Source organism: Miscanthus floridulus, chromosome 16 (assembly GCF_019320115.1).
Source record: "Miscanthus floridulus cultivar M001 chromosome 16, ASM1932011v1, whole genome shotgun sequence".
Classification (NCBI taxonomy): Eukaryota; Viridiplantae; Streptophyta; class Magnoliopsida; order Poales; family Poaceae; genus Miscanthus; species Miscanthus floridulus.
The window spans coordinates 40,336,556-40,408,644 of record NC_089595.1 but is presented as its reverse complement, the minus strand read 5'-3'; the positions used below and the strand labels follow the sequence as shown (position 1 = coordinate 40,408,644).

Here is a 72,089-nt window from a genome sequence, read left to right as displayed (position 1 = left end):
GCTAAAACTCAACGGATCATGAGTTATATCAAGCCAAAGTCAGCTCGATCAAACTGACATTGCATTTTAGACTTAGAAATTTTTCTAAGTGTTGAATCAGCCCTCAACACTGAATTGTGGGCCCCTTTTGAGCATGTTGTGCACATTTTCATGACTTGGCTTCTAAACAAAGTTTGTTCCTTATAAAATTTTCTACAACTTTGTTTTAGGTTGCTCAGACATGCAAGCACTCTAAGCTACACTTTTTAAATAGTCAAACAAATGAGTTCAGGAGTCAAAACAAGTCAAACCACTAATTGAAATCATAATTAGGCAACATGATCAATATGAACAATGTTCCAAATGACATTCTAGGTGTCACTAAGTTGTTTAAGAGAATTATTAGCCACACCACACATTGGTCACACAAGAATCAAGCATTGTATGTACTGAAACAATGAAAAACACATGAAATGTTACATTTGTTTCATAGTCATGTTTCACATGTTTCATGATCTTGTTGCATGGTACTAACTAGCTTTGTTTCACTAAAGTGAGTTGCACATGTTGCACTTAAGTGTTGCACACTATTCATTTCATAAAAGAAACAACACACATGAAATATGAAACATGTTGCAATGTTTTGAAATCATGTTTCATGTGATATAAGCTTATGAATGGATGAATGATGCTCATGTTCATGAAATGCAAGTGCAAATGTGGAAGCCAAACACCCGGGGTGTTACAAAAGAGATATTTTGAGTGTGGACAAGAAGGCCACTTTGCTCATGAGTGCCAAACTCCACCACCACAACCCTTGCCCAAGCATGCTAGACCCTTTGCCTTCAATGCTCACTACATGCTTAGAAAGGATTCTAGCGGAAAGATGAAAGTTATGTTCTTAGGACCCCCTAACAAGAATAGGCCTAAGAAGATTTGGGTGGCTAAGTCACTTGTTGAGAAGGTGAAGGGCCCTCAACAAGTTTGGCTTCCTAAAGCTTGAATCTCTTGTGTGTACGTGAACTACAAGACCGGTGGAAGTTATTGGGTTATTGATAGTGGTTTCACTCAACATATGACCGGTGATCCTCGTATGTTCACCTCACTAGATGAAGAGGTAGATGGACAAGAGAAAATAATATTTGGAGATAACTCAAAGGGCAAGGTTAAAGGATTGGGCAAAGTGGCAATATCAAATGATCATTCCATCTCCAATGTGCTATATGTTGCTTCATTGAGTTTCAACTTGCTATCCATTGGACAATTGTGTGATCTTGGCTTCCAATGCTTGTTCACCAAGAAGGAGGTTGTTGTATCCAAGGTAGATAACAATCAAGTGATATTCAATGGATTTAGATACAACAATTTATATCTAGTGGACTTCACCTCCGAAGATGCAAATTTGAAAACTTGCCTATTCACCAAAACAACACTTGGGTGGCTATGGCATAGAAGACTTGCTCATGTTGGGATGAGCTCACTCAAGAAGCTTATGAAGAATGACTTGGTGAGAGGGTTGAAGGATGTGAAGTTTGAAAAGGACAAGCTTTGTAGTGCATGTCAAGCTGGCAAGCAAGTTGCAAATACTCATCCAACCAAAGCTTTCATGTCAACCACAAGAGTGCTAGAACTCCTTCACATGGATTTATTTAGACCAACAACATACAAGAGTTTGGGAGGGAATCTCTATTGTCTTGTGATTGTTGATGACTATTCAAGGTATACATGGGTATTCTTCCTTCACGACAAATCCGAAGTTGCATCTTGCTATAAGAAGTTTGCCAAGAGAGCTCAAAATGAATTTGAAGTGAAGCTCAAGAAGATAAGAAGTGACAATGGAAAAGAATTTGACAACACAAACATTGAAGCTTATTGTGATGAAGTTGGGATCAAGCATGAAGTCTCCGCAACTTATACTCCTCAACAAAATGGTGTAGTAGAGAGGAAGAACCGAACTTTGATCACTCTTGCAAGGACAATGCTAGATGAGTACAATACCCCCGAAGCTCTATGGGTGGAAGCAATCAACACCGCATGCTATGCATCAAACCACCTATTCCTTCAAAAGTTCCTTGGCAAGACACCTTATGAGTTGCTCAATGGGAAGAAGTCGGACGTCTCCTTCTTTAGGGTGTTTGGTTGCAAATGCTACATCTACAAGAAGCGACAACACCTAGGGAAGTTCCAAAGATGTTGTGATATTAGTTTTCTTGTTGGTTACTCATCAAAGTCCAAAGCATATAGAGTATTTAATCATGCCATCGGCTTGGTTGAAGAAACATATGATGTGGAATTTGATGAATCTAACGGCTTCCAAGGAGCACATGAGAATCTTGATGATGTAGGTGATGAACCATTGAGGGAGGCTATGAAGAATATTCCGGTGGGAGACATCAAGCCAAAAGATGATGAAGATGAGGTACAAGTCATTGATCAACCCTCTTCATCAAGTGTGCCACAAGATGGTGAAAAAGATGGGAGAGTAGAAAATAAAGATACTCATATCTCCCATGAGCGAATGGTGGTACAAGCACAAGACGTTGATGCTCCACAACCTCCTCCTCAAGTGGTCAATAGAAGAAATACACCTCTCCTACAAGATCATCCACAAGATCTCATCATAGGGAGTCCATCAAAGGGTGTAATGACTCGATCTCAAAAACTTGCTTCATTTATTGCTCATCACTCTTTTGTCTCTTGCTATGAGCCTACCAAAGTAGAAGAAGCTCTTAAAGATCCAGATTGGATCAATGCCATGCATGAAGAGTTGAACAACTTCACTCGCAATGAGGTTTGGACCCTTGAAGAGCGACCAAAAGGTGCAAGAGTCATTGGAACAAAGTGGGTGTTCCACAACAAGTAAGATGATCAAGGTGTTGTTGTGAGGAACAAGGCAAGACTAGTTGCGAAGGGGTTCTCTCAAGTTGAAGGTTTGGATTTTGGAGAGACCTTTGCACCGGTTGCAAGATTAGAAGCCATCCGTATCCTACTTGCATATGCATCACATCATGAAATGAAACTATATCAAATGGATGTGAAAAGTGCATTTTTAAATGGCTTTATTAATGAACTAGTCTATGTTGATCAACCTCCTGGGTTTGAAGACCCTAGATATCCTAATCATGTTTATAGGTTGTCCAAGGCACTATATGGGCTTAAGCAAGCCCCAAGAGCTTGGTATGAGCGCCTTCGGGACTTCCTCATTGAGAAGGGCTTCACCATTAGGAAGGTCAACACCACACTATTCACCAAGAAGCTTGATGGGCATATCTTCATTTGTCAAGTATATGTTGATGATATCATCTTTGGATCATCAAATGAATACTCATGCAAAGAATTTGGTGAATTGATGTCAAAGGAGTTCGAGATGTTCATGATTGGTGAGCTTACATTCTTTCTTGGTTTTCAAGTCAAGCAAATGAAAGAAGGCATCTTCATCTCTCAAGAGAAATACACAAAAGATCTTCTCAAGAGATTCAAGATGGATGAATGTAAGCCAATCAAAACACCAATGCCTACCAATGGACATCTTGACCTAGATGAGGGAGGTTACCCGGTTGATCATACTCTCTACCATTCCATGATTGGTAGCTTGTTATATTTAACCGCATCTAGGCCCGACATTATGTTTAGTGTGTGTATGTGTGCTAGATTTCAAGCTAATCCTAAGGAAACACATTTAATTGCCATAAAAAGAATCCTTAGGTATCTTAAGCACACACCAAGCATTGGCCTTTGGTATCCCAAAGGAGCTATATTTGAATTAGTTGGCTATTCCGATTCGAATTATGCCGGTTGCAAAGTTGATAGAAAGAGCACATCCGGAGGGTGCCATTTGCTTGGTAGATCACTTGTGTCTTGGTCCTCCAAGAAACAAAATAGTGTGGCTTTGTCCACCACCGAAGCAGAATACATTGCCGTGGGTGCTTGTTGTGCACAAATATTATACATGAAACAAACTTTGCAAGACTATGGTGTAGTTCTAGAAAAGGTACCTCTTTTGTGCGACAATGAAGGTGCGGTAAAACTTGCAAATAATCCGGTTCAACACTCTCGCACCAAGCACATAGATATCCGCCATTACTTTCTAAGAGATCATGTTGCTAAAAATGATATATCACTAGAAGATGTAAGAACCGAAGATCAATTAGCGGATATCTTCACTAAACCGCTAGATGAGGCTACATTTTGTAGATTGTGGAATGAGCTCAATGTATTTGATTTTAGTAACTTCACTAAAAGATGAGCTTGTGTTGTCCCTTGCATTCATTGTAATATACAACATGTTTAATTTTTGGTAATGCATATAGGGCTTGTCTAACATGGTTAAGATAACCGCCGAAAAGCATGTGAAGAAGCTTAACCTTGGATCAAACTTGACAAGCAACTAGATTTACTTACAAGTATTGCATATGCATGAATGTTGTTTTGTCGTTTTGTTCCATTTGCCCTCTTATTGCCTATTTTCTTAAAAAGAATTATAGCCTAAGGTAAAATATTTTGGAAAATATGAGGGTTTGACAGAGGTCACTCACATCAGTCCCAATTGGTGTTTATTTGGATCTTATTCAAGTTGGGACTTGATTGGGAATAGGCAGCGCGGAGGAACATTAAAGATTTGCTGGAAAAGAGTGACCGGATGCTACACCGAACTCTGCAGTCCAGTGTCCGGTCAGTTCACAGGAGGTGAACAGAAGCTGAAGGAGTGACCGGACTCTGTGTTTGAGCGTCTGGTCAAGAGGGGTTCCAGCGTTCGGTCGATCTACATAGCGTTGAAGGCAACTAATCAGACTCTGGCTACGTCCGGTCATGGACCATCGGACGCGTTCGGTCATGATTCCAGAGGAATTGGACCTATCTAGAATCGACCGGACGCTGGGTGGTAGCGTCCGATCGCTACCACTGGAGCGTCCGGTCAGTAGATATCGTGCGGCATCGGGTCTCTTTCCTGTTTTCTGTTTCTGACTCATGAGGGCCACCCTATTTAATCAAAGCACCAGGTTTTTCTTTGACCTAATCCGCCGCCGATGCCATAGCCGCCGAGCCCCGTAGTCGCTGTGTCTAGTCGCCAGCGCACCCGCCGCCGCCAGCCAGTGCGCCCGCCGCCGTCAGCCAGCGCGTCCGCCGCCACCAGCCAGCGAGCCCGCCGCTGCCAGCCCGCGCGCACCCCACAAGCCTCCGTTTTTGCGCCGCCGAGGTCCTTTGCCGACTCTCTGCCGTCCAGCGCTGGTAAGGTCTTGCTCGTGCCCCTACATTCTCGTTGCAACTCGCCCATGACCTAGCTATTCATCACTGCGCCAATTTCACAGGGCCGTCGATTTACTGCTCACCGCCAACCCTAACCCTAGATTCGGTGGTTCCTCGCGTGTCACTTCTCTTTTCATCGGATCGCTGGTTCGTCAGGTAGCAAGCTAGTCGTTTCTATTTCGCATCTACATTGCTTGCTCTCATAGGGTTTCGCATCTATTAGATATATAGTATTTACTTGTATATCCTTTTATTCCATCGTGCAGGGAGTCAGTGCCGTTGAGGTGTCTGTGGCAGTTGACAGACAACTCGGAGCCAAGCTCGCGAGTACGGATTGAGGCCAAGCCTCAAAAGTGTCAGTGGACAGTTGATCTTGTCAGTGGCAATTTCTCTTGTCAGATCAGATGGCTCGCACCAAGAATGTTGGTGGTGGTCCAGGGGATGAGGATCGGAGGCGCCCGCCTCGCCAACCTGTAGGACCTAAAGGCAAGGCAACAAAGCAGGTTGTATCAAAGAAGCGCAAGTACCCTGATGCAGAGACAGCGAGAGCAGCAGTAGTTGCTAAGGCCGCAGAGCATGCCGAGAGAGGAGGTGCCCGCAGTGGAGTTGCCATTGCAGATCATCTGGCACTAGACGCGTAGGGCAGACTTGAGCAGATTGAGCGTCTTCATGGTAGTCCAGCTGGGACTATCATGATGGCAGGACAATGTCTTCCCGTTGTGGATCCTCAGCCTCAGGGGGAGTCACAGGAGGAGTCACAGCAGCAGCCCCCACCAGCAGAGCCGTAGCTAGCTCAGGAGACATAGGAGGGACAACAGTCACAGCAGCCTTAGGAGGGTGAGGAGGGCTAGCAGGCCGAGGAGACCGAGCAGGCACCCCAACCACTGCTACGCCACTCTGGTCGTTCTCGTGTTCTAGTCTCATTGAGGCTGCCGACTCAACGGAGGGGATCTCGTCCACCGCCTAGACCATAGGGTCCACCTCCAGTGACCCATCTTGACTTGAGGGCCGCCACGGCCAAGCAGGTCCGACAGCTAAGGTTTGTAGAGTTTGAGGTGTGGTTTCCTCCGAGGAGGGATGAGAGAGCAGCAGAGGGTTTCTATACACCGCTCCAGGAAGACTTCTACAAAGCATATCTAAACAGTGGGGCAATCTTCCGATCTCAGAGAGTCTACAGTATTGAGGCTATTATGGCAGCAGCCGAAGAGCATATCCACCCCTACTTATCATATTTGCCAGGGCTGACAGATCTAATTGGCCGGACATGATTGCATGTACCATCTTGGGTTCGGCAGTTCTATGCTTCGCTCTACATTGACCCGCATCATAACTTCATACACTTTGCATTCAGAGGCAAAGACTATAGGGTGATGAGTTTTAGGGCTAGGGAGATACTGAGGCTATAGGAGCAGCCTGTTAGGTTACATGAGGTATGTTATGGACAGCAAGAGCCTCCCAGGCATCCTCATGGAGGTTTGGTGCCCCCTATAGATCTTGTGTGCCATTGCTTCAAGGAGCCCTTTGGTGAGGGGTCGAGGAGGAACCCAGTGACCTTACTCCTACAGCTAGAGTTCTAGAGGCTATCATCAGAAGGACACTACTTCCTAGGTTGGGATACAGAGAGGGCTTGACTCGCCTCCAGCTTTGGCTTCTCAATGCCCTGATGCAGCAGACAGTGTTTGATATTTGGGATCTTCTTCTGTCTGAGATGGAGGACACAATAGCTGAGGGCTTCAAGGGTTGTAGGCAGCTTCCTTATGCACATTGGATCACATTCCTGATGCTCAAGGCTATGCAAGTTAGGACACCAGAGATGGTTGCCAAGTACAGAGGTGCCACCACAGAGTTTCTAGCTTATAACATGGCACAGAGGATCAGGCATAGCACACCACAGGCACCCACTTAGCCTCACCATCGTCTAGATGTACCAGAGTCCGTAGCTCAGTAGGACGAGATTATCCGAGGCATAGCAGCCACTGAGGAGGAGCAGCTTGAGGCTCAGCAGGAGAGGAGCGAGTCCAGTGATAGTTCTGATGACGACTACCTGCCTATTCCTCATATGCCTCCATGCAGACATGATGCAGAGGCCGGCAGTTCTAGCTCAGCTCCACCTGCACCGTAGACGGATCCCACTTTGATTGCTATTCTTGAGTGGATGCAGCAGGATCAGGCACGACAGGCTCAGGAGACTGCTGCCAACTTTGCATAGTTTCAGGCTCGTCAGGACAAGTTCCAGCAATAGCAGGAGGTCCTCTAGAAGCAGCAGCAGCAGATGCATCAGTAGCAATTACTCATGCAGCAGCAGCTTATGGGATTTATGCAGCATGTAGTAATAGCACTTGTGGCTCCACAGTCACAGCCTTCACCCCTGCTTGCTCAGCCTACCACCACTTCGACGACTCTAGTAGTATAGCCCAGTGGGCCTCAGAGTCAGGGACAGCCTCCAGCTCTGTTTGCTTCTCCCACACTATAGGTGTCCCAGTGGTTATCCTCGCCAATGGTAGCCCCGCAGTTCACACCATATCATACGGGCTTCACATCGGATCAGTCACCCTCGCTATTTGTGCCTGACACGTTAGTCTCCAGGAGTCTTGGAGCATCTTTTAGCAAGTTGACAGGCATGCCTACACCGCCACATATGCATGACGTCGGTCCTTCTACAGCAGCTCTAGTCATCATGACTACTCAGAGGCTCCCTTCGTCTATCGCGTCTTCAGATCCTACGATAGATATACTAGCAGCATCACAGGCAGCACCTGTCCCAGCTCAGACCTAGATCGCTTCAGCGACGCTTCCAACCATAGAGGGTCAGTCAGTCCAGAGCTCAGGGTCAGATGATGATGGCGCCTAGTTTTAGCTTGCTCTGCGTACCTCAGCGCCCGGCTCGTCCACTGTAGCCCCGCCGACCGACCCTTAGGTTCGAGTATGTAGGCCAGGGGGAGCGACTTTTAGGGGGAGTCTAGTTAGCTATTAGTCTATTATATACATTTGGAGTTTTATTTGTGTGATACACTATTACTTTATGCATTCGTGTGTTCAATTTTATGCATACTATTATATCTATGTGATAGTGATATCTACGTGATTGTGATATATGACATGTGTGCTCTCTACTTTGAATTCCTTTATATGTCATATCACTTGTGTTATGCTCATTTGCCTTTGCTTCCACGTTTATACTCCGATGTAAATGAGCTTTATTACTTGTACTCATGCTTAATTCATATCCTTTGAGTACATCGTGTTGGCTTGAGTCATATAAGCTTGCCTAACTCTTTTGTTCTTATTGACAAAAGCTTATATGAACCAAGCATGTCAAAAACCTCACTCTTTCACATACTCAAGGTGGTATTGTCATCAATAACCAAAAAAAGGGGAGATTGAAAGCATCTAGTGTAACAGAACTGACCAAATCATAAGAACGTAAGTACAAAAACAATCACCGAAGCGATCAAATTCCTATACTTAAGCTCCAGTAATCCCGGTAGTCCAGAAATCACGAAGGATTTCAACCAACTCTCGACATACAAACCAAGATCATAGTGATTCAACACAGCACATCATCCGTTACAACATTTCATAAGTAGCATTTGGATTACATCCATCAGAGTTTAAATAGAATATTATAAACCAAGTTTGAGTGTGCGGAAGCAACATAGTTTGGTACAAAACATCATAGTTTTTTATTACATTGCCAAGTCTGAGTCATGTCCCACAAAAGCATTATCAGGTATGAGAACTAATAGAGACCGTGCCCAACAGTCTAGTCTTCATCCCTAGCTAGGAGAAGGCAGTACTTGCAGCAACCAAAGTAGAACTGGTCATCTACAACAGGTGGGAGATAACCCTGAGTACGAGAAGGTACTCAGCTAGACTTACCCATCAAAACCAGAAATAAAAGACACCAAGGATCATACAAGGCTTTTCAGGTGGGCTAGCTTGACATAGTTGCATAAAAGAGCTTATTATTATAGTAACCAATTTAAACTTAGCATCAAGCTTATCATTATTTACCTGTCCACTAGATTAGCACCTATACTAGAGCACTCACTTATTAGGAGCAAACAATATTAACCATAGCAGGTATAATAAGGTTGTCATCATCATATCATCATTTCCGAACCATTATGTTATTTAGTGTATCTACATTGGAGATAAGCCCGTCAAGTTCTCACTAACCGGGAGAGACGGCGACTCGAATCGAATTACAACTCAGCTGAGGGGGTATTCCTAACTCTCACCCTGGCATACTTAGCAAGGGTAGCCGTGGGTTACCTTTGGTACAACTCAGGAACCAAATTCGCAGGTTCGATCAGCGCCAGCACTCTCAGGGATTACCCTTCTGCCAGGACGATCAGGACTTTTAAATCACCTGCCCTTGGACTCACGCCTATGGCTCCCTTCCGAGGCGTACTTTATACTTATCGACTCCCAGCCTGAGTTGAGCTACTCGGCTTCGCGGTCGGTCTCCAGACCCAGCCAACTAAGAGAGAGGCATGCGTTCAACATGAATAGGAAAGGCTCCAAGAATCAGTCCTTAATCGACACAGACGGAGTCACTGCAAACCGACAAGCCTCCGTTCGGTCTTCATTTCAAATTAAGACAGGTTCTTTTCCACGATAGCAAATATAGCCAACCGTGTCACAAGTATATTCCTATATCTCGCAGGTGACAGGAAATCACACAACTTCTACCGTGTTTAAGCAGGGCTAAGCACTACATGAGCCTGAGCTACACAGGATTCAGGATAACAATATCTGGACAAGGATTGGGTAACCAATGCAGCAATTGTTTGCATCCAACACCTAAACTTAATGCAACAATATATATATGTAACAATAATACTATAACTGCATTTCGGAAATTAGGAGGCTTAATATGCTCCGGGGCTTGCCTTTCACAAAGTTGCAAGGACGGTGATCCGGGCACTCAACGGCGACCTCATCTGGCACTTCTCCTGAAGGCTGCTCCTCCTGAATCTCCGGTGCTGGCTGCTGCTGCTCGCTCGGTTCCTCGAATTCCAGCAGTGTTACTCCCTCCAGTACACCTATTGCATGCCGATGCATGAGATAAATATCATGGATGCATAAGGAATGACATGATGCTCAATGATGAATGAATCACAGTGAGTGTTTACGAAAGCATCACTGGACACTCGTTTACCGAGTAATTAGCTCTATTCAAATCACTTTAAGCATGTATCTACTTAACTTAAAGAACAAGATCAACTTACCTAACTTGCATAACCTAAGATAAAGATGCTCATCTTCAGTTAAAGGCCTAACACCTAAGAACATTACCACAAACTTAGAATAGTAAAGGGATACATAATTTAACATTTAAAGTTTCATATGCATACCAGTAGTCCCTTAATTCAATCACAACTAAAGTTCTACAATTCCAAATGACTTGCATGAGGACATTCTGGAAAGCTTATGAAATTTTTTACAAATCAATGGTAAACAGCAAAGCATGATTCTTATGTTAACCAAATCAATTTCCAGCAAACCTAGAATCTGTCCAGGAATGACAGGGTTACTAAATTAATTATTTAATGATGATGCAAAAGCATAATTTGATCAAACCAAGTTTACCAACTTGTTTTTCATACCTAAGTAACATCAGAAAGTATAGTGCCAACTTCTAAATAAATTATTTAATATCATTTTCCAATTTATTTAGTTAATTAGGTGATTTAAGCAATATATAGTAAAACTATTCATAAAAATCTACAAAAATTACAGTAGCTATCTCATGCTTCACATAAACTACCATAAAAATTTCAAAGCCATTGAGCAAGAAGAACTTGCTGTATCCCAAAATAACAAGTGGCATGTCCAATTTTAGCATAATTAGGAAACCTTAATGAAAAGTGTCAAGCAACAGATTTCACATTTTTCCTAGCATCATTATAGCATAATAACCTTACTCACCAAATTTTACCTACACTGGATCTGTAGAAAAATTATGAAAATTCACACAAGATCCATACATTGATAAAAAGAAATTATATAACTCAAAAACTATACATGCACTAGCTCTGAAATTTTAACCAGAGATTCTACTAAGCAATAATAGATTACCCACAAAATTTCATAATTTTTGGACCATAGAAACTCAAGATAAAATTCAAACAAGTTTGCATGCATCTAAAAACACATTTCAAAGTCCTAATTAATTCATCCAAAATTTCTAAAACATGTGCTCATATAATATTTTTGTTAAATACTAGACATGACTAGGAACTCAACAAAATTAGAACCATAACATTTGGATCTATATACTAGGAAATACATATTTTTGAATATCAATACAAAGCTATGAAATAATAAAGCAAAACAAAATAAGAAAACAATCTCAGCCACTGTTGGGCCGGCCCAAAGGAACAGTGGCCCGTGAAGCGCACTGGCGCGGCCCCAAGACGCGGCGCAGCCCAGGCTGGCTTCCGCTGCGCGCGTCAGCAACTGACAAGGATGGCCCGCATGTCAGCAAGACCGTCAGGGGAGGAAAACAGGGCGGCGGCGTAGATCGTCGCCGGCGACATCTTCGGCGAACTCGACGGCACCGGCGTGTTCCCCACACCCATGCGCACCCAGCTAAGCCCTAATTTCAGACTCTACCAACCCTTAGCACAGACGCCGGCGTGAATGGCGGACGGCGGTGCGGTCAAGCGAGGCTCCGGCGAGACGACGACGTCGCGGCTCGAATTGGTGACCCTATGAGCATCAGTGGCACACGCAGCAGCTAACGCAAGGGAGGGATGGGACGGCAAGGGGCTCGAGCAGCACGGCCATGCGCGCTTGGCCGGCGGCGGTCATGGCGACCCGGTGGAGCCGCCTACGCGGTGAGCTCTACCTGGGACGAAAATGGATTGGCGGTGGGGTCACGGACATGGAGGAGCTCACGGTGGTGCTGCTTCAGGGATGAATCGGGCAAGGGCGCTCGGTTTTGGTGGATTTGGCTCGGCGCTGCTTCGGCGTTCCGGTCGCCATGCTCGCGCGGAGGAAGGAGAGGGCAGGGTGAAATGGCGAGTGCACGAGCGAGTGGCGAGGCGCTGGCTTGAAGTGGAGGACAATGGGCAGCAGCTTCAGATCAGCCACGGCACGTGGCAGCACGATCAGAGGTCCGATGACATGTGTCACCCATGCGGCGTCTGTTGTCTGATGAATGTCAGTCACTGTAGATCACATTCAGATAACGGGAATCGACTGACAGCGCCAGTTAGACGGTGATTAGCTCCTGATCCGTGACGATCTAGACTATGCCATAGTTAACAAAGTTGATCATCTATATGTGAACTATAACTCTTGTTATTGGAGCTCGAGCTGGTTTGGCCTTGTTAGGGAGATACAAGGTGAAAAAGTTGGGTACACGAAACTGCAAAACACTTAAAGACTTAGGAAAATTTCTAAGTATGAAATCAGCATGAAATTCTGACTTGTAGGCCATGTTTGACCATGTTCCACACATTTTCATGAGTTGGCCATAAAACAACTTTTGTTCCTTGATAAATTAGCTACAACTTTGGTAAAGAGTGCATAGCCATGCAAAGTCTCTAAGTTGGACTTTTGAATTAGTCAAACAGTGACACTCCAAGGGTCAATTCAAGTCAAACCTTCACTTGAGGGCATTTTGGTCATTTTGATCTACATGAACAATGTCCCAACAAGTAACCTAAGTATAGTTAAGGTGTAATAGACCATGATCAACCACTTTACAAAATTGTTATACCACTTCTAATGATCACATGTGATACAGTAATTAAAACAAGAAATTCATTCATATGTTTCAATACAATGTTTCACATGTTGCATGACCTTGTTGTTATCCTATACTTGTCACATTACTACCATGTTGCCATGCTTCAAGATATGAGAAATTCATGTCGCATTCATATGTTGCACTACTACCATTCACAAGCAATCAAGTACGAAACAAACAGAATATGCGAATGTTTCATATGTATGTTTCAGGGACAATGGCATGATGACATAGTTGATGCATATGTTTATGAAATGAAATGCAATTAGTAGAAGCCAAACACCTCGGGTGTTACATCCCTCCCCCCTTAGAAAAATCTCGTCCCGAGATTTGGAAAGCGTACCATTTAGTATAGAAAGTTGGATGATTTTCTTTTAAATAATCTTCCCGCTCCCATGTCGCATCCCGTTCACTATGATTACTCTAAACTACCTTGTATAACTTAACCACTCGTGTATGAGTCACTCTTTCTTGAGTATCCAGAACTTGCACGGGCTTTTCCTCATAAGAAAGATCAGATTTCAAGTTGACTTTCCTTGTTGCTATTCTTTCCACGGGAATACGAAGACACTTCTTCAGCTGGGACACATGGAATACCGGGAATATAGCTCCCATCTCACGGGGTAGATCGAGCTTATATGCTACTCTTCCACTTTTCTCGATAATGCGGTAGGGTCCAACATATCGAGGCTCAAGCTTCCTTTTAATTCCAAAACGCTTGACTCCTTTCATAGGGGATACCTTCAAATAAACATGATCACCTACTTCAAACTCAATAGGTTTTCTTCTCTTGTCAGCATAGCTATTTTGCCTAGCCTATGCGGCAGTCATATTCTTCTGTATAGTTCGGACTTGCTCTTCGGCTTCTTTTACAAAGTCAATACCATAGAATCTTCTTTCCTCAGGTTCCACCCAGTTCAAAGGAGTTCTACACTTACGGCCATAAAGAGCTTCAAAAGGAGCCATTTTGATACTCTCTTGATAACTGTTGTTATAAGAGAATTCAGCGAGAGGTAACCAGTCTTCCCAAGAGCCTTTGCAAGAGATAAGACAAGCCCTAAGCATGTCTTCAAGAATTTGATTAACACGCTTAGTCTGTCCTGATGTTTGCGGATGATAGGCAGAACTGCGGATTAGATGAGTGCCAAGATTCTGATGTAAGCACTCCCAAAAACGAGCCATGAATTGTGGTCCTCGATCAGAAACAATGGATTTGGGTACACCATGGAGATGTACCACTTGTTGAAAATAAATCTCAGCATAATTGTGAGGGTGATAGGTAGACTTGACCGGAATAAAGTGAGCAGATTTAGTTAGACGATCTACGATAACCTAGATGGAATCACAACCCTTTTTGGTAGTGGGTAATCCAACAATAAAATCCATGCTAATTTCTTTCCACTTCCAGCCAGGAATAGAGAGTGGCTGCAATAGTCCAGGCCTTATGTGAATAGCCTTGACTCTGCAACAGTTATCACACCTTGCCACGTAAGCTGCAATTTCTTTCTTCATCTTGGTCCACCAATAATACAGCTTGAGATCTTGATACATTTTACTGCTACTAGGATGGATGGACAATTTAGAAGAATGGGCTTCAGCCATAATTTGATTTCTAAGTTCTTTGTCTTTGGGTACCACAAGCCTATCATTAAACCAGAGAATTCCCTTGTCATCGACCTTAAAGTGCTTGGTCTCTTTCTCTTTCATTTTCCGCTTGATGTGAAACACACCCACATCAGTCTTCTGGAGTTCGATAATTCGACTTCTAAGAGAGCAATCCACAGTGATATTGTGGAGTACTACAGGATGAAGGAGGTGTGCCAGATGAAAGTCTTCACTAACCAAGGAATTGCAATGGGCCTTTCTGCTTAAGGCATCAGCAACCACATTTGCCTTACCAGGATGGTAGTGCACTTGAAGGTTGTAGTCTTTGATTAATTCTAACCATCGGCGTTGATGCATGTTCAACTCGGGTTGAGTAAAGATGTACTTGAGGCTTTTATGGTCAGTATAGATGTTGCACACATTACCCAGCAAGTAATGTCTCCAAATCTTCAGGGCATGAACAACTGCGGCTAGTTCTAAGTCATGGGTAGGATAGTTGACTTCATGTTTTCGAAGCTGGCGTGAAGCATAAGCAATTACTCGGCCCTCCTGCATAAGAACACACCCCAAACCGGTGCCACATGCGTCACAGTAGACATCAAAAGGATTCTTGATGTTAGGTTGTGCCAATACAGGAGCAGAGGTTAGTAAGGTCCACAAAGTGTGGAAAGCCTCTTCACACTTTGGAGTCCACACAAACTTCTCATCCTTTTAAAGTAGTCGAGTCATGGGCTTGGCGATTTTTGAGAAATCCGGGATAAAGCGACGATAGTAGCCAGCCAAACCCAGGAAACTTCGGACTTCTGTGACCATAGTAGGTGCCTTCCACTCAAGGACTTCTTGCACCTTAGTAGGGTCAACCGAAATTCCATCACCAGATAACACATGACCTAGAAAAGGTATCTTGTTCAACCAGAACTCGCACTTGCTGAACTTAGCATAAAGCTGGTTGTCACGTAACCGAGTTAAAACAATTCTTAGATGTTCAGCATGCTCTTCTTCATTCTGAGAATATACAAGGATATCATCAATGAACACGATGACAAACTTGTCCAATTCCGGCATGAATACAGAATTCATCAGGTACATAAAGTGTGCCAGAGCATTTGTCAACCCAAATGACATGACGAGGTATTTGAACAAGCCATAACGAGTAGAGAAAGCTGTCTTTGGGATATCTTCAGGACGAATTTTGATCTGATGGTAGCCAGACCTCAAATCGATCTTGGAGAAAACCTTAGCTTTGGAGAGCTGATCAAACAGAATATCGATGCGAGGAAGAGGGTATTTGTTCTTGATAGTAACAGCGTTTAGGGGGCGATAATCCACGCACATGCGCAAAGATTCATTCTTCTTCTTCACAAATATAGCTGGACAACCCCAAGGAGAAGAACTAGGCCGAATCAACCCTTTCTTCAATAGCTCATTCAACTGACTCTTCAGCTCAGCCAACTCATTGGGCGGCATTCTATAGGGCCTTCGAGAAATAGGAGCCGTACCCGGAATGAGTTCTATCTTGAATTCTACCTCATGGTCTGGAGGTAATCCAGGCAAGTCATCAGGAAAGACATCTGGAAACTCACAGACAACCGGTAGATCCTTAATGGCTTTGGCTAGGGTAGCATTGGCTGTATTGTGGATAGAGATATCATGAGGTAACTGCACTAGAAAACCCTTCTTATCCACAGGATCCCTCAACATTACCACACGGGTTGAGGTATCGATCAACACTCCATTCCCGCTCATCCACTTCATTCCTAGGATTATATCAATTCCTACCCCCGGTAGAACTACAAGATCCGTACGGAACTCTCGATCCCCAATCTCAATCTTTACATCTTTAACCACTTGGTTAGTCAGGATATTATTTCCAGCAGCACTAATACAATAACCACCCTTGACAATTGTAATCACATTCATATTATGCTCAGATGCAAAAGTAGAACTCATAAAGGAGTGCGAAGCACCCAAATCAAAGAGCACAACTGCAGGGTGATCATTAACAAGGAACTTACCAATGGTGACCACTTCACCAGCAGGAATTTCCTCCACTGTAGTGTAGTGAACATGCCCCTGATGGACGTTTCCTTGAGCATTCTTGGGAGGATGGGGACATCTATTTGCCCAATGGCCAGGCTGGTTACAGTTCCAGCACGGCCTGTTTGCTGGTGGAACATTGGAGCTACCCTGCCCAGAGGTATTCTTTGGCAAGGAAATTGTATACCCCTTGCGGAAACCGGTTTTAGCTTGGTTCTTCTTCGGAGGTGGGCGGTACCAGACATTAGCATTGGGTGGACGGTACGGGGTCTTAGATACCATTGGAGCCTTAGACTGAGAAGCACCAGCCTCAAAGTTTCTTTTACGGTTCTTGGAAGCAGCATAAATCTTGTCATTGTTCTCCTGAGTCAGAGTGTCACTGATAAACTCATTGAAGGTGACACACTTGTAGTTGCCCATTGACTTCATCAGTTTTGGGGAAAGTCCCCTCTTGAAGCTAGCTATTCTCTTGGCGTCAGTATCGACGAACTTGGGAGCATACCTTGCTAGGTTGTTGAATGCCTGGAGGTACTCATTGAGACTCTTGTTGCCTTGGGTGAGCTTCATAAACTCAGTATGCTTAATGGCCATGAGACCAGGAGGGATAAAGTGTCCCCTAAAGGCTGCCTGGAACTGGTTCCAAATGATCTCAATGTTAGCAGGGAAGGTGGTCCTGTGATGGGTCCACCAGATGCCTGCAGGGCCTTGGAGCTAGTGTCCTACATACAAAGCCTTCATGCCTTCAGTTAAACGGAGCAATCCAAACCTTTGCTCTATCGTGCTCAACCATTCATCCGCTTGTAAGGGTTCTTCTGCCTCATGAAAGATAGGAGGTTTTGTATCCATGAAGTCCTTAAAGCTGCTGTACTGGTTCAGCTCGGGTCCCTGGCGGACATGCCGATCCTCACGGTTAGCCATCTGGCGCATAGCCTCAGCTAGCATGCGCTGACTTTCCACGATCGTCTGCATTAGCTCAGCTGGTGTGGGCGGTGGAGGAGGTGGTTGTTCCTCATCTCCCATGCTACGCCCGCGACGAAGATTATAAGCCATCTGTAAAATGTATAGCCAATGAGCACTGACGATGTGGAAATTTTGTAGATGAATTGTATAATTATGCCAAACTGATTCCATCAGAGAGAATGCATTTATATAATCAATAGAGGCACAATCATTCATCACAATCACACAACTCATCAAGCGCATCAATTGACACATAAATGCGATGAACTTAACCAACAACGAGATCCATAGACCGCATAGGCGAAATTCATCAAAAGCTCACATACGTGGAGCATAATACGTTCGATAGGTTACATCCCCGCCATCGTGGTTCCAAACTTACATCAAGGGTAACATAGGGTTCAATATTACATCCCAATGATTAGCTTGATACAAAGCTACTCGTTCATGCAGGAGGATCAACAAAAGACTAGCTCTAGCGCATTAGCTAAGTAGTAAGCTAAACTACGCATCGTCCTCGGAGTCAGTGTCGAAGATCTCTCCTCCATCTTCATCACTAGCAGGCTCTAACTCCTCATCTTCCTCCTCATCAGGTGGAATGTCCTCAGGTCCATTGACCTCCCTGTCATCATCACCTTCAGCCATGATGACACCAGAACCCATCTCATCCTCATCATCAGGTGGCAGGAGAGGGTGAAGTTGATTGTGTAACAGGTGGACCTCCTCATGGAGATTGTCTTTGTACTCTTCAGCAACTGCCACTTGCTGCTCTAGCTCCATCTGTCGCGCTCTCAACACATTCTCTTTGTGTCAGGCTTCATTCCGTTGGTTCATCACGTGAATCAACATACGTTCACAGTTGCCGTGAGCAACTGTCAACCTCTGAACCTCAAGGGTCTCTTGGTCCCTTTCCTGTGTTACTTGCTCCAAATGGTGCTGAGCCGCGTTCCTCTCAGCAGTCACCCGGGCTAGCTCTGTCCTCAGCCTTTCCACCTTAGTAGGCTCAGGACGGGGCTCACGAGGAGCTAACCGGTGACGAGGCACCCTGCCTCTAGCGGACTTGCGAGCAGTGCGTTTCGTGCGTGCCATCTGTAGCAAAAAGTTACAACGTAAGGGGAGAATCATTTAAGGGATACAAAATTTAATTAGTCGGGACCATCAATTTTAAAGGAGGGAATAATGCAAGAAATGCCATGTATGCTTGAACATGATGCATGCACGATCCGTACGTCCTCACAAACCTAGAAAAATTTAAAGGCTAGCGAAATATACGGTGGCATACATACGTTCTCTCGTATACGGTAGCTAGTCGATCTACAACGATACGTTGTTAGTGTACCTGCAGAAAATTTCATTTTAGCCCAGTAATTTCCCAAAAAGCATAGAAAACAAGTAGTAAACTAAATACTTTCATACATGCATCCCCTGATGCATATACTCTAGTATCACAGCTACCCGTCAGAGATACCCACTTTTAAGTACTCTCATAGATACATGATTGAACATGTAAGTATGCGAGCAACCACAACTACTCTCCCCTAGACCGACGGTTGGACGGTCATGCTCTCACAACTCCCACTTACCAGAGCGTAGAGGTATTTTGAACCATACATTACCACCCAAGCGGATGGCATCCATACAATAGCACGCCGTATGGACGACGAAATAGAAACAAGCAGGAACCCCAAAGTTAGTACTTTAATAAGCCACCTAAGAGTCCTTATTTGGGCATAAGGGATATGACCACTGGCAATACTTAGTATTTAATTTAGGATTTTCACAAATACTTTTGTTTTAAATACACAAATGACATGTTTAGTGTCAAGTCTTGCTCTGATGCCAGCTGTAACAGAACCGACCAAATCATAAGAACGTAAGTACAAAAATAATCACCGAAGCGATCAAATTCCTGTACTTAAGCTCCCATAATCCCGGTAGTCCGGAAATCACGAAGGATTTCAACCAACTCTCGACATACAAACCAAGATCGTAGTGATTCAACACAACACATCATCTGTTACAACATTTCATAAGTAGCATTCGGATTACATCCATCAGAGTTTAAATAGAATATTACAAACCAAGTTTGAGTGTGCGGAAGCAACATAGTTTGGTACAAAACATCATAGTTTTCGATTACATTGCCAAGTCTGAGTCATGTCCCACAAAAGCATTATCAGGTACGAGAACTAGTAGAGACCGTGCCCAACGGTCTAGTCTTCATCCCCAGCTGGGAGAAGGCAGTACTTGCAGCAACCAAAGTAGAACTGGTCATCTGCAATAGGTGGGAGATAACCCTGAGTACGAGAAGGTACTCAGCTAGACTTACCCGTCAAAACTAGAAATAAAAGACACCAAGGATCATGCAAGGCTTTTCAGGTGGGCTAGCTTGACACAGTTGCATAAAAGAGCTTATGATTATAGTAACCAATTTAAACTTAGCATCAAGCTTATCATTATTTACCTGTCCACTAGATTAGCACCTGTACTAGAGCACTCACTTATTAGGAGCAAACAATATTAACCATAGCAGGTATAATAAGGCTGTCATCATCATATCATCATTTCCGAACCATTATGTTATTTAGTGTATCTACATTGGAGATAAGCCCGTCAAGTTCTCACTAACCGGGAGAGACGGCGACTCGAATCAAATTACAACTCAGCTGAGGGGGTATTCCTAACTCTCACCCTAGCATACTTAGCAAGGGTAGCCGTGGGTTACCTTTGGTATAACTCAGGAACCAAATTCGCGGGTTCGATCAGCGCCAGCGCTCTCAGGGATTACCCTTCTGCCAGGACAATTAGGACGTTTAAATCACCTACCCTTGGACTCACGCCTACGGCTCCCTTCCGAGGCATACTTTATACTTATCGACTCCCGGCCTGAGTTGAGCTACTCGGCTTCGCGGTCGGTCTCTAGACCTAGCCAACTAAGAGAGAGGCATGCGTTCAACATGAACAGGAAAGGCTCCAAGAATCAGTCCTTAATCGACACAGACGGAGTCACTGCAAACCGGCAAGCCTCCGTCCGGTCTTCATTTCAAATTAAGACTGGTTCTTTTCCACGATAGCAAATATAGCCAACCATGCCACAAGTATATTCCTATATCTCGCAGGTGACAGGAAATCACCCGACTTCTACCGTGTTTAAGCAGGGCTAAGCACTACATGAGCCTGAGCTACACAGGATTCAGGGTAACAATATCTGGACAAGGATTGGGTAACCAATGCAGCAATTGTTTGCATCCAACACCTAAACTTAATGCAACAATATATATGTAACAATAATACTGTAACTGCATTTCGGAAATTAGGAGGCTTAATATGCTGCAGGGCTTGCCTTTCACAAAGTTGCAAGGACGGTGATCCGGGCACTCAACGGCGACCTCGTCTGGCACTTCTCATGAAGGCTGCTCCTCCTGAATCTCCGGTGCCGACTACTGCTGCTCGCTCGGTTCCTCGAATTCCAGCAGTGTTACTCCCTCCGGTACACCTATTGCATGCCGATGCATGAGATAAATATCATGGATGCATAAGGAATGACATGATGCTCAATGATGAATGAATCACAGTGAGTGTTTATGAAAGCATCACTGGACACTCGTTTACCGAGTAATTAGCTCTATTCAAATCACTTTAAGCATGTATCTACTTAACTTAAAGAACAAGATCAACTTACCTAACTTGCATAACCTAAGATAAAGATGCTCATCTTCAGTTAAAGGCCTAACACCTAAGAACATTACCACAAACTTAGAATAGTAAAGGGATACATAATTTAACATTTAAAGTTTCATATGCATACCAGTAGTCCCTTAATTCAATCACAACTAAAGTTCTACAATTCCAAATGACTTGCATGAGGACATTCTGGAAAGCTTATGAAATTTTTTACAAATCAATGGTAAACAGCAAAGCATGATTCTTATGTTAACCAAATCAATTTCCAGCAAACCTAGAATCTGTCCAGGAATGACAGGGTTACTAAATTAATTATTTAATGATGATGCAAAAGCATAATTTGATCAAACCAAGTTTACCAACTTGTTTTTCATACCTAAGTAACATCAGAAAGTATAGTGCCAACTTCTAAATAAATTATTTAATATCATTTTCCAATTTATTTAGTTAATTAGGTGATTTAAGCAATATATAGTAAAACTATTCATAAAAATCTACAAAAATTACAGTAGCTATCTCATGCTTCACATAAACTACCATAAAAATTTCAAAGCCATTGAGCAAGAAGAACTTGCTGTATCCCAAAATAACAAGTGGCATGTCCAATTTTAGCATAATTAGGAAACCTTAATGAAAAGTGTCAAGCAATAGATTTCATATTTTTCCTAGCATCATTATAGCATAATAACCTTACTCACCAAATTTTACCTATACTGGATCTATAGAAAAATTATGAAAATTCACACAAGATCCATACATTGATAAAAAGAAATTATATAACTCAAAAACTATACATGCACTAGCTCTGAAATTTTAACCAGAGATTCTACTAAGTAATAATAGATTATCCACAAAATTTCATAATTTTTGGACCACAGAAACTCAAGAGAAAATTCAAACAAATTTGCATGCATCTAAAAACACATTTCAAAGTCCTAATTAATTCATCCAAAATTTCTAAAACATGTGCTCATATAATATTTTTGTTAAATACTAGACATGACTAGGAACTCAACAAAATTAGAACCATAACATTTGGATCTATATACTAGGAAATACATATTTTTGAATATCAATACAAAGCTGTGAAATAATAAAGCAAAACAAAATAAGAAAACAATCTCAGCCACTGTTGGGCCGGCCCGAAGGAACAGCGGCCCGCGAAGCGCACTGGCGCGGCCCCAAGATGCGGCGCAGCCCAGGTTGGCTTCTGCTGCGCGCGTCAGCAACTAACAAGGATGGCCCGCATGTCAGCGAGACCGTCAGGGGAGGAAAACAGGGCAGCGGCGTAGATCGTCGCCGGTGACATCTCCGGCGAACTCGACGGCACCGACGTGTTCCCCACACCCATGTGCACCTAGCTAAGCCCTAATTTCAGACTCTACCGACCCTTAGCACAGACGCCAGCGTGAATTTAGATGGCGGCGCGGTCAAGCGAGGTCAAGCGAGGCTCCGGCGAGGCTCCGGCGAGACGATGACGTCGCGGCTCGAATTGGTGACCCTACGAGCATCTGTGGCACACGCAGTAGCTAACGCAAGGGAGGGATGGGACGGCAAGGGGCTCGAGCAGCACAGCCATGCGTGCTCAGCCGGCGGCGGTCATGGCGACCCGGTGGAGCCACCTACGCGGTCAGCTCTACCTAGGACGAAAATGGATTGGCGGTGGGGTCATGGACGTGGAGGAGCTCACGGTGGTGCTGCTTCAGGGATGAATCGGGCAAGGGCGCTCGGTTTCGGTGGATTTGGCTCGGCGCTGCTTTGGCGTTCCGGTCGCCGTGCTCGCGCGGAGGAAGGAGAGGGCAGGGTGAAATGGCGAGTGCACGAGCGAGTGGCGAGGCGCTGGCTTGAAGTGGAGGACAACGGGCAGTAGCTTCAGATCAGCCACGGTGCGTGGCAGCGCGATCAGAGGTCTGGCGATGTGTGTCACCCACGCAGCGTCTGTTGTCTGATGAATGTCAGTCACTGTAGATCACATTCAGATAATGGGAATCGACTGACAGCGCCAGTTAGACGGTGATTAGCTCCTGATCCGTGACGATCTAGACTATGACATAGTTAACAAAGTTGATCATCTATATGTGAACTATAACTCTTGTTATTGGAGCTCGAGCTGGTTTGGCCTTGTTAGGGAGATACAAGGTGAAAAAGTTGGGTACACGAAACTGCAAAACACTTAAAGACTTAGGAAAATTTCTAAGTATGAAATCAGCATGAAATTCTGACTTGTGGGCCATGTTTGACCATGTTCCACACATTTTCATGAGTTGGCCATAAAACAACTTTTGTTCCTTGATAAATTAGCTACAACTTTGGTAAAGAGTGCACAGCCATGCAAAGTCTCTAAGTTGGACTTTTGAATCAGTCAAACAGTGACACTCCAAGGGTCAATTCAAGTCAAACCTTCACTTGAGGGCATTTTGGTCATTTTGATCTACATGAACAATGTCCCAACAAGTAACCTAAGTATAGTTAAGGTGTAATAGACCATGATCAACCACTTTACAAAATTGTTATACCACTTCTAATGATCACATGTGATACAGCAATTAAAACAAGCAATTCATTCATATGTTTCAATACAATGTTTCACATGTTGCATGACCTTGTTGTTATCCTATACTTGTCACATTACTACCATGTTACCATGCTTCAAGATATGAGAAATTCATGTCGCATTCATATGTTGCACTACTACCATTCACAAGCAATCAAGTACGAAACAAACAGAATATGCGAATGTTTCATATGTATGTTTCAGGGACAATGGCATGATGACATAGTTGATGCATATGTTTATGAAACGAAATGCAATTAGTAGAAGCCAAACACCTCAGGTGTTACATCTAGGCCCCTTGTTGGGTTTCGATGATTAATGACAATACAAGATTACTATGACTAACGTGTGTTTTGTAGAGGCAATTAAGTTAGGTCATGGTAATGGGGATCGATTGGGCAATCGAGGTGGTCATGCCCCTACGATGGAAATCGTTTCGGTTTTCAAAGGATGGACGACAAGGTTAAGGATGACTAGTTCTAAGTATCGATTGGAGTTGGAGAGACACTTAGAGTAGTTTAGGACTTTGTTTTTCCTTTGGTCGTACTATTAAGGGGGGTATGGATGGGTAGCTTGACCTAGATGAGTCTAGTGAGTTAGGTGTGGTGCACACTTATTAAAACTAGCACTAGGTAGCTCCACAATAGCCCTATGATCCTATGGAGCAAACTTCATTCACATATGTTCGAGAGTTGGAAGTGAATGGAGGATCAAATGCTGACCGGACACTGGCTCCGGTGTGATCGGACGCTGGCCGTAGGGTCCAGTCAGTACATTTGATCAAGGAGATTGCATTCGGTGCGACTGGACGCTGGAGTGGTCAAGTGACCGGACGCTAAGAGGTAGCATCTGGTCGACTCCAGTAAGGTTCTAGAGAAGAAAATCTACGACCAGACATGTTCGGTCAGTACTGACCGGACCCTGGGGGTTCAGCGTCCGGTCGAGTACAGTAAGCATCCAGTGAGGGTTTAATGCAGCTGGACGCATCCGGTCAGTGGTGATCAGACGCTGCCAGCGTCCGGTCAACACTTAAACACTGGTGTGTGGGTTGAACTGACCGGAGCATCCGGTCAACATGACCGGAGCGTCCGGTCACTCCGTAGTGGCTCATAACGGTTCGTTTTTCAGGCTGCCTTATAAATAGAAGCTCCACTCGTGTGTGGAGTCACTTTTGCTCTTTCCAACAGCTGAGAAACACGTTTGTGAGTGCCAAGAAGAGCAAGGTCCTAGTGAGGTGATTGAGATTCGTGAATCCAAGAGAGTAGCCTCATTAGTGAATCAAGAGTAGCAAAGTGTGCATCCACCGTTCTCATTAGGCTTTGCGTGGTCAAGTGAGAGTTCGTGCTTGTTACTTTTGGTGATCGCCATCACCTAGACGGCTTGGTGGTGATTGGGAGCTTGGTGATCACCCGGCGGAGCTTGTGGGTGACCCAACTCAAGTTGTGAGCGGTTTTGGGTGATTCGCCGCAACGGAGTGTCGAAGAATCAACCCGTAGAGAGCACTTGATCCTTGCACGGATCAAGGGGGAGCTACACCCTTGCGCGGGTGCTCCAATGAGAACTAGTGGGGAGTGGTGACTCTCCGATACCTCGGCAAAACATCGCCGTATTCCTCTCTCTCTCTATTTACTTTGAGCATTTACTTTAAGCACTTACTTTGAGCAATTCAATACTCGTCTTTACATTCATAGAATTGTCATGCTAGAGTAAGTTTGGAACATAGGTTGCAAGTCCTTTTGTGCGTTAGATTAATAGAAACACTTTTCTAGGCACAAGGGGTTAATTGGGCTAACCGTAGGATTTAATTATTACAAGAAAATTTAGAATTAGCCCAATTCACCCCCCCCCCCTCTTAGGCATCTTGATCCTTTCATCATGAATATAAACATTGTTCTAATTATCATTCTAGATGTGTCTAAGGTGTTTTTGTGACCTCACAACCATCTCATACATTAGTCATACATTATTACAAGCATAAGCATATATATAATCAACATTTCATGTGATAAGGTATAAGAATGAGATGAAATTTCTTATGCTCATGTTCATGAATGCTTGGATGATGCTTGTGATCATGAAATGTAGGTGCCAAATGCAATGCTTAACACTGGGGTGTTATAGCCCCTCCCCCTTATAGGAATCTCATCCCGAGATTTGAAAGACCTATCATTCCTCATAAAAGGCGGGATAAACCTCACGTAAATAATCCTCCCGTTCGCATGTGGCATCTTGTTCACTGTGGTTATTCCACACCACCTTGTAGAACTTAATGACTTTGCTCTGGGTTATTCTTTCCATTTCTTCTAGCACTCGGATTGGTTTCTCTTCATAGGTCAAATCTGATTGGAGCTTAATGTTGGTGGGTGTAATGGCTTCATCAGGTATGTGAAGACATCTTTTCAACTAAGAAACATGGAAGACATCGAATATCGCACTCATCTCAGGAGGAAGTTATAACTTGTAGGCAACCTCTCCCTTTCGTTCAATAATCTGGTACGGGCCTACATACCTAGGCGCAAGCTTCCTTTTTACTCCAAATCTCTGCACTGCCTTCATGGGTGATACTTTTAAGTACATATAATCTCCTACTTCAAAAGTTCCTGGTCTTCTTCTTTTATCAGCATAACTCTTTTGTCTAGACTAAGCTACTTTCATATGCTATTGGATAATGCGTACCTGCTCTTCAGCTTTGGTGACAAAGTGAATGCCTATATATCTTCTTTCTTTGGGCTCAATCCAATTCAAGGGAGTTCTATATTTTCGGTCATACAAGGCCTCAAAAGGAGCCATCTTGATGCTCGCTTGATAACTGTTGTTATAGGAAAACTCGGCTAAAGGTAGCCATTTCTCCCATGAACCCTTAGAAGATATAATACAAGCTCTCAACATATCTTCTAGGATCTGGTTCACTCGCTCGGTCTGTCCTAAAGTATGTGGATGATATGCTGAACTTTTGATTAGTTTAGTTCCCAAGGCCTGGTGCAAGTGTTCCCAAATGAGCTATAAATTGTGGTCCACGATCTGAGATTATGGTCCTTGGTACTCCATGTAGCCTCATGATCTAAGAAACGTACAGCTCAGTGTAACTCCTAGCATGATACCTCGTGTTAACCGGTACAAAATGTGCTAACTTGATAAGGCGATCTACAATGACCCATATGGACTCATGACCTTGTTGTGTCAGTAGGAGGCCTGTAATAAAGTCTATACTTATTTCTTCCCATTTTTAGCCTAGAATAGGCAACGGCTGAAGTAATCCAGCAGATTTCAAATGAATGGCCTTGATTCTACTGCAAAAATGGCTCTCTTTCTTCATCTTGGTGCACCAAAAATTGCTCTTCAAATCTTGGTACATTTTGATACTACCTAGATGGATAGACAACTTGGATGAATGAGCTTCATCTAAAATTTGATTTCTAAGCTCATGGTCCTTTGGTACTACCAGTCGGTCCTCAAACCATAGCACACCTCTTTCATCCAACCTAAAATGCTTGGTTTCCTGTTCTTTCATCTTTCGCTTGATGTGAAACACACCCACATCTATCTTTTGTAGTTCTATGATTTTGCTCTCAAGTGAGCAACTGACAATGATATTGTGTAGCACCACAGGATGTAGCAAATTAAATCCATCTTCCAACAAGGCTTCCAAGGTGTTACAATGAGATTTCTGACTAAGTGCATCTGCTACAACATTGGCTTTTCCTAGATGGTAGTGCACTTCCAAATTATAGTCCTTGATCAGCTCTAACCACCTACGTTGTCTCATGTTCAGCTCAGGTTGAGTGAAGATATATTTGAGATTTTTGTGGTCAGTGTATATGTGACATATGTTTCCCAATAAGTAATGTCTCCATATCTTCAACGCATGAACAACTACTGTGAGCTCTAAATCATGCGTAGGATAATTGACTTCATGCTTTCTCAATTGCCGAGAAGCATAGGCAATAGCTCAGCCTTCTTGCATGAGCACACACCTCAAACATATACCCGATGCATCACAGAACACATCGAAAGGCTTTTCAATGTCGGGTTGTGCTAGAATAGGAGCTATAGTTAGCAATGTCCATAGGGTGTGAAAAGCGGCTTCATAGTTTGGCGTCCAACTAAATTTTCATCCTTTAGAAGTAGTCTGGTCATGGGATTAGCTATCTTGGAGAAATCTAGAATGAAACGATGATAGTAGCCTGCTAGCCCTAGAAAACTCTGAACTTCATGAACCAAAGTTGGGGCCTTCCAATCCATGACATCTTGTACTTTGGATGGGTCTACAAATATTCCATCTTCAAATAAGATGTGACTCAAGAAGGGTACTTTGCACAACCAGAATTCACACTTGCTAAATTTGGCATATGACTTATGTTCCCTCAATCTAGACAAAACAACTCTCAGATGCTCTGCATGATCTGCCTCATTCTCTGAGTAAATCAAGATATCATCGATAAACACAACCACAAACTTGTCGAGCTTAGGCATGAATACTGAATTCAGCAAATACATAAAGTAGGTAGGAGCATTTGTTAGTCCAAAAGACATGACCAAATACTCGTACAAGTCGTACCTAGTGGAGAAAGTTGTTTTAGGTACATCCTCTGGCCTGATCTTAATCTGATGATAGCCGGACCATAAGTCAATCTTAGAGAATACTTTTGCTTTAGCCAACTGATCGAACAAGATATTGATACAGGGCAAATGATACTTGTTCTTAATGGTCACAGCATTAAGCGGCCTATAATCCACACACATTCATAAGGACTCGTCCTTCTTCTTTACAAATAAAGCTGGACATCCCTATGGAGACGAACTAGGTCAAATGAGACCTTTGTCCAAAAGTTCTTGTAGCTAAATTTTAAGTTTAGCTAACTCATTTGGTGGCATCCGATAGGGTCTTCTTGAGATAGGAGCCGTACCTGGCACTAACTTGATCCTAAATTCCACATCCCTATCAGGCGGTAGACCCAGCAACTCATCTGGAAATACATCAGGAAACTCACAAACCATTGGAATATCACAAAGGGTAGTGGCTTAGATAGCACAAGACAAGTTTTGGAGATCAAAACTTCGGGGAAGTGGTACTAGAAAAGCATTACCTCCCTTTGGTTCTCTCAACATAATTGTCTGAGTGGATGTGTCAATGAGAACTCCATGGTCACTCATCCAACTCATGCCTAAGATCACATCTATGGCTAATCTAGGCAATACTATCAGATCCATTGTGTACTCCCTCTCTTGTATAGAGATGAGCACATCTCTGACTATCTGATTTGTAGAGATAGTAGCCCCAACTGAACTTATACTATAACCACCCTTGTTTACCTCAATTATTTTCTGATCATACTTAGATGCTAATGCTTGGCTCAAATGAAACAATGGCGGGATGTTTGTTAACAAGAAACATACTGGCGGTGACAACTTCTCCCGTAGGGATTTCCTCAATAGCTGTGTAATGCACGTATCCAGGATGTGCCTTCGGATTTGCCTGTTTCTGATTATCCTAGTTTTGATTGCCATTCTTCTTGGGATGGGGGCACTCCTTGGCCCAATGGCCCAACTGGTTACAGTTAAAGCATGGTTGATTGCTCCTTGGTCCTGCTGAGCTTTCTTGCCCTTCGTTTCCCTTGGGTAGGGCAATGGTGAACGCCCTACAGAATGTCTTATGGGGGCGATTGGCTTGAGCTTTTGGTGGAGGGGGCCTAAACTTAGGCGCTGGTGGATGAAACTATGGCCTCGCCATCACTGGAGCTCTGGACTAGGAAGATCCTGAGGCACCTACCTCAGCTGCTCTTTTGCGGCCCTTCGCTGCTATGTGCAAATTGTTCTAGTTCTCCTAGGTCAAGGCATCACTAACGAACTCATTGTAGGGGGCACAACTTAAGTTGGCCATAGTCTTCATTAGCTTAGTGCCAAGGCCTCTCTTGAAGCTTTCTATCTTCTTTTCCTCCATATCAACGAACACTAGGGCGTATCAGGACAAATTGTTCAAGGCATGCATGTACTCAGTAAGGGTCTTGGTCCCTTGTGTGAATCTCATGAACTCGGCGGCTTTCATGTGCATTAGCCCTGGGGGAATATGATGTCCCCTAAAGGCTAACTTAAACTACTCCCATGTGACATGTGAGTTGTTAGGTAAAGAGGACAAGAAATGGGTCCACTATATCTCGGTCGGTCCCTGCAGTTGATGGGACACATATTCAACCTTCTGATGCTCAGTAACCCTCAACAAACAAAACTTCTGCTCTATCGTGTTAAGCCATTCATCCACTTGGAGCGGTTCTTCGGCCACTTTTAAGATAGGAGGCTTGGTGTCTTGGAAATCCTTGAAAGAGCAGTATTGATTTGGCTCAGGCCCATGATGTTGCTGATGGGTGTGAGCAGTGCTCTACGCAATTAGGCATAGTGTATCCTCCATGGCTCTCTGATTACCTAGGAACTATGCGAAGAATTCATTCACAGATGGTGACGGCAGTGGTGGTAAGTCACCATCGTTGCCACCTTGGCTGGTGCCTACCCCAGCATGAGTGCGAGTCATCTGCAAAGTTGTAACACTAAGTGATTATTGGATGATGTCAAGAGATTGCAGATGAATTGTGTAATCATGTCAAACTAAAATTACTGGAGAGAATCTTAAATTCATACAATAAAACAGAGGCATAATCATCCATTCTCGCAACATGACATCACCAATTAGATCACTTATCATACTTGCAACGCGTTAATATGCATGTCATAATCCAAGAGTAAAATGAAACTAGAATTACATCAAAGTTCAACCATATTGAAACAACGTGCAAAGTGCCCATATTACACCAAAGTTACATCACGAATACCAAACTTCAAGCTACAAGTCTATTACATGAATAATAGGGATACATCTAGCGCTTTAACTAGTCACTAGGTGACTCTAATCTTCAGCGTGCTCGCTGTCAAGGTTGGAGATAGCATCGTCCTCATCCTCTAGCTCCACTTCTTCTTCCTCCCAACCGTCATCTTCGACCATCATTTTTGAATCTTCTTCTTCCTCATCAAGGATCGAGTGTAGTTGGTTATTCAGAAAATGCACCTCATGCTAAAGATCAACCACCATGTTCTGGATCTGTGCAAGCTACTGGTGCAAGTCCCTCTCAACATGATCCTACTGCATGGTTAGGGCTTCGACTCTATTTCATGCTACTTCTGTCAGGGCTGCACAGTTGTTTGCTTGGATCCATTGCCATGTAGCGGTGAGCACCTCGGCATGAGCGGCCTCTAGCTGCTTCTAGAGTCCTGCTAGCACTGCCTGATCATCCACTCTTGCCACTTGGGCGGCAACTCTGTGCTGATCAACTTGGTCTATTTGGGTGTAGAGATTTCCCAATGCTACAGATGCCTGATTAGTTTCCCATCGAGCCTCACTTGCTGCCTTTTTGTGCTTGCGCCCACACTTCCTCAGCTTATGCTGTGCAGCTTTGGCCCTCATGAGCCTATTCATACAAGTGGTATAGGACTCCTACCAGAAGTCCCTGGTATCCTGACGAGTATAGAACATCTTCATCACTGCAAACATTGCACTCGTAGCGGGACTAGAACTATCTGCCCGCTCATCCTGGTCTCAGATCAATGCATTGCGGTTGTGCTATGCCCAAACTGCTGTGGATGGATCCACCCGAGGAAAAGTACTAGCGGCACTACTAGTAAGCTCATCCCCATGCTGCTGACATATCCGACTTAGCACCTCAAAAGCCACTACTTGGGCAGCCTCCCAAGGAGTTCTTCCTTTAGATTCTGCCCACCATTCTTGCCAAAAGGGTGCTTGGTTACGAGCTAGAATGGTCAGTTGTACTTCATACCATGGTTGTCCCTCCAGGTATACTTCGTTCCAGTAATAGAGGGGCGGTTCGTAATACCCCGCATAATGCAAGACTCTCCAAAGTAGGGCAGGGGTACTAAACATCAACAGGAAATTCTCACTTCCAACTGGTGATGCCATCTGTACCAACAATGTGGTGCAACTCTCGTGAGACAATGTTATACTAGAAAAGAGTTACTTAACCGAATAAGAGACTTATAAGGGGAGGAACAATGCAAGTGTGTAATGAATGATTGATCATGATGCATGTACATTTTGTATGTCCTCACAAACTTAGGAAAATTAAACTTCTAACGACATACATGGTGGCATACAAGCGTTCTCTCATATATAACATAGCTAGTTGGGCTACTCGTTTTGCTGTTAGTGTACTAGTATAAGAATTTCATTTCAGCCCAACCCCACAATTATATATGCAGAATGTAAATCTGGGCTCTAGGTTGTAAGCTAAATACTTCCATATATATATACCCATATATATATACTTCCGTATCAAAGCTACCCGAGAGTAAATACGTCCTATATATACATATAAATATGCATATATAGCCGCATCAAAGCTAACCCACAATTAAATACTTCTGTATATATATGAGGCATATATACACTTCAGTATCAAAGCTAACTCTCCCCATTAGACCGCACGCTCATATCTTGCGGTCATGCCACTTTGATGATGAGTGGCATCTTACCTAGGGCTTAGAGGCATTTGATCCATACATTACCACTTAAGTGAATGACATCCATACAATAGCACGCCGTATGGATGACGAAATGGAAAACCCCCAAGTAAGTACTTAATTAGCCACCTGAAGTCCTTAAATGGGCATAAAGGAAAGTGATCACTGACTCACTTTAGATTCAAACTCTAGGTTTTAAACACCTATATATATAGCTATAAGTTGCTAAAAACTAGTTTTGGAAAACAAAAACCATTGCTTTAAATACACATGTGGCAATTAATATTGAATCTTGCTATGATACCAGCTGTAGCAGAACCAACCAATTTATAAGAGCACAAGTACAATGACAGCCCACAAGCGGTCGCACTGTCATACTTGAGCCCAAATAAACCAGTAGTCCATCGAGTACCACGAAGGATCTCGATTCAACCAACACACAACCAAGATCGTAAATGATTCAACATACATGTCACACGTTACATAAAGTTCATAAATACAGTTCATCTATCAGAGTACGAATTAAGTTTATTACAAACCACATTCAGGTAAGATAGTAGCGGAAGCAAATTAAAAGTTTAAAACCAACATCTGCAACATTGTTTAAATATAGTGCCAGCTCATGATCACACTTCCACAAAAAGCATAAGAGAGGGATTAATAAGAGATTCCTGCCAGGGCTTACTCCTTGTCCATGGTGGAACACAAGCAGTTCTTGCAATAGCCATGATAAACTGTACCATCTGCAATAGTGGGAATAAAACCCTAAGTACGAGAAGGTACTCAGCTAGACTTACCCATCATAAACCAAAAAAAATGACTCCAAGGATCATGCAAGGCTTTATAAGTGGAGCTAGCTTGACAACAGTTTGCATAAAAAGCTTATCAATTCAAGTATATAGTTATAATTCGGTCATCAAGTTAATTATAGCTATTCATCTCTAGATTAGCAACTAGCCTATGTCAAACATGTGGTATATCATTTAGTATCATACAATAGTAACCATAGCTGGTATAATAATTCCATGTTCATCATAACCATCATTCCATAATACAGTTACTACGATGTTGAGGCTAGCCAAGTTTCTCACTTCTGGAAGAGACGGTGATTCCAAACGATTTTAACCAGCTAGGAATTTATTCCTAATACAAACCCAACCAGACCAAATCAACGGCCACCTTAGGTCACCTTTGGTACAACTCAGGTCCACATTTCGCGGGTTCGCTCAGCGCCACACAATCAGGGACAACCAGCTGCCAGGACATTCAGGCCCGGCCTGCCCTTGGGCTCACATCTGGCTCCTCACAAATCCTTACTACCATCTAGAGTGTGCACTCTAACAGAATGGGGCCCGGCCTCAGTTGAGCTACTCGGCTTCACAATCGGAACGAGTTATCTGGCCAGCTAAGTGAGAGGCATGCATTCAATCTCAACAAAAGTGCCAACAACGGTACGGTCCTTAATCGGCACAGACGAATTCACATGAGTCAACCTACACATAGACTCTGCTCAGCCTCCATTTACATTACCCCTTGGTTCTTTTCCACGATAACAAATATAGCCAACCATGCTCCGGTATCCACCTATATCTCGCTGGTGACAGGAAATCACCTGACTTCAACCGGTCTACATATGGCTAAGCATATATTCGATCCTGGACCTACACAGGGTTAAAGGTATATGTATCTAGACAAGGAAGTTCTATGCATCAAGTGTTTTCAATCAACTCTTATAACCTAATGCATCAAACATAAAGGACTCAAGTGATATTTTGTAAAGCATGGGAGGCTTAAAATGCTCCAGGGTTTGCCTTTGAGGAAAGAGGTTGGCCTATGATCTAGGTACTCAAGGAGGTCCTCAAGAGTTTGCTCCTCTTCTTTTGGAGCTATGGCCTAAGGTGTTTCCTGTTGTTCCTCCTCTTCTTCTTCGTTAAACTCCAAAAGAGTTATCCCCTCGGACGATCCTATATGCATGAGCATGAAATAAGATATCACGAATGCATATATAGTGACATATATAATATGATATGATGTGATGAATGCATCCTCATAAGTGTTCTCAGTAGCATTGCATTACGGTGATAACAAGTTACATTTTCTTTTACTGAGTAGGTGCATATCTCTTCTCTAGTAACTTAAGCAAACACTTATGTAAATCATTTTCTAGACTACAAGACAGCAACCACTTGTTTTGATCATGACTGGAGTTATACAGATGAAAATAATTTTGTTGTAGACTTTCTAGAAATTTTATGAAATTTCCTACAACTTTGTTTTAATCATCTTAATATGATTGAGCAGTTATCTAAGTTAAACAATTCAATATTTCAGATCTGCCCAGAGAGAAAGCATTTTTGGTAGTAGACTTCTAACAGCTATAATTATTAAACTATAAGGTCTATGACTATGAAATTTAAGATAAGGTAGATAAGTAAATTATCTACAACTTTGTTATTAACAAGTTTTATAGAAAGGATCATTATTATCATGGAATCATCACCACAACAGAAACTATACATGCAGTCATCTAGTTGAATTATAAAGCAATAATTAACTAGTTGCATACAACCAATTACTTCTAAGCCTAACTAATAACTTCAACAGATCATATGCATCACAAGCACCACCAAAAACATCATGGTTAAACATAACTAATTTATTTATATTCATTTATTAATTTCCTTAGATAATAAAGTGATTTAAAGGATAATTACTTTCATTGCTCAATAAATTCTGAGAAAATTACAATAGCCAACAAATGACCCTAATAGTCTAATGTACAAATTTCATGCCATTTGGATAAGTATATCTACCTCTACAAAAATGACAAGTTACATATGCTTATTTTAGCAAAAATAGTTTAGCATAGTGAAAAGTGTCAAGCAACAGATTTATTATTTTTCTTACTTTACTCCTAGCATGAGAATACTGTGTAAAAATTTGTATTCTCATATGTTATGTATTTGTACCCCAATTAATTTCACTAGAAACTAGCAATTAATTAGGATTAAATATGAAGACCAAATTTCAAGTATGCCTACTATAGGTTTAATATTTTTCCTAGCTATATAATGTCAACACAAGTCTAGCAAAATTTGAATCACAATTTTATCACCTTCCTAGCTCAAGTTTTGCAATTCACAAGATAGAAACTATTTTAAAAGCACTTATCTGGCTCAATTTAATTCTCCCTAAAAATACCCTAAATAGTATATTTAATATTTTTATTAAATAGTACACTTCAAGATTAATCTAACAAAATTTTGTTCACCCCATTTGGATACTCCAGGCTATAGATATAATTTTTGCAAGTTTGCACTCAAATCTATGAAAATAAATCAGGAAAAACATTTCAAATACCGACTGACAGCTGGGACCCGCGGGTCAATGGCACACAGAGCAGGGGCGTGGCTTGACCGGCGAAAAGCTCACCGATGGCGAGGTCACCGGCAGTAGCGTCACCACCAACGTGTTCCCCAACTCAATCCGCACCTATAGGTACCCTTGGTTTGCTCAGAGGATCACTAGAGCTAGCTCACCGGCGAGCATGGCGGCTCGGTGGCAGCACGTGGTGGTGCTCTGGCCATCCCCAGCGACGGCTGGGAGAGCACGGCTATGGCATCTACAAACCCTAGCGAAGCTCTACGGTGTGGATTAGGTCAGGGTGGAGCGGCAGCGAAGCTTGGCTGCGTGCAATGGCGGCTCGGCGGCATTCCGCTCCGACGAGGCCAGCATTGGCATGTGGCTCTTTCCTTGAGCTAGACCTAGCTCTAACCTCACTCTAATGTCTAGAAATGCGCAAGGACAAGAACCAGGCATGCACAGCCATGGTGGCGTGCATGGCGGCGGTGCGGCTCGCGTTCCGACACCGACAACGCGGTAGTAGCTCAACGAGCTATGGCTATAGCTTCTAGGACCTACGACAAAGATGAATCAAGAGAGAGAGATGAGAGGAGCGGTGGATAGGGCTGGCCACGGTGAGCTCGGAGCTCGACGGCACTTCGTGACCATGGCGGCGACGACGACGTAAAATGTCACATTACCTGGGCTCTAATGGTGGCAATGGCGGCTCGACGAGGTAGAGCAAGGCACGATGGAGCTGTGGGTGTGAGGGATTGAGCAGTGGGGCTATGTGGACAGCGAGCACTGTTGACGGAGGTGCGACGGTGACACTACTGCTGTGTCGCTCCGCTCTAGAGCGACGTGCAGGCGAGAGAGGAAGCGAGAGCGAGAGTGACCACGTGGGTGCGTGGAGAGCCGGGTGCTCTCCCTTTTGGCACAGTAGGGCGGGCTAGCATCGGTGAACAGCTGCCACGCGGTGCGCGCTGCCTGCGTCGGTCGGCCACGACGTGGGGTGATATGAGTCGGCAGGGGCCGATTCAGTCCGTCTGACAGTCAATTTTCAAACCTGCAAATCTCCCAAACCATGGTGAATTTTGGCAAACAGTCTTCACTATTTTGTAGAGCTACATGAGTACTAGAGAAATGATTAAAGGAGTTTTGCCTAATTTCCAATGGTTTGCAAACTAAAAATCACCAAAGATGGTTACACGAAAACTGTGAACCGTTAAGACTTAAAAATTCTGTTCCCGAAACAGCAACAAGTTGAATTTTGTGAGCACTATTTTACTAACTTAGGCACTGAATTAGCTCATGACCCTTAAACAAAGTTTGTTCTACATGACATAAACTACAACTTTTATTTAGGTTACACAGCCATGCAAATAATCTAAGCTACTGTTCAACTTTGGTCAAACTGGTAACATGAAAATGGCATTTCAAATGAAACCAACACTTAGAAGCAAATTTGGTCTATGTCATGAATATACACATTGTTCCAATTATCATTCTAGATGTGTCTAAGGTGTTTTTGTGACCTCACAACCATCTCATACATTAGTCATACATGATTACAAGCATAAGCATATATATATAATCAACATTTCAACTGATAAGGTATAAGAATGAGATAAAATTTCTTATGCTCATGTTCATGAATGCTTGGATGATGCTTGTGCTCATGAAATGCATGTGACAAATGCAATGCTTAACACTAGGGTGTTACAGTGACATCACCAGAATCTTCGTCTTTAGAACAAATCGAGATACTTGATTAATGAACTTCACAAGGAGAAGTCCAGTTCGAAGGACATAAAACACCAAACCCTCACCGAAAGAGCTAGCTCAGGGGAGAAGCACTCCCATGTATCCAGGTAAGTATGCTTTCCCTTTGTTCTTATTTTAGTTTCTTTTAAATAGTTAAGGAAACGGTGAATGAAAACAAAATAAAAAGTTATCTTTATAATAAATATATATAGCTATAGTAATAATGTGTGATCTAGTAAAATTGAAAACAAAAATAAAAGGTGTGTTTAATTTAATTTTAAGAGCTGAATAAAATAAAGAGGACTTAGAATAATCTCTTAAATGAAAATGATGAATAGTTGCTCTATTGTAATTCCTTTCAAGTACCTAGCTTTCAGCCGCGAATTCTCCCAAGTTTTGGATATGACTGATTTGATATAAAGATTTACTCTGAACTTGAAACTCGTGGGTAGAAAATGCTTGATCTAAGTCTAGGTAATTGACAGATATGATATGAGAAGGTCTGCGCTACTGTTTATCTTGTTCCAAGTAACACTAAAGTTCTAGAGACTTATCTTTAGAAAAACACAAAAATGCTACATGATGAGTTCCTCTATGACAAAGCTTGATCCTACCAGAGCCATACAAGTTATTTAGGCTAGGAAAACCTCCACATATATGCTGCTTGCTTTTACATTGAGTTTTGTGAAGCTTTGTTGACCCTTATGAGAGGTTTGTCATGCTCTTAAAATCAAGATCACGTACACACCACATACACATATACATGCTGCTCCTACACTAGGAGAACGTAAGAACATGCTTTCCATTTAGATCCACCCAAAAATGTTCTACTCTTACACTGGAAGTGAACACCAAAAACATGCTTGTTAGGTTTCCCATCCACCAAATAAATGCTCCAAGTTCTTGTTGCTATCTCTCAAAAGTTTTGTTGTAGAAAAGAGACATGGGGCTATGCAAAAGTTATTCATAAAAAAAGAGAAGAAGAGATGACAAAAAAATGGACAGTGTCCGTGATATTTAAAACAATGGGTACTTAGATGCCCGTCTGAAAAAAAGAGAGAAGAGAAAGAGAGACAAATAAGAGACCCTGCTCTCTAGCAAATTGTTTCCAAGTTTCAAAGGAGAGATATGTTTTCAAGGAGTATAGTAGAATTAGGTTAGCCACCATATATATCCACCATATATCCACACACATGCATATCTTGATTTGATTGTATGACTCAACTCTCTTTGTATCTGTTGTTTGACTTTACAATATATATATTGCAAGTATGCTCTAGCTTTCTCCCCACCTATGAGCTCCACATAAGCCTTAGTTGTAGGAAGAAAAAAAAGCATAACATCTTTATTGCTTTGGTGAGGATCCACAAATACCATATATATATTGAGAGACTTGAGAGTGTCATACAATGGAATCTCTGAGTTTTATTTTGAAAACTTATAAAAATTCTGGAACAATGGTAGAACAAAGAACTTGAGATATAGTGCTTGACTTGATCGTTCTGTCTTTCAATTGCTTAAGACCCAAGTGAAGGCTGAGAAGCCCCATGGTTGAAGGTAATATGGGCAAGTTTGAAAGTCAGATCAGTTTATTCCAATCCGGAGGAGAATTTTTAATTAAATGCATGTGTACTTTTGAGGCGCGAAAATATTGTAGCAACTCCTGATCCATTGCTGAGTTTAGCTTTGCTCAGGGACTGACAAAGGATAAGCTTGGGGAACTTGTTGATGGTCAGTAACATCAATTATAAACCATCAACATAACCTGTATTTATACTTAATTCCATCACCAAACATAGGTATAGGGGTTTAAACTAATAAATTCTACTAGTTTTGGTGAATCTATGTTTTTAGCAAGGTTTATCCAGAAAACCGTCAAGGGGGATCTATTCGTCAAAGAAAATTATGGAATTCCACCACAAAACCGATGCGGAAAGACTTTAGAACACTCTAGAAGGCAAATCACCAAAGCGGAGACCGAGGCGCTATAAGGTGGGGCCGAGCGGCCCCACCTATAGACTGGGCGGCCCCTAGGCCCACCTGTCAGCCTCCACGTCGCAATGTCGATTCTCCACCGCCTCCTAGGTTGCATCTACGCCATCCTAATTCGGTTTGATCCAAGGGCTCATGTTGGACGCTATGGCCTATATATACCAGCCCCTGCCACCCTCCCAGGAGCCATCCTAGAACCTTAATTCATATTTTCCTCATCAGGATCAGAGCCAGCTATCAAGAGAAGATTAGTCCTCTATAGGATCTAGTCTTATGAATAGAAATAGTGAGATAGAGAGTGAGGAAAGAGTTTGGAGGAGGTGTCAGCCTGTCGGTGCTCTCTCTATGGCTTGTACCTTGGTGGATCCTAGTTTTACTTGAGCTTGCCTTCGAAATATCTCTGGTAATCAACTTCTAATTCGAGTAAGCATCTTCTTTATATTGTTCATTAGGATCACGACTCTCTTGAGTGTTTTATTCCTATTCTAGAGGGAGTAGAATATTAATCATAAGTGTAAGCGTGGTGCTTAGACTTAGGTAAATCGTGGATGCACCCTACATTCCAAAAGGTGGTTAATTCATGCGCTTGCGGATTTATCTGTGTGTGTTAAATATACCAACAAGCTTTCTGGCGCCGTTGCCAGGGATACAATTGTTGAATTAATTTCGAGCCTAGCATAACATTTTATCTTTTATTCTTTCTTTTATTTTACCTTTTCTTTTAGCATGGATTCCACTTCTATCTATCAATATGCTAAACCCACGAGCGCAAGTCTAGAACCACCAAAATCTTCAGAGCCTATCCTAACACCTAGCTATGAGTTGCGTCCGTGTTTTATAAAACTGATTCGGGATCAATCCTTCTCGGGAGAAGGCAATGAAAACCCATACTCATACCTATAAGAGTTTGAACAGACCTATGCATGCTTGAGTATCGCTGGCATGTCTGACAAGACCTTAAGATGGAAGTTGTTTCTGTTCTCTTTGATAGGAAGAGCTAAACATTGGTATAGTCAAACCGTAGGAAGTATGCAAGGAGATTGGAAAATACTATGCTCTAAATTTTGTTTACGTTTCTTTCCCATCTCTAAAGTAGTTAGCCTTTGGAAAGAAGTTCTAAATTTTAGACAACTAGAAGAAGAATCTCTTGGTACATCGTGGGATCAAAGGCACTCATGAATGTTTAGCATATTATAGATCAGATCAAAGACAACTAGAAAGAAATATGTAGCAAAAAGCAACCAACAGGGGCTAGAAACCAGCTACAAAATGACTAAAGGACCTAGGCTACACCACGCTCAATAGAGTTTAACCCACCAAATACAAAGTTCAACAAAAGTTAACACCAACATGCAAATAAGAGTTCACATATTTGCAAGGGTGTCCCACAGATCAAACCTATTTATGACTACTAATACTACTGATATGTCCCATATATCAAGGGACGAGGTTGGCATGCAGGATCAGCTCTTTGTCCACCTGCGATAAGACGGCGTTGGCGGCCGTCTCAAAATTCTCGATCAGATCGGTGATGTCATCGTCCGTCGAACCCAGTGGAAAACCCTGCTTCGCCACATAGATGTTCACCGCTGTGCTAATCTGAAGCTGGGCAGCAGCCAACGCCGTGGCAACCCCCTAACAAATGGTTTCGATCACCATGGCTTGAAGGCGGGCCGACAGAGCTCGGAGGCACTCCTCTGCGCTGATCGGATTGTTTGTTGTTTCCATGGGGAAGGCTGCGTCATAGGCGGCTTGTGTGCACAGCTATAGGGTCAGGACCCGTGTCCTCAGTTCCACAACCAGGGATGGCACCGTCATGCGGCGACGAGATGACTCTCCGACAATACTGGGTGGAAGCCCCATGACCAGAGATGGCACCGTCAGGGAGAAAGCACTACACAATGCAAGTCAAGTTCAAGCCCATATAGGATAAGGGGGAGAGCGATCGAATTGAGAATGCAAACGACTTACTGAACTGATCAGCACAGCATGGCATGAAATCGCGGGTGGCTACCCCCATTAGTGGATGCCTCGTGGGGACGCTTTCCGAGCGTGACCATGGACGAAGAATCAGGCTCCAGGCCCAACGAGGCTCAGGACGCCGTCATGCCCACATTCACTAGTTGAGAAACTAGGCAAATTCCAAATACTAATTAAATTAAACAGCATGAACACATACTAGCTAGTGTGAGCACTGCTCGCATATTCAGTTAAATGAAGATACACAACATGAACAGTGGTACGGTGATGATCCACCTTCAAAGGGGAAATTGGTGGTGGGTGAGAGACCACACCAACGAGAGGTCCATCTATCGAAGGAGGATTGCTGGCGTGGAAGGCATGTGGGGCCTCCCCATCGCTGCGATTTGGCATGGACACTCCAATAGCTATCATCATTAGATCGTCTACCTCCTCCAAGTTGATGGGGATGCTTGACTCAATTATAGCGTCCCTTGTGCCCTGGAACTCCCACTGGGGGTGGCCCCAAATCTTCAAGGGGAGTACCCAATAGCTAAAGAAGGTATAGATCACCCTCGGCACCGTCAGTCCTCGGTCCTTCAGTTCCTTGATCATATCAAGCAATAAGCGCAAATGTTGTGGTTCTAACAGGGTTGGCATCCTCGACCATGATTTTGGCGTGTCAGGACGCAGCTGGTCGTGAGAAAAATTCTACAGCGGCTACCGCTCATTGTTGGGGACGTAGAGCCACCTATGCTCCCAATCTAGGTTTGCGGCATAGTGGCGGTCAAGGCTCAGATAGCGCTCCTCCAATCTAGGGAGAACTTTGATCGAGGCACCCCCCCCATCGGACAACGATGGTGCCAAGAGCACGCTGACGGAGCCACCCAAAAGAAAATCCACCATAGATCATAATGGGCAGGTATTCCTAGGAAGCCCTCGCACAGCATGATAAAGACCGAGAGGTGGAGGATCTCCTCTGGGGTTAAGTCATGGAGGAAGAGCCCGTAGTAGTAGAACAACCACCTGAGTAAGGGGTGCGTCGGTAGCCCGAACCCAAGAAGGTGGAAAGGGATGAAAGAGACGACCTCATTTTCCTTCGGCCTCGGCTCCACTTCGCTTCTCATCGGGACTCTCCACCCGAGCTCCTCGGTGGCCTCCAAGATCACCCCCCTCTCTCACAAATGGTCAAACTCAGCCCGGTCGACAGACGACCTCGTCCACTCCGCCATGGTCCTGGTAGGAGGCGTCGGTGGCATAGTAGAGTGAAAGGCAAAAGCTTTGGGATGGAATCAGGAGCTCTAGAGAGAGAAGGCAACAGGTATAACCTTCCCTCTCGTCCCTTGTCTCTGCTTCTATAGTTTGGGGGCCGTTGACCACCCCATGACTGAGACATTTGCGTGGGTGGGCGGCAAGGCTTTGCCCCATCATGTCAATGCGATGGGCCTAGAGGTGACGTCCCATGCTATAACAGGCTGCTGACGCCACCCACGTGCTCCTACGTGGGAATGCAGGAGCACGTCATTCATCAATTACACTATCCAGGTAGTCAAGATTTCAGATGGCCAGACCTTATGTGATCCTATGAAGTATACACAGTGTTGTCCAATCTAAGTAGTCATGATAGTCGAGGGGTAGACTGAGGACTTGCTTTAATTTCTCTTGGTTTGCAGAGGCATGTATCAAATTATAAAAACTAAATTCTGAATAAAATTATCTTTGATGCAAGGTTCTTGCATGTTCAACAAATCTTATCAAATACACAAATCAAAGCCACTCATGACTACTACTACTACTGATACAAATGTTGTGACCAAGTGCACTACGTTTGCAATAGTTTTACTCATAGCTCTATATTGTATAGCGTCCGACGAGATCAAATGTGTCTGCATCTGGATTTTCTTGTGAGTGCATTAAAATATGAACAGCTATCTGGCTACTCCGTTTCAATGGCTCATTTCTCGACGCATATTTCTCAGAAGGCGTGCTCCTCAGAGATCGTGGAGATGTGGCCTCACCTTACCTCCCGCTATCGCCCGACATCTGCTGGAACTCCATCGGCCATGCGTGTCCCCTGCTATAAAAATAGACGAAAAATAGGGGAGTCAGTACAGCTGCCTTGTAACCTTGCGAACTCACCTTTCCTGCTCACCGCCTCCTCCCTAGCACCTCGTTCTTCAAGCTTGAACCATGGCGGCGAAGAAGCGTCTAAGAGAGGAGATGATGGTGTGGGACCTGGATGTGACTAGGCAGGCTCTCCATGTGGAGAACCTAGAGACAGAGCAGTTGTGGTCGTGCCTCTCTGCTGTGGAGATGGCACTAGCCAAAGCCGATAGGGAGACGGCCACGGCTGAAGCCACAGCGGGTTAAGCGCAGGCGCAGCTCACTGGTAAGGCATTGTCATTACCGTATCTTCTTATTTTCTGTGGCACCGCATCTTATTAATTGGTAGGGTTTTCTTTGTTCTTGCTCTTTTAGCCATCATGGAGCAGCTGAACGTCGCGTCCGTGCTACCGACGGGGCCAAACTTCCTTGAGCACGTCCGTGCTCTGTCGGCGCGGATCCGAGAGGTAGTGATGCATGGCATTCACCATGGGGCTGCGTCGGCCCTAGCTACCACCCACCTCCATTTAGACATGGACTTGCATGCGGTGGAGCCAGGGTTCCTACCAGAGCTACCGGTCCAAAGGGCTACATAGGATTTTTTCCAATAGGATTTAGATCCTTCAAAATTGTTGTTTGTCCTCCATTCCAAAGGACCCATAAGTTTTTGAGTTTCTTTTGTCCATTTCTTGAGATTCCATTTTGCAGTGTTGGTGGGCCCTGAAAAGACGAGGAGATCTGCCCATGTGAAAATTTGATTTTCGATAAAAATTTCGCACCGCGCCGAGTAGTGCCGCCAACACGCACCGAAAATTAGATCTCTCTTTTGCCCTCCATTCAGAAATTAGGTTTACCATGCCATCAATTTCAGACAAGGGCATTTGTGGTACTGTGATGGCCACATAAAAGCGCAAGGAGTCGTTGTCTCCGCCTCCATCTCCATCCTCTAGCCGCCACCATCTCTCCACCCGCTCTAAATCCTAGCCCCATGACCTTCCTCTCCACTCTCTAGCCGCCCCCTCTGCCACCCCTCTCCAGACCCTAGGCACCATCGGCACAGCAGCTCGACTCATTAATCTCCACTCTCTAGCTGCACCCTCTCTCATAGCTTTCTGAACCCTAGCCAGAGCCAGATTCCCTTCGATTCGTTGATGGCAGGTCAGCTGACGACGGAAGGACCGCCTCGACGATGGTATAGGTAGATTCTAGATCCCCTACTTTGGCACCTATCACGACCAGTCAGATCCAAACCCTATGAAGAGCGGGATCTGGTACCCCTTTGTTAACACCGGCCGCACCAATTCCGCGACCATGATGACAAGATAGTTGTGCCGACGATGAAGCGTAGCTAGGGTACGCAGAGAAAGAGGTACCCAAATTCCTTTTATGATGTGTGTTGTATTGTAGTGGTTCAACCTGGGTTATGTAGATAGCGATGGGGTTGCATATTTCCTATATTTGAGTGTAGCTGACATGTGCTTTATTGGATTAATGACTTCCGTATAAGATGTAGTTACTAGTTAGGCGCTTATTTGTATACTCTTGCTCTCTGTTATGTTGACATTCGCTAGAAGCTTTAGTTAATAAATACCTTTGTAATCTAGATGAACAACCACTAACTGGTTTTGAACGAGAGCGGGCGGCACAAGTCATAAAGAATCATAGGAAGATGGAAGAACCAGGGGTGGTTGTTGAGGGATTTGGTGATACAGATGAAACATAATCATAGGAAGATGAGCCAGTGGCCCTTGCAGTTGAGGTGCTTGTCCTACCTTCTATTGAGTTCAGGCGAGAGGGGGTGGGGTGCATATAACAATGCAATGCTTTACTGTCTGGATAGCAATGCAATTTATACATGCTTCCTGCTTAAATTTGTTTCTACAACTTCAGCGTCCGGTTTGAAGAAGCCGTAGAGGAGGCTCCACCAGCAGAACAAAATGCAACACTGATATCAGTCCTAGAGGAAGGCAGTCTAAGAGAGTGAAGTCAACATGACTTAGAGAGTTGACTCATGGATCTAAGAACAAGCAAAAATCATACAAAAGCAAAGTGCCACCAGCCTACAGGATCCTATGTTGTATAGCTGCAATCATTTGTAAGTGATGGTTGTGTTTTATTGTTACTCTAGCCTTTGTATAAATAGAAACTCATGTGCACTGTTAATAGAAGCAATAGTGGAAGGAGCCTAAGTCCTCCTTTGGAACGCAGGATCAGAAAAACGTAGGAACAGGAAAAATATACGAATATGATTGGAATGCATGTGAAAAACAGAGGAATTTTATTAGAATGGTGTTTGGTTCTGTATAGGAAAAACATAGGAAACCAATACAATGAGGTTTCACTAGATGCTTTTTCCTTTGTTTTTCTAATGACAGTTAAATAATAGGAAACTTTCCTATGATTTTTCTTCCCCTATTTCTTCCTATGAACCCAAGGCCTCTACGGTGCTGATTCCATATGATTACTGGTTCCTACATTTTTTCTTTGGAAATCCTATGAACCAAAGGGGCCCTAAATTTGGCATCATCATTTAATTTTGAAGTTGCAATACCTGTGCATTGTGCTTATGTAATCCATATCTGTAACCTATTGTTTACTGCTTGAATTTCTTCGCAGTATGTAATCTATATCAGTACCTGTGTGTTGTGCTTAAGTAATTCAGATCAATATGAAACATGTGTTACTTGTTATGAACTAATCTCTTGGGTTTTTAGTTAAAGTCATCTTCCACTATCTGTAACCAAATGTTTACTTCTTGAATTTCACAGGAAGCTGTGGAAACTATATGAGTAGAACCTGTTGCTGATGGGCACGAACCAATGATAAGTGCTGATGTCGTTCCCATGGTCCTTTGCCTCTCCCATGGCTTGGTCCACTCCCAGGTCAGCGGCAACACCCTTTTTTGAAGAATGCTGGTATCCCGACAAGCTTCGCCAGAACAGAGACATCGTTGGAGAGAATGCTTCGGGAACAGCTTGTTGCTGAACAGGAAAGTTCCGCTAACCTCGTCAAACAAGTGGATGAACTGAAGTGGAAGACAGAAAAGACTGAAAGGGAGTTTAAGGAGTTCAAGATACGGTAACTGGAGGAGTATAATAAGCTACGTGAGGATATCATGCGCTTTAGGTCTTCTTCTCATAACTCTCAGTCATCAACTCTGTTGGTTTGATGCAATGAACAGTTGTGGTTTGATGTGTCTACTCGTGTGTTGGTTTGATGTGGTGAAACTTCAACGGGTTGCTACTGATGTGTAAACAGTAATTTGTTGTATTTGATTATCATGCTGAATAATTATGTAGACATCGTCGAATAATTATATAGTCAATCTATGCAGCAGTAATGATCTTGAATTACTTTTATGATGAATTGATTGTTAGGCACGTGGTAGAACCTGGGCAGGCCACATGATCAAATAAAAATGCGACACGTGGATGAACCAGTGCATGACACGTGACATAGCCATGGCACGACACGTGGGCTAATAAAAATCCAACACGTGGAAGAAAGTCGTCAAGCCACGTGGCCGAAACAAAAAATGAAACATGGACGGGCAGCACCATGACACGTGGTCAAATAAGAAACGGCCACATGGACCAATAAAAATATGACACATGGTCCAATAAAGAAATGACACATGGCCCAACCGTAACATGACACGTGTGCCAATAGAAAACTGACATGTGGAACAACAGGGGCCTGACACATGGTCTATTAAGAACCTAAAACGTGCAAGAACCAGGGATAGCCACGTTATCCAATAACAAGGTGACACGTACTCGAACCATCTCCAATGTAACCGTCTATAGCAGGTACACGTAGAAAGCATCTCCAATGGAAGCAACCACCAACGTGGATGCCCCTTTGCCACGCATGCCAAAGCAGTTTTATGACGGTCAGTTTTCATCATAGATCTATCCACATCTATGACGAATTTCTAGAATCGTCATAAAGTTAAGGAATGACGTGACTTCTATGACGAACTGTTTTTTGTCATAAACTCGTCATAAAACTAAAATTATGATGAATTTGGCTCCTTCAGTGACGAAAGCTATTCATCATCTAAGTAGATATTTCTAGTAGAGCTAGGAGCCAACTCCTGTACCAAGCGGTATCCTGCATAGAAGTCTTCTTATGTACCCATGTCACTATGAGACTAATATCCACATAGGGATCCCCTAATTAATTAGCCAGGTCCAGCCCATCCTGACCTCATGGTTGTGCTGTTTTACTGGGTTACTTGTTCATGAATCGGTCCTTAGGGATCCAGAGCAAAATCAAACACAACCAATGATACTGCTTAGATTTCCTATTCACCATGTTGCTAAAAACATTACCGGTAATCGTTCCATAGATCATTAATCAAGATTAAATTACAACCTTTCCCATCCCAAGACTACAAAGCTAAGCATGACCTCTACCCATCCAAACCAGGTTTCCATGATGATGTAACAAGTTCTAGTAAACCCTAACATGGGATTCAATTTAAGACTCTGCATGCAAACTAATGGTCTATCTAAACTAACTCAAAATAAAACAAATGTAGGAGCAAGATGATCAAAGGCACTTGCCTTTGAACTGGGTTTGGTCCGGGATATCAAACTCCTGGTCCTGGAGGTTCTCGTACTCCGCACTCTCTGTTAACACACAACAAACATGGCCCACAAAACAACATAAGAACAGTACACCAATAGTAACAAAACATGATATAAAGTTTACTAACGCGTTGTACTCGTTCGTTACAAATTCATGAGTGAAAGAATCACCTAAAACGGAGCTACGGTTTGCAAGATAAGCTTTTGAAGTGAGTGTCAAAACTATAATGAAATCATTTTCGGATTTTAAAATGAATAAAACCACAAAGAAAAAGGGCTCTAGGACTGCAGGTACTATTTCCCCAAAAGAACAGGGGCTAAACGAAAGATATGCAAGACACAGGAACCGTACGTGGATGACGAGTTGATTTAAATATAGATAGAGGGCTTTTCTGCAAAATGTGCAGGGACTGGCGCGGCTGCTAGCCTGGTGGCCACATGGCGGACGCTGATAGGTGCGGTGCACCACGTGTGCGTGGGCGCGTGGTGCTGGCGCGGTGGACCAAGTCCACAGTCCTGTGGACCCGGTCTATACCGGTTTGGCGGGGGATCTAATCTTGACTCTAGATCGTGAAACGGACGGTTGAGGGGACACCAGCGTCTTATAGTCGCCGAAATTGGGGAAGGGGCGGCCGCACCATGGCTGCCGACGGTGGGGGCTCAGCGTGCCTGAAAGGATGGCGATGCGGCCATGATTTCGAGCCAAAGAGTGGGGCTGTGGGTGCGGCATGCCCTTGCGAGGCCAATGGAGTAGGCGGTGGGGCACGAGGTGGGGGGAAAGGGGAGATCAGGAGCTCGGGTGAAGGTCCATTGATGGTGGCGGTGGTGATGCTTGAGGGCTCTGCGGCGAGGGAGAGGACAGGGGCAGGGGAGAGGTGGATGCGGCGTGCTCCTGCGGAGCCGAGGCCCTGCTTTTATAGGAGGAGAGGGGGAGGAGGGCTGGGTCGCGGAGCTCGCGTCCATGCCGGCTATGGTGGCCGTGATCTGTGGGCACAGGACGAGCGGATCAAGGCGAGTGGCTGCGGCGCGGAGGCGCTCGGTCGTGCGGGGGACGCAGGCGAGGGAGCTCGGTCGCGCGGCTCCGTCGTTGGCGGATCGGGAGAGCGACGGCGTCGTCCGGCTCCTTCGGACGGAGGTGGAAGATGATGCTGACAGGTGGGGCCCGTGAGGAGAGGAGGTCACTGACGGATGGGGCCCTTCCGTCGGTGAGTGAGAGAGAGGGGCAGTGCGGGTGGGCTTGGGCCACCGGCCCAGCAGGGAAAAGGGAGAGGGCCGCGGGAAGGAGACTGGGCTGACGTGGAGCAGGCCGGTTGGGCCAGAGAGAGAGGGATGGAGATGAGAGGCTTTTTTCATTTCTTTTTTTTTTATTTTTGTAAATTCATTTCAAAGCCAAATCAGGAGCTTTTTGAAACAAATAAATTTTGGAAAACTTTTTATAATATTTATAAATTTTGAAAACTAAATTTTGTACTTATCTCACAATAAACTTTTAAATACTTTATTTAATTTATAAATAGAGCAAAAACGATTCGACCCTAAAACAAATTTAGTAAATTATTTTTCACTCAATAAAATTAATGCAAGCAATATGAACGCAACACCCCTTAATTTAAATTCTAAAAGTTTTTTAAAATCCACATTTTGCACATTTTTGAATTACTAACAAACTATCTAAATCTTGGAAGTTTTATAAAAATCAATAAATAATTTATTTTATTTAGTATTTTCTATTTACAATCCAAAATAGAAATTTTGAGGTGTGACAGTGCTGCAGCTAGCAGGGCGTTATGAATACAATAATTATTATATATACTACAATCTGGCCGCTGATCAGCCGATGGTTGAGAGTATGGATGGGCATTAGTGGCACCATGATCTCGGTGGATACAGATTATAGACTTTGCTCATCTCATCATATGAACTATTTAATAACTGATCAATTCTTTAGGCCTTATTGTTTGTATGCATGTGTATCTATTTCAATTTATCGTCCTATTCATTTGGGCTTGTTTGGCTGATAAGCCATGACTGAAAGTACGGTTGGCTGCTTTGGTGTGAGAGAAAAATATTGTTCATTAGCCAAAAAAGTACGATTTATAAGCCAAACAAGCCCAAGCAAACATGGCATGTGTGTTGAAGTGGATTAGAATGGAACTTAGTTTAATTCTACTCCAATCCACTTCAACACATGTGGATTGAGATAAATACATACGTATCAAACAAGGCCTTACACTACTACACAAATGATTTTGCAAGACGATGCCCAAATATTAACCGAGGCAGTCTCTGAAAGGTCCTAATGGCTAGAGAAGGGGTGAATAGCCTATTAAAAATTTCTACAACAACACTTAGCAAACCGGTTAGACAATTATGAGGCGAAGCAAGTGTTGCGCTAGCCTACTAAAATTGCAAGCCACCTACCACAATTCTAATTTATATAGTTTCTATCCACACAATAGTTATATCACTATACTAAGTTGGTATGCTCTCAAAGGCTAACTAAAGAGCCACACTAACCAAACTAACAAGCTCTCACAACTAGCTACACTAAGAGCTTGATATCTAGTTTGCGGTAATATAGAGAGAGTGAGCAAGATGATTATACCGCCGGGTCAAGAAGTGAACCAATCAATCATAAGAATGAATATCAATGAAGATCAATCACCTCGGAATCAAATGATGACACAATGATTTTTTACCGAGGTTCACTTGCTTGCCGGCAAGCTAGTCCTTGTTGTGGCGATTCACTCACTTAGAGGTTCACGCGCTAATTGGCATCACACGCCAAACCCTCAATAGAGTGCCGCACAATCAACACAAGATGAGGATCACACAAGCCACGAGCAATTCACTAGAGTACATTTTGGCTCTCCGTCGGGGAAAGGTCAAGAACCCCTCACAATCACCACGATCGGAGCCGGGACAATCACTAGCCTCCACTCGACGATCCTCGCTGATCCAAGCCGTCTAGGTGGCAGCAACCACCAAGAGTAACAAGCAAATCCCGTAGTGAAACACGAACACCAAGTGCCTCTATATGCAAACACTTAAGCAATGTACTTGGATTCACTCCCTATCTCACAAAGATGTTGAATCTATGATGGAGATGAGTGAAAAGGCTTTGGCTAAGCTCACAAGGTTGCTATGTCAATGCAAATGGCCAAGAGAGTGAGCTAGAGCCGACAATGGGGCTTAAATAGAAGCCCCCGCGGAATAGAGCTGTTGTACCCCTTTACTGGGCACAGCTCGGGGTGACCGGACGCTCCGGCCAGATCGACCGGACGCACCCTGACAGCGTCCAGTCAACAGATGGCTGCCACGACATTCCTCTCTTCAAATACTGAGTGCCCAGTCCCAACGATCAAGTGATGACCGGACGCGCTGCTCGAAGTGACCGGACGCACAAACACCAGCGTTCGGTCATTTTTAGTAAGGTTCCACTCGCGACCGGACGCGTCCAATCATGACCGACCGAACTCACCCATCGTCCGGTCACACACTGTCTCCTCTGTGCGCTGCCACGTCAGCGAGACCGGACGCACCTATCCAGCGTCCGGTCACGAAGTGAACCAGCGTCTGGTCAAAGACCGACGCCAGCGTCTTCACTGCTTACACTGACCAGATGCTCTGGTCTAGTTGAGACCAGCGTCCGGTGCACTCTGTGAAACCCTGTCTTTTCTATACAGGGCGTCGGTGGCACCGTCGAACTGTCCGCCGTCGGTGGAGTTTCTTTCCCTTGCTCCCAAGTGCTAAACACAATGTATATCACCTTTGTGCATGTATGTTAGCATATTTTTACAAAAATTTTCAAGGGTGTTAGCACTCCACTAGATCTTAAATGCATATGTAATGGGTTAGAGCATCTAGTGGCACTTTGATAACCGCATTTCGATATGAGTTTTACTCCTCTTAATAGTATGGCTATCAAACATAAATGTGATCACACTCGCTAAGTGTCTTGATCACCGAAACAAAATGGCTCCTATCATTTATACCTTTGCCTTGAGCCTTTTGTTTCTCTTTCTCCTTTTCCAAGTCCAAGCACTTGATCATCACCATTGCATCACTATCATCATGTCATGATCTTCGTTTATTTCACCACTTGGAATGTGCTACCTATCTCATAATCACTTTGATAAAATAGGTTAGCACTTAGGGTTTCATCAATTAACCAAAACCAAACTAGAGCTTTTGATGGTTGGTTTCATTTACGGAGGTCGGTTTCATTTACGGAAGCGGTCACATTTGCCTGTCTTCGTAAATCTATTTACGGAGGCAGCCACCTCCTAAAATCGATTTACGAAGGCGGACGCCTTTAAACAACCGCCTCCAAAAAAATAGTCTATTTTCGAAGGTGGTCGTTGAAGGGTCGAGATGGCGGACTAGAGGGGGGGTGAATAGTCATTTCTAAAATTTAATCACGTTGGCTAACCGAAACAAGTGCGGAATTAAAACTATCGGTCTAGCCAAGACTACACCCCTCTATCTATGTTCACAAGCACCTTGCAAAGATACTAATCAAGCAACAAAGGTGCCGGGCTAGCTAGAGCTCTCCTAACCAATTCTAGGAGCAATGTCACACAAACCTATGCCACTAGTACTTTAAGCAACAAGGGAGCTCCTACACATGCTAGTAAGCTAAAGCACAAAGCCAACTAAGCTCACTAGCAAAGCTCAATAACAAGGCAACCAATGCCTAATTAGAGAGCGCAAATACTTAGCTACACAAACTAAGCAATGTGACTAATAAATTTACTAAAACCAAATTAGCCACGCAAGGGAGCTACTTCTATGCTACACAAGCAAGAAGGTAATTAGCAAGCTACACAAGCTATCTAATTACAAGAGCAACTACACAAGCTTAATATGTATAAAAGTAATTGCAAGCTTGTGTAACAGGGATGCAAACCAACGGGAAGAATAAGGTTGACACGATGATTTTTCTCCTGAGGTTCACGTGTTTGCCAACACGCTAGTCCCCGTTGTGTCGACCGCTCACTTGGTGGTTCGGCGGCTAATTAGCATCACCCGCTAAGCCCGCACGTCGGGCGCCGCAAGAACCTACCCCTTGAGTGAGGGTAGCTCAATGACACGCTTTACTAGAGTTGCTCTTCACGGCTCCTGTAGGGTGAGCACAAGTACCCCTCACAAGCTCTTCTCTAGAGCCCCGCACAAGCTTCTTGCGGGCTTCGACGGAGACCACCACCAAGCCGTCTAGGAGGTGGCAACCTCCAAGAGTAACAAGCACCATCGGCTTGCAACTCGATCACCTAGTGCCACTCGATGCAACCTCACGATGCAATCGCACTAGAATCACTCACTCACACAATCGAATGATCACTATCAAGTATATGTGTGATGGAGAGCTCCCAAGCACTCACAAGCATGGACACTAAGTCCCCTTAGGTGCTCAGCACCAGCCATGGCCGAGGGCCACTTCTATTTATAGCCCCAAGGGCTAAACTAGCCGTTACCCCTTCACTGGGTAAAAATCGGGTCGACCGGACGCTCCGGTCGTGTTGACCGGACATTGGACCTCAGCGTCCAGTCGCCCGCAGACGGCCACGTGTCCCGATTCCAACGGTCACTTGACCTGACCGGACGCAGCAGCTTCAACTGACCGAACACTGAACCCCCAGCGTCCGGTCGTTTCCAGTAAGGTAACGACCTCAACCAGACGCGTCCGGTCACACTTGATCGGACGCAGCCAGCGTCCGGTCACACTCCAGCTTCTGCGTCACCGTACGTCAGCCTGACCGGACGCAGCCAGCTAGCGTCCGGTGCATTCAGATCCAGCATCCGGTCAGTTGACCGACGCCAGCATCTTCGCGATCAACTCGTTTTCACTTCTAACTTCTTCACCCTTGCTCCAATGTGCTAACCACCAAGAATTTGCATCCGGCGCAATAGAAAATAGGCATTCCATTTTCTCGAAAGCGCCGAAAGCGCAAGAGAGGGACCCAAACCCGTCTCACCCCTGCAAACACCACCTCCTTTGTAAATGTGCCAACACCACCAAGTGTACACCACCATGTGTATGTGTGTTAGCTTTTTCACAATCATTTCCCAAAGGATGTTAGCCACTCAACTTGCCACGCCACTCGATCCTAGCGACAATGCAAAGTTAGATCACTCGAGTGGCACTAGATGACCGATATGCAAACAAGTTTGCCCCTCTTGATAGTACGGTCATCTATCCTAAACCCGGTCATAAACTTCTCTACACACCTATGACCGGTGAAATGAAATGCCCTAGGTTATACCTTTGCCTTGCGCATTCCATTTCATCTCCTCTAATGTTGATGCAACACATGCACCAACATGATCAACAACGATATGATCCACTTCATATCATCATATGATCATATTGGTTCATCGATCTTGACTTTATTTGCTCTTCACCGTTGCCATCGTCCATCGGCGCCAAGTCTTGCTCAAGCTTCACCGCCACACGGTCCATCACTCCAAAGCCTTCGACTTGCCCTTCACGCTTGCAACCGGTCCATCAAGCCAAGTCTTGTCTTGATCTTCTCCACCTTGATCACATGACTCAATGTCATGTCTCATGTGCATTTAAGCTCCTTCATCATCATATGTGCGAGCTTTGCAACATCTCCAAGCCATTTTCACCTTTATGGCATATGTTGCTCACACACATGTACATGTGGACTAATCACCTGTGTATCTCATATAAACACAATTAGTCCACCTAAGTTGTCACTCAATTACCAAAACCAAACAAGGACCTTTCAGTCGTCTTAAGACGTCCGCCTCCATAAATCTATTTTTAGAGGCGGGCACACTATAACGCCCATCTCTCAAAATACTACAGCAGGGCAAAGCCCACAACCCACCCTCTACCGGGCTTATATAAATTGGGGAGTTAGGGTTTCACAACACCAGCCCCTCACTTAGCTCTCTCGCACCCGTCGCTCCTCCCCTCCCTCCACCTCCGTTCTATCCCTCCCTCCACTCTCTCACTCACGCAGCAGGCTGGTGCGACTCCCCTCCCTCTCGCAGCTGGCCACGCGCGCCTCCTCCCCCACGCAGCAGGCTGGAGCGCCTCCCCTCCCATCCGTCCCTCCCTCCCACCCTACCACATCGCACATCAGGCCGAACTCGCGCGCGCGGTGGCGGCTCTCTCTCTCGCCGGAGGTGCTGGATCTGACGACAGTTGCAGCTCCTTCTCCGGCCATGGCGGTGCTGGAGGTGTTGGATCCGGTGAGGAGGCGACGGCGGCGTGCTCCACCACGGCGGTGGCTCCCTCCCTTGGGCGTGCCACGCCTAGATCTGGCGAGGACGCCAGCCGCGCCCAGATCTGGTGCAGAGTAGGCCAGCCGCGCCCAGATCTGGTGCGGAGGAGGCCGGCCACGCCTAGATCCGGTGGGGTGGAGGTCGGCCGCACCCAGATCCTACGAGGAGGCGTGCCTAGATCCAGTGGACGCGACGACAGCAGGCTCGATTGGGCTCGATGGCGGGCTCAATTGGGCTCCCTAGGTTTTTTTATTTTTTAAATCAATTAACGGAGGCGGGCAGGTTAATGCGACTGCCTCCATTAATCGATTAACCGAGGCGGGCAAAGCAACCACCTCCACAAAGGTTGGATTAACCGTGACCTTTGATTAGAGGCAGTTGCAATGCCCGCCTCCATTAATCCAAAATGCCCGCCTCCATTAAGTTTTCCGTACTAGTGTTAGGCAATTAAAAAACATAAGGTGCAGAGTGAGAAATAATGTAAGCTTTATTCCTTGATTTGCCTCATTCAGTTCTTGAAATCACTTCCGGTTTTATTTTAGAACTAGTGGCCATGCATGTGCGGCACGCACGTAGATGAAAAAAATACTTGTGTTAGGGAAATAAAGAAATAGATACTCAGGATGTACAAACTGTAGTATATATCTGAACTACTGTGACTCAACCATGTCAGTACAAGAGACATAAGGTCAATAAATACATACTCAGAATGTAGAGACTGTAGTATGTGAATTACTGCTACTTAACTGTAATCACTCTTATTAGGTTACATAAACACACAAGGAGCTGGACCAATATTGATCAATGTGAAGAATAATTATTTTACTGAAACTAATACATTGTTTGTCCATTCCAAATAACATGCGCCAGCAGCAGCCACATTTAACATCTCCAGCAAGGGCTTCACTCAGTTATTGATAGTTCCATTCACTTGAAAATGCAATGATTTTTCTTCTCTTGCATAACTTGATTGATCAAAAGAAAGCATACTTCACAATGGGATGCCAGACAAGCATTTCAAAAATAGAGATGCATGAAATATTAACTCATCTTTCTACAAAACTAAAGATTTGGATTTCTCCATGGGCATGATAAGGTAGTTTTACTGATTCCACATACTATTCGGTAAGAGTATTAGATCTGCTCTTTCATGCTGAGAAGTGAGAAATGCCTTAATGTCTTACACTGCTGAATAGCAACAATAGCAACTTGTAAAAACAGTCGGGTAAAAGCAGTAAATGAGGTATCTAGCTATCCAAACTGAATCAAACATATGCTTCCAAATGGAGTAGCCATAAAAGTAAAGAACATTACTAATATGGCTCAGGGCTGAAACCTAAAATGTAAGTCATTACAAATTGTTGAAATCATACATACAAGCAAAAAGATAATTAAGATGCACTCTACCAATGGCAACCATATGGTAGTCCGTGATTCCAATGTCCAGCAAACTTTTTACAAACTGACCTTTTATCTATTCAAAATCAGCTTAATTTTCAGTAAAGTCTAATTCCTTTTTCAACAGTGTAAAACTGCTGAAAAAAGCATCATAATCATAAGGAGACAAAAAAATTGAAGCTTCCAATGGAGTAGAATTATAACATGGTGGAATTCAATTCGCTTTAAGGACATTAGCTGACTTGTTTTTTTTTATAAGATCTAGGATGCATATGTTTTTGAATTTTCTTAACGTGGGCATGAGTGGCATGTTTCTGGGATCCAATTGGCCATGTGGCACTGAGTTGCAATGGTCAACTGAGAAGTATGGCTTTGATGGTTGATCCTTGACTCCCACTATGCTGAACCTAACAAGTGCCTAGTAGATCTCTCCAAGTTACAAGTGTTTCTAAATCTCTCCCAGCTACAAGTGTCTCATAAATCTCTCCAACTGTGACTGATTCATAGGCTCAAACCGCTTAAATGCATGGTAACATAATAGACAGGCATTTCCTTGCCGATACAGACGACACCCACCATCTATTAAGACTTGCACATGCCTGGATCCAGTCGTTTTTTCCCTAATAACTAATATTTCTGTATCTATGTCATAGATTATAAAAGCTGATGAAAATATAATGGACTAAATGAGGCAGTTTTTGCAGTAAAATGGACTGCATTATGCATGACAGCTGAATGGCTCCCATATCTTAAATTTTAAATGAAATGTACAAACTGTTCTAGAACCAACAGCTATTTGGATCAAGATAATTCAAAAGGTCAGCCTCCAACAAAGAATTAAGTAACTTAAGTTCCTCCGCATTTCACATTTAATTGACAAAACAACCAATTATGATGATCATCAATCAATTCATAAAAATCACATCGTTTTTCCCTCTAATGAATCATTGCTTTTTCCATGGCTACATTTAACATAGCAACTCCCTACACAGTTTGATGTAAATTCCAAACCCTGTGAATGTATGAGAATTCAGAGACTATAAACTAAACAATACCAACTCTACTTCCGCATCCCGCCTCACGAGGAGAAAATCATCCAAGGATGTTGGGGCAGAAGTACGTACCCTTAGTGTGACAGAACCAGAAGAGGATGGACTCGCCGAACTGGTAGGCCTTGGCGCGGGAGTCGCGGGCGCCCCACTGGTTCTCCACCGCCATCTGCAGCGCCGTCCACCGCCCGGACACCAACCTAATGGCCTCTCCAAGCGCTGCCCCCACCTCGGCTGAGATCGCCGCCGCTCCATACCGTCGAGTGGAAGCGGAGCCGGAGCAGGCCGTGCCGTCAGTCCCGCACCCGCCTCCATCGTCGGCACGCGCGGCGGACGCGAGGAGGAGCAGCGGCACGGCGGCCACGGCGACTTCTTGGCAGTGGACGACGCGAGCAGGAGGCGGCGTGGACATCGAGGCGGCCTCTTGCGCTGTGGCAAGAACGACGATGGATGGGGAGGAAGGGATAGCAGATTGGGAGAGGATGAGGGAGAGCCGTTGGGAGCAACGGAGGCGCCGTAAGGAAGGGAGCGTAGGCAGCGGCGCCCGAAAGGTCGCGACCCAAGGAGAAGGGACGATGGAAACAAATCAAAGAACCAGGTGGGCAGGTACCGGTGGGTTGGTAGGAAAATTATCGGTGAAAAAAAACCTAGCGTGGAGGTGTCCGCTGGAGACAGATAGTCGTCAATGTAAAAAAGTTTCAGCCAGTTTCCGAACCTGGTTACTTGTCAGATTAGGTTGGGAGATTTAGATACGTTGGAGGTAAGTTTAAAGTCGATCTAAGAGAGAAAAATTAAGACGGTATGAAGGCCGTGTTTAGTTGCTGGCCTGAATCGCGCCGTCGGAAACAGAGGTAACTGTAGCGTACTGTAGCGTTTGTTTTTATTTGATAATAATTGTTCAATCGTTGACTAATTAGGCTCAAAACGTTCATCTCGCAAAGTACAACCAAACTGTGCAATTAGTTTTTGATTTCGTCAATATTTAATACTCCATGCATGTACCGTAAGTTTGATGTGACGGAGAATCTTTTTTTGCATAGTGTTAAAGTTAGGAATTTGACGAAACTATACCTGGCCGAAATATTTGGGTGAGAGAATATTTTTATTTCCTTCGCTCCTTTATAGTATAGATTCTCAATTATCTGAAGACAATAATATTTGGATGAGTTGTAGATTCTACCAAGTAGACAAGACTAGTGATGTGGCTATGATGTGGCGAACATTTGTGACGTTTTATAAATCTGAGGTGGGAAGAGTTGTGACCAATTTTATCTCTTCGCTAACTTATGGTTGGCCCATGTAGTTCGCACTTGTAGGCTTATATTTCTGAGCCAAGGCAAATTAAGCTTAGCCATTTGAGGCCCATTGTTCCACTTGACGTTAGGCTGCACCCACTTGGATGCCCAGATTAGTGCAGACAAAACTAATTTCGAAGCCCAGCTTATCGGGCCGAATATAGTTTGTTGCCCTGTGCTTTCATGTGGACTATTTTGCAATAATAATAATATTTCTGGCCTAGCTATCTATGGGCCAAGTCCATTACCTAAAAGGAATGTTAGCCCAATCAAGATAAAAACAGACAGTTCAAAATTATTTGGCTGCTCATCCAAATAGTTGACAGATTCTATTTTTTTTAATAGTTGACAGATTCATAATGCTACAGCATGTTTATAGATCTACCAAAATCTACAACAGTCACAAGATCATCGAAGTTCACATATAGACCACACAATACATCTCCTGTTGACCACAAGCTCTTGAAGCCTCGGCAATATCTCTACAACTAAAAACCATGAACTGCTTTTGTCCACCTAGCTTTTGTCGTGCGCCCCGAGTAGTCTACCCGGTGGCTGACACCGACAGCTGGGCCTGGCTCCATCGCCTAGCCCCATCCTGACTCATTCTTCTCCTCATTTCTATCTCTTTCCCCTAACATTTCTCTACCTCTCGCATCTCTCAACCCCAAACCTTCCCTTTCGCCGTCCACCTCTATCCCACATATGGGTTCTCTCCCAATAGTGCTCGCCCCCGCCTCTAGGTGGTGACGACGGCGTAAGCAACCCCAAACCTCCCGATCGACAATGACACAAGCGGCCCCAACCCCTTGGTTGGCGGGCAGCGCGCTAGGGCACCTCCCTCCTGGTTAGCGGTGGTGCGTGCAACTCCTCACTCCTCGGTGGCCATGTTTGGCCCACTCCCTCTACCGGCAAACAAGTAAATTGACAATATAGTCTATCTAACTCTAGTGGTCTAAGGAGATGGTGTTTTTGGTCAGCAAATCTAATATTTGTTTAGTTGTCCCATCATATTTGACCATAGCCCCCAAGGGCTACAATTGGGAATTAGCCCAGAGACAAGTTGTCCCCTCCTATTAACAATTAGTTTTCATAACTTGATTCAGGGTCCTGTGCACGAAGAAGGGCTGAAGAGTGGTCTTAGAGCAGATTGCTAAAGAGGAAGAGATGTGGGACCCAATGATGAGAATGCTCGAATAATGCCAAGCCCATATATAGGTCAGAAATGTACTTTGAGTCAATGTGGGGAGAGGCATCAAGCTTCCATGACAGCTATGAAGTGAAAAGCCTCCAGAGGGACGAAGGCCACTTTGGCTCATGCCTGCACGTGTTCCTGGGCAGTGTATCTAGCGAAGTGCATGATTCCTAGGGTTGTTGTAGAAGAGAATCACTGTAATGCCCATGTGACGATGAAATTCCCATTGCAACCCTAAATATTCTAGAAAATAGGTTGTAGGTCCATGGCATCATGTAATTATGAGACTGACCCTCCAAGTATGGGCACTAGTAATAGATCCTTTATCCAGTCCCCACCCTTCTGTATACGCTTTAGTTTGGAAGAGCAGAAAGGTTGTAGCACCCTTGCCATGAAAAGGATCCTTGCAGGCTTCATGTTAGCATCCTTGGCACCAAAGGATCCTTGCAAGCTTCATGTGACCCAATAGGAAATTTGTATGCAAGTTTAGAGAGATACTTTGGATTAATTAGTGGTTCTTTATGTTATTCTAATACTCGTGAAGACATGTAGTTATATATAAATTTACTTTAGGTTACTTTCATAATGACATAGGTCGGTAATTTAGATCATCATTAGGGTTCCTTTATATTGTATTTCATAGTAGTTGGGGTGGGTAATTTATTCATAGATTCAAAGGATTACTTTAGATGTAGGTTTAGGTGTTTACTTTGTGCTATTTTTCATAATGGTGAGGGTGGTTAATTTAGCCATTACTTTAAGGGTTACCTTAGACTGTTTTCATACATTTGGGTTAGTTTAAGAAATTGAATAGGTATGTTACCTATTACTATTGATCATGAATCATGGTTAGAGTCTAGTGAATTGACAGTTAAATGATTCGATTTTCAAGAATTTCTTAGCTTTGTCTTTTTCTAGTGCTCCTAGTTCCTAGTTACGATTAACATAGAGGCTCCAAAAAATCTCTGATTATTAATAGCAAATTTTTATGATAATTTATTGATTTTTTTTCTAAAACTGATCTTAAAGATTAATGTGAAGGCTTCAAAAAGGCTCAAATTAATTAGTAATAGTAAAATATCCGGTCTCTACTCAATCTATACACTTAGGACGTGTTTTGCGCCCGCCGCACATACATGTCGCCATAGCTATGGCCGCACCGTGAGTGCGGTGGACGAATCGTCCGCCACACATTTGGCAAGTTGTGGCGTAAAAAATGAATTGGAGCGTGCGGCGGCTACCAAAACTTCGGCGAGTTGTGGTGTGGGTGTTTGGCCGACGCGGCATGCCACACTTGTGGCGCGGCGAGCTACGGCGCACTGTGGAGGCAAGCCAAACACGCCTTTATATTCTCTGATTGACAATTTCAGTGCAAGCATCTATTTTTGTTTGCCGTCTACTTTTAATAGGGTATCACCGAGAACTTATTAAAACAACTCCCTAATTCATTTTTTACAAAAAGGAACCGTAAATTCTGTATCTGAACTTTCTAAAAGGTTAGCATGCATTTTGTAAACTCTCCCCTCCAATTCCCAGGTATGCGAATGCACGGTAAACTAGGATGCTGGCCAGCATTGGTGTCCGGTGGCTGCTAGCCGCCACTAGCCTGCTGGGGTTCTGCGGCCAACCGGGAACATCTGCACGCAATTAGTGCCCAGACGACATTTTTGAGGGACCTGTTTGGCGCCTGGTTTTGGCACCTTTTAGTCACTAAATTGCCAAAAAGGTGACTAAAAAGTGACTAAACTGATTTAGTCCTCTAGTCTCTTGAGGGTGACTAAAGGGACTAAACCAGCTAAAAGACATCCGCTGCCCCTAATTAATGCACATAAGGAGAGAGAGAGAGAGTGAGAGGGATGACATTTTAATCTTTATATAGTAGTTTTAATGGACTTTAGTATCTGGATCCAAACAGGTAGTGACAAAAGTATCCCTGGACTGAACTTTAGTCTAGGGACATGGAACCAAACATACCCTAAACTTTTTTTTTATTCTAATCCCTCTTACGTTCACTTGTCTCACAAAGTGGCAAGTCATTTGCCACCCTCACTTCCAGTGGCGACTGGTTAAATATCCTCATGTTTGGTTTTTTTAGCAACCAAATACTGCAAGCTATTGGGAAAAAAAAGGCAAAAAATTATCTCCTTGCTTAGTTGTATAATCCATGATCCGGCAATTGTTTGTTAAGGAGATCCTGAATCCTCTGACGTAGAGTTTAATCAATTTTAACTCAAGAATAATACACTATAAAGTGGACATGGCAATCACCGTAGTACTTATTTATCTTGTAGTAGTATACTGTATTCGACCAGCGATTATGATAAAGGCATCAGCAACTAGAGTACTTTCTAGAATCTTTAGTCACTTTCTGTAAGATGAACGTGACTAGGAAACTTATACTGTTGCAACCATCTGACATTCTCTGATTGAAACACGGTTTCCAAAAATCATATGTAACATAGACTAAAAAAAATAACTAATTACACAGATTGCGACTAATTTGCGAGACAATTTTTTTAAGCCTAATTAGTCCATGATTTCACAATGTGGCGCTACAGTAAATATGTGCTAATGATGGATTAATTAGGCTTAATAAATTCGTCTCGTAAATTAGTCTCTAGCTATGTAATTAGTTTTATAATTAACTCATGTTTAGTCCTTCTAATTAACATCCGAACGTCCGATGTGACATGGACTAAAATTTAGTCCGTGGAACCAAACATCCCCTAAACAAAACATATCTAACCAAATACTATGTGGTAGTGTAGATTTATAAGGAGACTTTTCCCTGTGTCCCATTATAAAAGTTCGTAATTCTCTGTGTGCCCCTGAAAAATTCAGCGGTCTTCAGCGCCACTAGTCCAACTTTTTCGTGTCCTCCATGCCACTTCCGTCAGTTTGGACTCTAACGCCGTCAAACTGCAGGTGTGAAAAGACGAAAATGCCCTTAAGTTTAAAATATGTTATTAATTTTTTTGAGCATCTTAACGACTTCAAATGAAAAAACTCAAAACTAGAAAGTTGTAGATCTCGTCGAGATCTATAATTTTCATATAAAAATTATTTTCATTTAATTCCGCAAAAAAAATATGATTTGATATGATTAATATATCTTAGAAAAATCATATTATTTTTTTTGCGGAATTAAATGAAAAAATTATATAAAAATTATAGATCTCGACGAGATCTACAACTTTCTAGTTTTAAGTTTTTTCATTTGAAGTCGTTAAGATGCTAAAAAAAAATAATAACATATTTGAACTTAAGGGCATTTTTGTCTTTTCACACCTATAGTTTAACGGCGTTAGAGCCCAAACTGACGGAAGTGGTATGGAGCATGGTTTCCAATATCGTCCGAAATCTCCTGATATTTCCGATATATCATCTTTATCCGTAGGTGCCGATAAGGAAATATCTATCTTTTTCGTACAAATTTTGTTTAAATTTATTTAAATTTACTTAATTCAAATTAAATTTTATTTGAATCTGGTCCGATATTTCCGATATATCCTGTTTATCCTCTTTATCTGTGACCCCCGATAAATTTTAATTTCCGAAAATGAAAACCTTGGTATGGAGGACACGAAAAAGTTAGAGTAGTGACGCTGAAGACCGCTGATTTTTTTCAGAGGCACACAGGAAATTACGATCTTTTATAATGGCACGAGGGGAAAAGTCTCATTTATAAGCTGTGTACTGAAAGTGACGTCAAGTATAGTAGTGGCAGAGACTCAAAAGATACCTGCGGATTCTGAATACCACAACCATGTAAAACAGGATGATGTTATACTTGTCCCCTTCCATGATACAAGACTGTTTAGTAATTTCCCAAACAGCCCATGATACATTCTGCACCCTTTATTAAACCTCTACTAGCTACAACATCTTACTCCATCTTGTCTAGTTGGACAGAAGTTCTCTCTTTCTTGGCCCTTGTTCCAACCATCACAATTGAGCATGGCTAGGAAGTGCTCCCGCTGTGGAAACAATGGCCATAACTCCAGAACTTGCAGTGGTCACAGATGCCAAGGGACCAGCATTAGCATCAGCAGCACTAGTACTAGCCGTGGTAGCTTGAGGCTGTTTGGGGTGCAGCTGCAGGTAGGCTCCTCTCCTCTCAAGAAGTGCCTCAGCATGGAATGCCTGTCACCAATTGCCTACTACGGAGCTGCTGCTGCTGCTACGTCAAGCTTTTCGCCATCCGTGTCACCGTCTTCGTCTTCGCTTGCCTCAATAGAGGAGAGCTCCCAGAGGATCACCGGAGGGTACGTGTCGGATGGCCTCGTGGTCAGGGTTCAGGACAGGAAGAAAGGTGAGATTGCGAACAACAAACTAATGTGCTTACTTCAGTTATTTGTTATTTTCTAGCTCTGTTTCAGAGTTTCCTTACCTCTGCAGTTCGCTTGAATTTATTTTGATCCTGAATTTTGTCCGGAAGCTGTGAACTTCAGTTACTTGTCATAGTTTCTTCCAAGGATTGATTGATAAGTCTATGTTTGGGACTGTATGTTTTCGGTAGAACAATGTTTTTAGTTAGTCTGTTACAATTATCGAACGATAAGCTTAATCTCCTGGTCGAATTGTGAACTTATCAAGTGATTAATGACAAAATATTCGCTGTCAGTTTGTAGCAATTAACGAATAGTTATCTCCTGAATGATCAGCATGCCTCGGAGCTGTTTCACATTTCAGGATGTATTCTTTTGTAACTCCTGAATAATCAAAACAAGTGTCTCAGGAGTTCCATGGACTGAGGAAGAGCACCGGATGTTCCTTGCCGGCCTAGACAAGCTCGGGAAGGGCGACTGGCGAGGCATTTCCCGACACTTTGTCACGACACGGACACCGACGCAGGTGGCCAGCCATGCCCAGAAGTATTTCCTGAGGCAGAACAGCCTCACACAGAAGAAGAGGAGGTCCAGCCTCTTTGATGCGGTAACTGACCTGATGAATTCTCCGATCAGTTAACCTTTTGTTCCTTGGCAGTGTACCATGTAATTTTTACCTGTTACCTACACGCTCTGCAGGTTGAAGGTGCTAACAAGGCAGCAATCCGCAGGACAGCATCAGTATCCTATCTGCAATTCCCCAGCCTGTCGCCGGTGGCCGCAGACGCAAGGACGACGAAGGGAGCTCCGCCTGCGCTGCTGCCTCCATGCCTGAACCTGATGATGAGCAGCGCATCACAGTGTGCTGGTAGTAGTGATGCATCAGAGTCACAGAACCCATCTTCCCTTTACCTGATGGCAAAGCCTCAGGCGCAACTCCAGATGCCTGATCTGGAGCTGAAGATGTCGACATCCCGGTTATCCGAACAGCCTGGTGCCTCCCGGGGAACGCCTCTTTTCGGAACTATCAGAGTTACCTGATCTTCTTCTATCCTCGGTTCTCGTGAAAAAGAGGGATGGGAATCTGAAACTGGCGTCTAGGAGATAAGGCAGGAGAAGCAGCAAGAAGCTATACTGTAATTTCCTAGCTTGGTCAACCGCGCCCTTTGGGAAAAAAAAATAAAGCAAAGAGAAGCAATAAATTATGTATCTTATTATCATACTTCACTTATCACCTTAGCTTTATGTTGACACAAAGGCATGGCAAAGTAGTTGCCCGTCATATTTCAGAGCGTGGAAAAGGTGAAAGATGAGCCTATAATATTCAGTTTGCACTTGCAGTGATCACTGACAAGGACAGGCAGAATGACCTCCACTGCACGCAGACATGATCATGTCACCCTTGTAGAATACCTTAGCCCTGCATGCATGCATGGAGCCAATTTGCGAGCTATCAAAATTAGTTCTACATGTTCTTGTGACTGTTACCAGTTCTGCACTGAGGCCTTGTTTAGATTATCTCCAAATTCCAAGTTTTTTCACTCTCTCTTCATCATATCAATTTTTGGACGCATGCATGGAGCATTAAATATAGGTAAAAAAAAATAACTAATTGCACAGTTTGGTTGTAAATCACGAAACGAATCTTTTGAGCCTAGTTAGTCTATGATCGGACAAAGTTTGTCAAATACAAACGAAACGTGCTACCGTGTCCAGATTGCAAAAATTTGCAATCTAAACAAGGCCTGACATATAAAGATCTATCAATCATTGTTCCGCCTTGGTTTGTCATCTCTCCCTGATAAAGACTGATCACTAGCATATACACACATGGTACACCTCTCCCTGATAAAGCAGTGGATTACTTGCGTAATGAAGCAAGGAAACATTTTCATCGTTGGCTTGATTGATGCGATGTAAGTTGAGGGGACATATTCCTCCTCATTTGCCCTGACCATGATCAGGCCCCTGACCTAATAAAGCAGGTTTGACACTAAACAATGGCGACATCATGAGGATACGTACGAAAAGCAAGCATCAAGGAGAGGATTAGGATAGAAGCATTGTATAATATATAGTCTGTAAAGCAGATGTAGAATATGAAAAAGAAAGAATTAGGACTGGTTAGTGGATTTCACATTTGGTTTGTGCAACCTCACGTTCAGATCATTTTAGATGCATACAAAGTGTTTACATAAAATCGAAATTACATTCGATCGACCCTAATACAAGACATGGGTACAAGTACAAGCAAGTCCACCGAGACTGAATCAAACAAAAGACGTAACTATGTCAGATAATCTACTGCTCCCTTGTGTGAACACATGATAGGAGAAGGCGGCGCCGAAAAGACTCCCTGCTGTGGTACTGTAGCCGCTCCAGAGGCAGGCGCCGAACGGCTCACCTGCCGCACTGTAGCCACAGCAGGGGCAAGTGCCAGAGTCAGCACTGCTGTCACATCTAGTCACTGTAACAGTATGGCAGCTATACTAGGACTAGATAGGTAGAGTTGTATATATAGTTTGCCACTGCAACTCAATAAGAAAGCGAGTTCTGATTTGTCATCTCCTATACAGAGCTCCGGCCAACGCTGTTGTCTCTGCTGTGTGTGTATGCTCTGTTCTCCCTCACTTCTTCTACCTCTAGTCATAGTGTGTGGTCGGACAACGCTTGTCATGGTCGACAAGACTGGTGAGTGGTCGACTCACCTGAGCCGATGATCCTGTGGGCCAACAAGTGGTATCGGAGCGGCATGGCTGAGTGCAAGCCGTACGTGACTCCGATAGAGGAGCGGCTGAAGATGACGAAGGCCAGTACCGCGGCAAAGGTAGATACAACACTCTACCGGAGCGTCGGCGGCGGTCTGCGCTACCTAGTCCACACGAGGCCGAACATTGCGTTCATCGTGGGCTACGTCAGCCGCTTCATGGAGAATCCCAAAGAGGATCACTGGGCTGCGGTAAAGTGGCTACTGCGCTACATCAAGGGGATGGTGGATCAAGGGATCGTCTTCTCCAAGACCGACGGAAGTAGGCTGCAGCTCACTATATTCAGCGATGCAGACATGGCGGGGGACATCGACGGACGGCGGAGCACCTCTAGCGTGCTCGTCTTCCTAGGTCGACTCCAATTTCATGGCTGTCGCTAAAACAGAAGGTAGTGGCGCTATCTACATGCGAGGCAGAGTACATAGCGGCGGCCACAGCGGCGTGCCAAGTTGTGTGGCTGTGCCGACTGCGGGCGAGCTGACCGGTGTGGAAGCTCACCCACCAGCACTGATGGTGGACAACCAGCCCGCCATCGCCCTCACGAAGAATCTGGTTCTTCACGACCGGAGCAAGCACATCGACGTGAAGTTCCACTTCCTCAAGGACTGTGTAGATAGAGGGCAGATCGTCATCGAGTTTGTCGAAACTGGTCGGCAACTCACGGACGTCCTCACCAAGCTACTCGGCCATCTTTGACTCACGGAGCTAAAGGAGATGATCGGCATGGAGGGGGTTCAAGGGTTAGCTATAGGATTAGGGGAAGAATTATTCGATAATCTACTGCTCCCTTATGTGAACACACGGCAGGGGAAGGCGGCGCCAAAAAGGCTCCCTACTGTGGTACTGTAGCTACTGCAGGGGCAGGCGCCGAATGGCTCACTTGCCGTACTGTAGCCACAGTAGGGGTAGGCGCCAGAGTCAGCCCTGTTGTCACACCTAGTCACTGTAGCAACATGACAGTTGTACTAGGACTAGATAGGTAGAGTTGTATATATAGTTTGCCATTGCAACTCAATAAGAAAGCGAGTTCAGATTTGCCATCTCCTATACAGAGCTCTGACAAATCTCTAGGCATCAAGAAAAACTCTCTCTATTCCTCACCTCAACGGCCTCAAGATGAACATATCTAACCCGGGGATGAAAAGCACACGACTCTCACTAGTAAGTGAAGTAGAAACATAGGAATGTCCATAACTCAAGACAGGGGAGGTTTGGGAAGAGTGCCTAGTGCAGCTGGCAAAGTCTCCAAGGGTGGAGCTACCGGTCCGGGGTTCGAACCCTGGCTCCCCACTAGCCTCCAAGAAGGCCGCGCCCAAGGTGGTGTCTTAAAAAAAACTGGAGCACAGCTATATGTATATATCTAAACTATGCAGATTGTGTAGACCTGTAACCATAAGATTACTATCATTAGCGGAGTACCTCGCCTAGGATGACATTGGATAGCTGGCTAGCTGATACAATACCACCCTACCCTTAGCTCTGAGTCACCCTAGAGTACCACCTGCATGTTGAGGATGTAAAACTTAGTCTTCGGCTACAAGGAAGCAATGCGATTCTCGTAAGTGCTAGAGTCTTAGCTCTACCTCCATATGCACTGCCTCCTTCATCCTATGAAGATGTGGTATATTTCCCTAACTAGCTCACATCTGAACCCCTACCACAAAGGAGAGCATGTGGTGTGTATGTGAAGGTCATGTGAAACTGGTTACCCAACTAAGTCCTTAGGGGGATTAACAAGGCATCTCCTTCAATAGGAAAGATGTTTGTGTGTGATTTTGATCTGAATTTTTCTTTTATATCATCTGGTTGGGAGGGATCTGCAACGGATGCTAGGGTTCTTAGGTCAGCCATGCTTAGAGGATTCCATGTGCCTCATGGCAAATATTATTTCATTGATAGTGGATATGCTAACATGTCATCCTTCCTATCGCCATACCATGGTGTTCGATACCATTTGAAGGAATTTGGGCGTGGACAACAACGGCCAAGAAATTATAAGGAGTTGTTGAATCATAGGCATGCCATATTGAGGAATCACATAGAGAGAGCAATTGGTGTTCTTAGGAAATGCTCCCCTATCTTAAAAGTTGGAAGGCATCACCCTATTGAAAACCAAGTGAAGATATACCAGCTACAGCAGTGGTGTTCCACGATCTTGTACGGATGCTTAATGGGGATTAGGGTTGGTTTAATCACCAAAGAAGCAACATATCTCCAGAACATTTTGTTGATCTCCCTAAAGGTGACAACTACTACAGTAATGATGTGATGTCCCTTAGCAGTCAAGTAGATGATGTAAACACAGTTAGAGATATGATAGCGCTAAATATGTGGAATAACTATAGTCATAACTCGTCCGAATAAATGTGAGTATTAACTGGTATCTCATGAAATATTTTGCTTCTGTATTTTCTGTCTTTTAATCCCTGATTCTTCTATTTGCATCATGATATTTTTGCATGTTTAAATTTGATACCAGATTTTTAATTTGTATTTTGCAGCAACAATGTTTGGAAGAGGGTCTCCGAGGTTGAATCTTATCCAAGCTGTAGCTGTCCAAAGAAAGCCATCTCCAAAGATTTCAAGAGATCAAAACAAAAAGGCATCGCCAAAAGGTATGTCATGTTTTCACTTTTTTTTTGTCTGGTTAAATGCACATATGGGCTTCTCAAGATCAGTAGGTTGGTAGACTAAACACATATAATTATTTGTAGCTTATGTGTGCTTCTCTATTCCAGCTATACTTGATCGTTCAAGAGCAAGTTGGAACACAGGACTTGAAAAGGCTTTGGTTAACCTACTACATGATCACAACAATGACTGTTATAGGAGTTAGAATGGGTGGTTCATAGACATATGGAACCGAATCGTCAAATCATTCCATAAGAAGTTCCCCTATGTCAAATTTACAAAGGTTCAAATTCAATACAAAGAGAAAGAGCTGAAGAGGGAATATAGAGTTCTAAAAGAAGCAAGAAAACAAAGCAGTGTGTCATGGGATCATAAGCTGTGCAGGATTGAAGGAGATGAAGCTGTTTGGAAGAACATCATTACTGTGAGATTTCTTGTCTCTTGCTGATATTAATTCTTGTTAAATTCTTAAATATAGTGCTTTCTTTAGTCTCATTTATTTGCTAATTACTTTTCATTCTTGTATTCAATAAATAGTCTCATCGTAAGGCCAAGAAATTTCAGAATAAATCTTTCCCATTGTTTGAGGCTTTAGGAGAGCTATATGATGGTATGTTACCATTGCCGAATCTTTATTTTCCTACCAACCAAACAAGTTGTATTTAGTTCTCCTAAACATTAGTTGACTTCACTTTCTGATGTAGGACACACTGCAGAGGGGACCCTGAACTTCATCTCCATTGTCCCTTCTCAAGTTCCTGTCACACAGCCTTCTCAAGCTGCTCTCACACAACCTTCTGAAGCTGCTCACACAGCCTTCTCAAGCCACTCTCACATAGCCTTCTCAAGCTGCTGTCACACAACATTATATGGGCAAAGAATATGAGAATTTCCCTTTTGACTCTTCTATACACAATGGTGAAACCGATGACGACGACTTGAGGATAGTGGAACAACCAGTTGCAAGCTTATTTTTTGTGTTGTGTTCCTATGGTGCCTCCTCTTCTTTTTCTCGTGTTGTGTTTTTGTTGGATGCATTGGTTATTGCTTCCTGGTGATGCATGCCATGGACTAATTACTGAAACACGAGTAAGTCGTGTCCATTGTTCCTGTGCTGCCTCTGATGCCGTGTAATTTCTATAGGTATTGGTCTAGTATGTTGTGATTAGTGAATGTTTAATTTCTTTAGACATTGAATCTTTAAGTAGCATTGAGTATCCGTAGAAAGTTGTTTTGCAACAAATCCCTATCAATTACTTCAAACTAAACTCTCAGTGAGCTACTCTTTTGCAATGGAAATTGTTTCCTGAATTGCAGATGTTGTCTCACTATCTCACTAGTCCTTTATTGATTTAACTTTAGTTTACTTTTGTACAAATTCTATGTTAGCCAAAATGGTTTTGGTCTGTCGGCTAAATAGATAATAGATAGTTAGATTCCTAATTATCGTGAGTTGAGTACATGGGTAGTAGAAGTGTAGAGTGGAAAACAGATCAGACACCATTAATTTAGCTGAAACTTCAAGCAGGAAGTCCATATCTAAATGTAGAGAAGCAGGTGTACATCTTTGAACAGAAAACATCCTCCTGACCTCGTAATTATCTCTCTGCTTTGCAGATGGTATTTTTGCACTATTTAGATAATTAGATTATAGATAGACACTTTTGAGTTTTATCTCTTGTTTGTGGTATCTCATATGAGTATGTATTGCTTATAAGTAGTTCTTGTGCTTCTACTTTTACCATTTAGAGACTTACAAGTAGTTTTGGTGTAATGCATTGTACACTAAAACTTTGATTTTGCTTATTGGCCTTAAAACATACATATCTGTGTCCCTAAATCAGTACCTATAATGTATCTAAGCATGATCTTTTACTAAAGTGATGACCTTTCCACTCAATAAGTTTACCTTTTTCCACCCTATTGTTACGAATAAAAGGAGACTGGAATGGATAATGGTATTGAGGCCCAAGGCCCCGTTCGGCTTACTCCATATTCGGCTTGTTTTTTCAGCCGGAACAGTGTTTTTCTCTCACAACAATTCAGCCAGAACAGTGTTTTTCAGCCA

General features: G+C 43.7%; 3 protein-coding genes and 1 pseudogene across 10 annotated transcripts; 3 read left to right on the top strand and 1 right to left on the bottom strand.

Annotated features, from left to right (window-relative positions):
- Nucleotides 1-32,851: 32,851 nt before the first annotated feature.
- Nucleotides 32,852-58,370, bottom strand: LOC136510053 (uncharacterized). 8 transcript variants are annotated; one of them, XM_066504626.1, is made up of 3 exons: nt 57,880-58,370; nt 48,080-48,145; nt 32,852-33,094 (listed from the first exon to the last, which is right to left on the bottom strand). In XM_066504626.1, the coding sequence occupies exons 1-3, from the start codon at nt 58,214-58,216 to the stop codon at nt 33,033-33,035; spliced, it is 465 nt and encodes a 154-aa protein (XP_066360723.1). In that variant the 5' UTR covers nt 58,217-58,370; the 3' UTR covers nt 32,852-33,032. The 8 variants fall into 8 exon arrangements, 3 of the variants coding, with proteins under 3 accessions (XP_066360723.1, XP_066360722.1, XP_066360724.1); XR_010772603.1 differs by lacking the exon at nt 57,880-58,370 and adding an exon at nt 48,742-48,970 and having other exon boundaries at nt 33,025-33,094; XR_010772605.1 differs by lacking the exon at nt 57,880-58,370 and adding an exon at nt 48,699-48,970 and having other exon boundaries at nt 33,052-33,094.
- Nucleotides 58,371-64,118: 5,748 nt separating this feature from the next.
- Nucleotides 64,119-65,853, top strand: LOC136513885 (transcription factor MYBS3-like). Its single transcript, XM_066507863.1, has 3 exons — nt 64,119-64,606; nt 65,033-65,229; nt 65,322-65,853. Exons 1-3 carry the CDS (start codon nt 64,252-64,254, stop codon nt 65,661-65,663), a joined length of 894 nt encoding a protein of 297 aa, XP_066363960.1. The 5' UTR covers nt 64,119-64,251; the 3' UTR covers nt 65,664-65,853.
- Nucleotides 65,854-67,338: 1,485 nt separating this feature from the next.
- On the top strand, nt 67,339-67,770 carry LOC136510607 (uncharacterized mitochondrial protein AtMg00810-like). The gene has a single exon (XM_066505003.1). The coding sequence runs from the start codon at nt 67,339-67,341 to the stop codon at nt 67,768-67,770; it is 432 nt and encodes a 143-aa protein (XP_066361100.1).
- Nucleotides 67,771-69,896: 2,126 nt separating this feature from the next.
- Nucleotides 69,897-71,079, top strand: LOC136510606 (uncharacterized; annotated as a pseudogene).
- The last annotated feature ends 1,010 nt before the right edge of the window (nt 71,080-72,089 follow it).

Coding starts and splice junctions, on each gene's coding strand:
- LOC136510053 (XM_066504625.1), bottom strand. CDS start 58,216: ATGTCCACGCCGCCTCCTGCTCGCGTCGTCCACTGCCAAGAAGTCGCC. Junction 48,146..57,879: donor CTGGTTCTGTCACACTAAGG/GTACGTACTTCT, acceptor GTGTGTTAACAG/AGAGTGCGGAGTACGAGAAC. Junction 43,483..48,079: donor GGACCAAACCCAGTTCAAAG/GCAAGTGCCTTT, acceptor TTTTTATAGCAG/GGGACACGCATGGCCGATGG.
- LOC136513885 (XM_066507863.1), top strand. CDS start 64,252: ATGGCTAGGAAGTGCTCCCGCTGTGGAAACAATGGCCATAACTCCAGA. Junction 64,607..65,032: donor GGTTCAGGACAGGAAGAAAG/GTGAGATTGCGA, acceptor CAAGTGTCTCAG/GAGTTCCATGGACTGAGGAA. Junction 65,230..65,321: donor GGTCCAGCCTCTTTGATGCG/GTAACTGACCTG, acceptor CACGCTCTGCAG/GTTGAAGGTGCTAACAAGGC.
- LOC136510607 (XM_066505003.1), top strand. CDS start 67,339: ATGATCCTGTGGGCCAACAAGTGGTATCGGAGCGGCATGGCTGAGTGC.